This window comes from Salvelinus alpinus, chromosome 23 (genome assembly GCF_045679555.1).
Source record: "Salvelinus alpinus chromosome 23, SLU_Salpinus.1, whole genome shotgun sequence".
In the NCBI taxonomy this organism is placed as follows: Eukaryota; Metazoa; Chordata; class Actinopteri; order Salmoniformes; family Salmonidae; genus Salvelinus; species Salvelinus alpinus.
The window spans coordinates 17,456,971-17,517,918 of record NC_092108.1 but is presented as its reverse complement, the minus strand read 5'-3'; the positions used below and the strand labels follow the sequence as shown (position 1 = coordinate 17,517,918).

General features: G+C 42.5%; 1 protein-coding gene across 1 annotated transcript; it reads left to right on the top strand.

Annotated features, from left to right (window-relative positions):
* Window positions 1-633: 633 nt before the first annotated feature.
* On the top strand, window positions 634-16,674 carry LOC139550373 (carbonic anhydrase 4-like). Its single transcript, XM_071361237.1, has 8 exons — window positions 634-702; window positions 800-826; window positions 1,544-1,714; window positions 4,462-4,610; window positions 5,232-5,327; window positions 5,441-5,519; window positions 5,682-5,845; window positions 16,118-16,674. The coding sequence occupies exons 1-8, from the start codon at window positions 636-638 to the stop codon at window positions 16,322-16,324; spliced, it is 960 nt and encodes a 319-aa protein (XP_071217338.1). The 5' UTR covers window positions 634-635; the 3' UTR covers window positions 16,325-16,674.
* The last annotated feature ends 44,274 nt before the right edge of the window (window positions 16,675-60,948 follow it).

Below are 60,948 nucleotides of genomic sequence, written 5' to 3'. Positions count from 1 at the left end.
TTCATGTTATCCAATGCCCTTTTGAGTTCAAGGTGAGAGATTCAGGCTCCCAGCAAGCCGTTGAAATGTGGATGTTTATCTACCTTACTTGAATGCAACGACTGTATGTCACTCTGGATAACATGTCTGCTAAATTACCAAGATGTAAATGTAAAAATATACACTTGCAAAGTGTTAATACCCAGTGTAAGCACACTGGGTATTATACTAATGAGCTTCGCTACTAAACAAGACTAAATTTGGTCACTCTGGACCAAATCTGAACCAATCATAGACGTCCATGTTTCACAAGTTTAGAAAGCACAGTACAGCACAGTACAGTACAGTAGAGCATAGTAAAGTATAGTGGAGTACGGTAGATTCCGAACATGTGAAACGTAGATGTCTACGTTTAGGTCAAATCAAGGCCGGTTCGGACCGGGACAGATCTGAACCAATGAATAACATCTATGTTTGTGGACGTTGTGACGTTGAAATCAAGGCCGGTCCATACCGGACCAAAAATCTGCATCTGTTAAAATCAAAGCCAGGGCGGACTGACCAAATTTCAACAACTTTTTAACGTCCGTGGACGTCCAGCGTCAGTCGCTGCTCAGTGGGCTCTCCATTCATAATTGCCTTCATCTCGCTTTCAGATGAATCGTCTTGTGGTTATCATTGCGACTATCCTTGTCCCCACTGGATACAGTGCTGCAGAAGTTTGTAAGCGATTATTTTATTATTTTACTGGCCTGTGACTGTCTTCTGCTATACATTTTGTGACTCTTTGCATAACTTTTCCCCTTTTCAATTTGAACAGTGTGGTGTTACCATGATCCTAGTTGTAGTAAGTATTGATTTTAACCCCATGGTTACAGTGTACACTGAGTATACCAAACATTAGGAACACCTTCTTAATATTGAGTTGCACCCCCTTTTTGCCATCAGGACAGCCTCAATTCATCGTGGCATGGACTCTACAAGGTGTCGAAAGCATTCCACAGGGATGCTGGCCCATGTTGACTCAGTTGTGTCAAGTTGGCTGGATGTCCTTTGGGTGGTGGATCATTCTTGATACATATGGAAAACTGTTGAGCATGAAAAACAAAGCAGCATTGCAGTTCTTGACACAAGCCGGTGCGCTTGTCACGTACTACCATACCGTTTGAAGGCACTTTAATCTTTTGTCTTGCCGATTCACCCGCTGAATGACACACATACACAATCTCATTTGTGACAAGGCATAATAAACCTTCTTTAACCTGTCTCTTCCCCCCATCTACACTGATTGAAGTGAATTTAACAAGTGCTATCAATAAGCTTTCACCTGGATTCACCTGGTCAGTCTTTGTCATGGAAAGAGCAGGTGTTAATGTTTTGTATACTCAGTGTAATTTTTATTCACAAATTGTACATTAAGCATTTGCTTTGAAGTGATTGTGATGGCAGTGGATAATAGACTATAGTTTTATGTATTAGCATATTATTTATGTATTCGCATATTATATGACACTTATAAAACGATGGTATATTGAAACCATTGTATGATTGATTCCATGTTAAGATGACACTACTTGGCCCACCATTGCCACTGAACATTGCAACGGATCCCATCAGTCTCCCATCAACATCATCTCCGCATCGGCAGTTCGCGACGCAAACCTGACTGAATTCAACTTCACCAAATACGGAGACAACTCTACAATGAAGAATATCAAGAACACTGGCGAAACTGGTGAGGAGATTGGATGGATGCCTTGCCTTCTCAATCCATCAGTGGTGGAAAAAGTACCCAATTTTCATAGTTGAGTAAAAGTAAAGATACCTTAAAAGAAAATGACACAAGTAAAAAGTGAAAGTCACCCAGTAAAATACTACTTGAGTAAAAGTCTAAAAGTATTTTGTTTTAAATGTACTGAAGTATCAAATGTAAAAGTATAAATCATTTAAAATGTCTTACATTAAGAAAACCAGACAACACGATTTTATTTTTTACGGATTGCCAGGGAAATTCATAAACAAAATATTTGTGTTTAGTGAGTCTGCCAGATCAGAGGCAGTAGGGATGACCAGGGATGTTCTCTTGATAAGTGCGTGAATTAGACAATTAAATGTAACGAGTACTTTTGGGTGTCAGGGAAAATGTAAGGAGTAAAAGTACATTCTTATCATTAGGAATGTAGTGGAGTAAAAGTAAAGAAAATATATAAATAGTAAAGTTAAATACAGACTTTACAGACCCAAAAAACAGACCCCAAAAAACGACTTAAATAAAAATACTTTCAAGTATTGCTTATTAAGTACTTTACACCACTGCAATCCATACACACAAAGTCCCACTTGAGGATAATGTACAGTACCAGTCAAAAGTTTGGACACACCTACTCATTCAAGGGTTTTTCTTTATTTTTACTATTTTCTATATTGTAGAATAATAGTGAAGACATCAAAACTATGAAATAACACATATGGAATAATGTTCTAACCGAAAAAGTGATAATCAAATCAAAATATAATTTGTTTTAGATTCTTCACAGAAGCCACCCTTTGACTTGATGACAGCTTTGCACACTTTTGACATTATCTCAACCAGCTTCATGAAGTAGTCACCTGGAATGCTTTTCCAACAGTCTTGAAGGAGTTCCCACATATGCTGAGCACTTGTTGGCTGCTTTCCTTCACTCTGCAGTCCAACTCATCCCAAACCATCTCAATTGGGTTGGGGTGATTGTGAAGGCCAGGTCATCTGATGCAGCACTCCATCACTCTACTTCTTGGACAAATAGCCCTTACACAGCCTGGAGGTGTGTTATGGGTCATTGTCCTGTTGAAATACAAATGATAGTCCCACTAAGCGCAAACCAGATGGGATGGCATATCGCTGCAGAATGCCGTGGTAGCCGTGCTGGTTAAGTGTGCCTTAAATCACAGACAGTGTCAACAGCAAAGCACCCCCACACCATAACACCTCCTCCTCCATGCTTCATGGTGGGAACCACACATGAAGAGATCATCTGTTCACCTATTCTGCGTCTCACAAAGACACGGCGGTTGGAACCAAAAATCTCAAATTTGGACTCACCAGACCAAAGGACAGATTTCCACCTTTCCATTGCTCGTGTTTCTTGGCCCAAGCAAGTCTCTTCTTATTATTGGTGTCCTTTAGTAGTGGTATCTTTGCTGCAATTCGACCATAAAGGCCTGATTCACATAGTCTCCTCTGAACAATTGATGTTGAGATGTGTCTGTTACTTGAACTCTGTGAAGCATTTTGAGTCTGGTAACTCTAATGAATTTATCCTCTGCAGCAGAGGTAACTCTGGGTCTTCCTTTCCTGTGGCGGTCCTCGTGAGAGCGAGTTTCATAATAGAGCTTGATGGTTTGTCCGACTGCACTTGGAAGAACATTTTTAAATTCTTGAAATTTTCCAGATTGACTGACCTTCATGTTGTAAGGCTCTTCTACTTCGTCCTCCTCATCAGACGAGGAGAGGCGAGAAGGATCAGATGACCAAAATGCAGCGTGGTAATTTGACATTATATTTAATTAAAGAAAAGACGAAAAAACACGGAAACACTTTAACCCACTACAAAACAACAAACGAAGTAGACAGACCTTGACTTACGAACTTACATACAACGAAGAACGCACGAACAAGTACAGACTACAAATAAATGAACGAACGAACGATACAGTCCCGTATGGTGCAATAACGACACAGACACAGGAGACAACCACCCACAACAAACAATGTGAAACCACCTACCTTAATATGGTTCTCAATCAGAGGAGATGAAAACCACCTGCCTCTAATTGAGAACCATATCAGGTCACCCATTAACCAACATAGAAACACATAACATAGAATGCCCACCCACACTCACGCCCTAACCGGCTAACACATACAAAAACAACAGAAAACAGGTCAGGAACGTGACACATGTCTTAAAGTAATGATGGACTGACATTTCTCTTTACTTATTTGAGCTGTTCTTGCAACAATATGGACTTCATATTTTACCAAATATGGCTATCTTTTGTATTGCACCCCTACCCTGTCACAACCCAACCGATTGGCTCAAACGCATTAAGAAGGAAATAATGTCCACAAATTAACTTTTAAGAAGGCACACCTGTTCATTGACATACATTCCAGGTGACAACCTCATGAAGCTGGTTGAGAGAATGCCAAGAGTGTGCAAAGATGTCATCAAGGCAAAGGGTGGCTACTTCGAAGAATCTCAAATATGAAATGTATTTTGATTTGTTTATCCCTTCTTTGGTTACTACATGATTGTGTTATTTCATAGTTTTCATGTCTCACTATAATCCAACAATGTAGAAAATAGTTCAAATAAAATAAAAACTGGAATGAGTAAGTGTGTTCAATCTTTTGACATGTACTGTATGTACCAAACCAGGAACCTTAATGTTCAAAATGTAACCAATTCCTCTGTTTTGTTCCTCCTCTCTTTCTTTCAGTCAAAGTGGAGCTGAGGAGTGGAGTCCAGGTTACAGGTGGGGCACTGTCTGAGGCCTATGACAGCCTGCAGTTTCACCTCCACTGGGGGAACGGTACCTCAGTACCTGGGTCGGAGCACACAGTGGATGGAACACGCTACCCCATGGAGGTATGGGAGGTTCAACACAACATTGTGCATTCTGATTCTCTACCCTTCTCCAGAAGTGTCCCCTCATCTACCCCCCCCCCCCTTCAAGGATTTGTGCAAGCATGGCTGGAGGGAGTTTCCACCATATTGCAAGCACTAATCCATTACTTTTAAATGCATGTGTGGAAGTGTATTAGTACACTTTGGGAGAAGGGTTAAGAATCTGAATGTAGCCCATGTCACATGGGGTGTCACTTCTCATACTGATGCACATATAACACACTGCAATGGATCAATGTCAAGGTCTTCATTTAGCCTTAGTCCAGTCTGAATTATTTCCCCTCCAGCCAAACTGCATCCCTGCCACTTGGTTTACTAGAAAGCTGACAGATGGGGAGACGTAACCTCTCTCAAATTCATAAATGGTGCAATAATCCGACTGTTGTACTGAGCTCATGAGGCATTTATAAGTTCTATTCCTCAAGAATCATTGGGCATATATGTCATTAATTTAAATGACCCTTGAACAGCTGTACATATGGCAGATTGTAGTCCACCTTTTTAAATGTATCATTACAACATTTGAATTTTCCAATGGATTTAGATAACTTTTTACATCAACTGTTATGCTTCCCCTTTCAGTTGCACATAGTAAATGCAAAGTCTTCGCACAACGGTAACACGACCACGGCCGTTACAGACAGCACGGGACTTGCTGCTCTTGGATTCTTCATAGAGGTGAGTGGATGCTTTAACCTTCCTAGAAATTGCATCCATTTTTCCACAGTAGATTAGCATTTAAATGTTTTATTGCTGTTTTTTTATGACTAAAGTCTTTGTTCTTCAAACAGGCCATGCCGGGTAATGCAACTGGTTCCCCAGCAGCATGGAATACTCTGACATCATACTTGGCCACCATCACACTAAAAGGTGAGAGGAGAGATTTGACTGGTTCTGATCTGATCAAGATATACTTTCTCAAAATAAAGTTTGGAAAGATTTTTTCTCTTTGAATTCAAAATGAGTAATTTTACTGTTCAATTTCAGTAGCATATGATTTTATTTATGTTTTTTCTTTCTCTCTTCGTTAAGATGATATTGTAAACATTACTCATGCTATTTCATTGGATGAGCTCCTGGAAGGGGTAGACCGTACCAAATACTACCGTTACCTTGGCTCCCTGACCACTCCAAATTGCAATGAGGCTGTGGTTTGGACCGTGTTTAAGGACCCTATCAAAGTCAGCCAGGACTTGGTGAGTTTGTACAACAATTGTACCATAAACTGAACACCGTGGACTATAATCCCATATCGGTAACACTTTAAAATAAGGTTCCATTTGTAAAGAGTTTATAAAGGGGTTATAATTACATTATTAACAATTATTGAATAATTTGTAAATGCATTATAAACCAATAAAAATTTAGCGAATTGGTTAAAATAGTTTAATAACTGGTCAGTGTTTGCAAAATATTGAGCCAGTATTTACATCCAGTTATTAACCATTAATAAATGCACTTAGAAAATGCTTATAAGATTAACCCTTATGTGTTATCATAAAACCTAATTTTCAATAATTGCAGTTGAACAGTGATTGTCTCACTTTAGGGTGTGATGCATAGGTGCTCTGTCCAAGGAACATTAGAGGTTGCTTTTAATGATGTGTCTTGACGCCAAGGTTCCCTCGGGTACTGCTGCCCAGAAGAAATATCAGCACGTACAGAGAAGCACGAGATTGAACTTCACTCAACTTTCTAGAGTTTTCCCCTTTAGTTAACACTATCAACGTTTCCCTTTACTGTGGGAATTGTGATAGAATCAACGCAATATTAGCCACTTTCAATGCAACATACCGAAACATAACGAACTATGGAAGACTTAGTATGGAAAATAAACTATGCAATTTTTTGTTGTTGTAGGCAGAAGGCATCGGAGTAGAATTCTATTGCATTGACAGGCACTACTCAGGCCCATACTCTAGTCTACACAGTCTGGTGCGCCATAACCAACCAAAGCTGCAGTAGGCCTACATGAAAATAGACCAATGCCATATATGGATCTGTGCCATTTACTTTGAACGGGACTGTTTTTACAGCATGAGCGGTTGTGAGTCGATGTGCTTGTTTTGAGATCAAAGTGAGAGCAACATGTAGCAACCTGTGCACATTTGTTAATATCCTTTGTTTGATAGTGAGTTATTAGCCCATTTATAGATAGTTTGTAGTCAGCAATGGGGGAGTGATTGCTTCTTAAAAGAGCACACGTCTGCATTTCTAGACATCTTTGAAAAGAGTCAGGTGAAGAGCATTTTCTTTGCATTAATAAAATGGCAGTATTATATTTTGAGACAGGCTTGAATAAGCTAAGTAGCCAATAGGCAAAGGGTATGGGAATAATGATGCATTTTATTTTGTAAAGTGGTTTCTTACATCAAACAACACAACAACATTTTCAGTCACCTCCTTGTCTGAAAGACAAGTGAATAAACAGGTTAATGTCAAGCCCTACATTGAACACCACATATTGGCGGCTACTGTAGGCTGAATGATAGAACAGCTATTTCCATGTTAAAATGTTATGGGATGCATTTTCTCCATTGCTTTTCATGGTAGGCCACTCTGGTAAGACTATATTATGATAAAATAGCCACAGTAGCCTATTTGACCACTGTTAAAACTAACTTAAAGTGTGTACAGCCTCAGTGTGCACAGTAAAGTTGCTCTGAATTTTCACAACAATGTTAAAGTTTTTGCTCAGCAGACCAGAAATTTGCTCAGTGATTAAATTGTTTTGAGGGAGCGTGGCTTGATGCACCTTTGAATCCCTGAAGCCCTTCCCAAATTTACATCCAGGACATTATTCAATCATTACTCTTAACATATTACCCCTTTCCAGATTATATCAACGCACTTACCACTTCTCTGTGATAGTCCAAGTATGGTGAATGCTCTGGTGTGAAATGGTAACAGTAATACCTTTTGGTTGGTGAAACAGTGGAGGAAGTATCTTCTCACAATTTTGAATTTGTCCATACACAAACATTGGCAGTGGAATGGCCCGTACTGAAGAGCTCAGTGACTTTCAACGTGGCACCGTCATAGGATGCCACCTTTCAAACAAGCCAGTCTGTCAAATTTCTGCCCTGCTAGAGCTTTCCCGATACACTGTAAGTGCTGTTATTGTGAAGTGGAAATGTATAGGAGCAACAACGGCTCAGCCGCAAAATGGTAGGCCACACAAGCTCACAGAATGTGTCCACTGAGTGCTGAAGCCTGTCCTTGGTTGCAACACTCACTACCGAGTTCCAAACTGTCTTTAGAAGCAACATCAGCACAATAACTGTTTGTCGATGAGCTTCATAAAATGGGTTTCCATGGCCGAGTAGCCGCACACAAGTCTAAGATCACTATGCGTAATGCTAAGAGTCAGATGGAATGGTGTAAAGCTCACCGCCATTGGATTCTGGAGCAGTGGAAACACATTCTCTGTACTGATGAATATTTAATATTTAACTAGGCAAGTCAGTTAAGAACAAATTCTTATTTGCAATGACAGCCTACTGGGGAACATTGGGTTAACTGCCTTGTTCAGGGGTAGAACAACATATTTTTACCTTGTCAGCTCAGGGATTCGATCCAGCAACCTTTCGGTTACTAGCCCAACGCTCTAACCACTAGGCTACCTGCTGCCCCAAAATGAATCACGCATCACCCTCTGGCAGTCCAACGGACATACCTGCCCGAATGCATACTGTTAACCGTACAATTTGTTGGAGGAGGAATAACGGTCTGGTGCTGTTTTTCATGGTTCGGGCTAGGCCCCTTAGTTCCAGTGAAGGGAAATCTTAACGCTACAGCATACAATGACATTCTAGATGTTTCTGTGCTTCCAACTTTGTGGCAACAGTTTGGTGAAGGTTCTTTCCTGTTTCAGCATGACAATGCACGCGTGCACAAATGAGATCCATACTGAAATGGTTTGTCGGGATCGCCATGGATGAACTTGACTAGCCTGTACAGAGCCCTGACCTCAACTCCATCGAACACCTTTGGGATGAATTGGAACACCGACTGCGAGGCAGGCCTAATCGCCCAACATCAGTGCCCGACCTCACTAATGCTCTTGTGGCTGAATGGAAGCAAATCCCTGCAGCAATGTTCCAACATCTAGTGGAAAACCTTCCCAGAAGAGTGGAGGCTGTTATAGCAGTAAAGGGGGGGACCAACTCCATATTAATGCCCATGATTTTGTAATGAGATGTTCAACAAGCAAGTGTCCACATACTTTAGTCCATGTAGTGTATGTTATCCACTACTTGCTAATAATAATAATAATAATACTAGCTAGTTTGCTGCTCTCCTTTTCTTTTTCAAGTGTTCTACTCCACTAGCCAGCACCTCACCTCAACAGGTGTGCATTCTTTCGTCTCCAGATTAACATTACTTACTAACATAAATAGCTAGCTACCACAGATTAAAGGGATTAGCTTGTTATCACACTTTTGCTAAAATACTAGCTAGCTAGCCAGATAGTAAGTTAGTCTTAAAATATTAACCACTAGTAGCTACCTAGCTAGAGACAGGACCTGAGTTCAAAGGTTAGATAACTAGCTAGCTAGCGTGCTATTCCAAAAAAGCTAGCTAAACAAATTGCTTCTGTCATGTCAATGATAACTAATTAGCTGGTAGCTAACGTTTGCTAGCTAGCTAGCCATGAAGCCATGAAGTCGAAGGAATTGTCTGTAGAGCTCAGAGACAGGATTGTGTCGAGGCACAGATCTGGGGAAGAGTACCAAGAAATGTCTGCAGCATTGAAGGTCCTCAAGATTCTTAAATGGAAGAAGTTTGGAACCACCAAGACTCTTCCTAGAGCTGGCCTGAGCAATCGGGAGAGAAGGGCTTTGGTCAGGGTGGTGACCAAGAAACCGATGGTCATTCTGACAGAGCTCCTGAGTTCCTCTGTGGAGATGGGAGAACCTTCCAGAAGGACAACCATCTCTGCAGCATTCCACCAATCAGGCCTTTATGGTGGAGTGGCCAGGCGGAAGCCACTCCTCAGTAAAAGGCACATGACAGCCCGCTTGGAGTTTGCCAAAAGGCACCTAAAGGACTCTAAGACAATGAGAAAAAAAGATTCTCTGTTTAGAAAAGAGCTTCTGGATATCAGGACAGCGATCACTCTCCTCGGATTAAACAAAGATTTTTTCAGCAACAATAACAAGCAGGACTCACACGATATTCTCCAAACACCCCGCAGAGCAGACATCTCAATTATTCGCATAAGGAAGCGACGCAGAGGAAGTAGAGCCGGATGCCTCGTCCGGATCTGCAGAAGGCGAGCAGGAAAGCTGCCGTTACCGCCAATAGTACTCGCCAACATACAACCATTGGACAATAAACTAGATGAGGTACGATCATGAATATCCTACTAACGGGACATCAAAAACTGTAGTATCCTATGTTTCACGGAATCGTAGCTGAATGACGACATGGATATTCAGCTAGCGGGATACACGCTGCACCGGCAAGATAGAACAGCACACTCCGGTAAGACGAGGGGGGCGGTCTGTGCATATTTGTAAACAACAGCTGGTGCACGAAATCTAAGGAAGTCTCTAGATTTTGCTCGCCTGAAGTAGAGTATATTGTGATAAATTGCAGGCCACACTACTTGCCTAGAGAGTTCTCAGCTATACTTTTTGTGGCTGTTTATTTACCACCACAATCAGATGCGGGCACTAAGACCGCACTCAGTCAGCTGTATCAAGAAATAAGCAAACAGGAAACCACTCACCCAGAGGCGGCGCTCCTAGTGGCCAGAGACTTTAATGCAGGGAAACTTAAATCAGTTCTACCAAATCTCTATCAACATGTTAAATGTGCAACCAGAGGAAAAAAAATTCTAGATCACCTGTACTCCACACACAGAGACGCCTACAAAGCTCTCCCTCGCGCTCCATTTGGTAAATCCGACCACAACTCTATCCTCCTGATTCCTGCTTACAAGCAAAAATGAAAGCAAGAAGCACCAGTGAATCGGTCTACAAAATAATGGTCAGATGAAGCAGATGCTAAACTACAGGACTGTTTTGCTGTCACAGACTGGAAAATGTTCCGGGATTCTTCTGATGACATTGAGGAATATACCACATCAGTCACTGGCTTTATCAATAAGTGCATTGAGGACGTCGTCCCCAGAGTGACTGTACGTACATACCCCAACCAGAAGCCATGGATTACAGGCAACATTCGTACTGAGCTAAAGGGTAGAGCTGCCGCTTTCAAGGTATGGGACTCTAACCCAGAAGCTTACAAGAAATCCCGCTATGCCCTGCGACGAACCATCAAACAGGAAAAGGGTCAATACAGGGCTAAGATTGAATCATACTACACCGGCTCCGACGCTCGTCGGCTGTGGCAGGGCTTGCTAACTATTACAGACTACAAAGGTAAGCACAGCCGCGAGCTGCCCAGTGACACGAGCCTACCAGACGAGCTAAATCACTTCTATGCTCGCTTCGAGGCAAGCAACACTGACGCATGCATGAGAGCATCAGCTGTTCCGGACGACTGTGTGATAACGCTCTCCGTAGCCGACGTGAGTAAGACGTTTCAACAGGTCAACATACACAAGGCTGCGGGGCCAGATGGATTACCAGGATGTGTGCTCCGGGCATGTGCTGACCAACTGGCAGGTGTCTTCACTGACATTTTCAACATGTCCCTGATTGAGTCTGTAACATCAACATGCTTCAAGCAGACCACCATAGTCCCTGTGCCCAAGAACTCAAAGGCAACCTGCCTAAATGACTACAGACCTGTAGCACTCACATATGTAGCCATGAAGTGCTTTGAAAGGCTGGTCATGGCTCACATCAACACCATTATCCCAGAAACCCTAGACCCACTCCAATTTGCATACCGCCCAAACAGATCCACAGATGATGCAATCTCTATTGCACTCCACACTGCCCTTTCCCACCTGGACAAAAGGAACACCTATGTGAGAATGCTATTCATTGACTACAGCTCAGCGTTCAACACCATAGTACCCTCAAAGCTCATCACTAAGCTAAGGAACCTGGGACTAAACTCCTCCCTCTGCAACTGGATCCTGGACTTCCTGACGGGTCACCACCAGGTGGTGAGGTTAGGTAGCAACACATCTGCCACACTGATCCTCAACACTGGAGCTCCCCAGGGGTGCGTGCTCAGTCCCCTCCTGTACTCCCTGTTCACCCACAACTGCATGGCCAGGCACGAGTCCAACACCATCATTAAGTTTGCTGATGACACAACAGTGGTAGGCCTGATCACCGACAACGATGAAACAGCCTATAGGGAGGAGGTCAGAGACCTGGCCGGGTGGTGCCAGAATAACAACCTATCCCTCAACGTAACCAAGACTAAGGAGATGATTTTGGACTACAGGAAAAGGAGCATCGAGCATGTGCCTGACCGGTATCCTGACCGGTTGCATCACTGCCTTGTACGGCAATTGGGCCTCTGACTGCAAGGCACTTCAGAGGGTAGTGCGTACGGCCCAATACATCACTGGGGCAAAGCTGCACCAGGCGGTGTCAGAGGAAGGCCCTAGAAATTCCCAAAGACCCCAGCCACCCCAGTCATAGACTGTTCTCTCTACTTCCGCATGGCAAGCAGTACCGGAGTGCCAAGTCTAGGACAAAAAGGCTTCTCAACAGTTTCTACCCGACAAGCCAAAAGACTTCTGAACAGGTAACCAATGGTTACCTGGACTATTTACATTGTGTGCCCCCCCCAACCCCTCTTTTACGCTGCTGCTACTCTCTGTTTATCTTATATGCATAGTCACTTTAACCATACATCCATGTACATACTACCTCAATTGGCCCGACCAACCAGTGCTCCCGCACATTGGCTAACTGGGCTTTCTGCATTGTGTACCACCTCCCGCCAACCCCTCCTTTTACGCTACTGCTACTCTCTGTTCATCATAGTCACTTTAACCATACCTACATGTACATACCACCTCAATAAGCCTGACTAACCTGTGCCTGTATATAGCCTTGCTACTCTTATTTTCAAATGTATTTTTACTGTTGTTTTATTTCTTTACTTACCTACACACACACACACATACCTTTTTTCCCCCGCACTATTGGTTAGAGCCTGTAAGTAAGCATTTCACTGTAAGGTCTACACCTGTTGTATTCGGCGCACGTGACAAATAAACTTTGATTTGTTTTGATGAAACCAAGATTGAACTCTTTGGCCTGAATGCCAAGCGTCACATCTGGAGCAAACCTGGCACCGTCCCTACAGTGAAGCATGGTGGTGGCAGCATCATGGTGTGGGGAGGGACTGGGAGACTAGCATAACTTTCAGCGGCAGGGACTGGGAGACTAGCCAGGATCAAGGGAAAGATGAACGGAGCAAAGTACAGAGAGATTCTTGATGATAACCTGCTCCAGAGCTCTCAGGACCTCAGGCTGAGGCGAAAGTTTACCTTCCAACAGGACAACGACCCTAAGTATACAGCCAAGACAATGGGACAAGTCTCTGAATGTCCTTGAGTGGCCCAGCCAGAGCCCGGACTTGAACCTGATCTAACATCTCTGGAGAGACCTGAAAATAGCTGTGCAGCAACATTCCCCATCCAACCTGACTGAGCTTGAGAAGATCTGCAGAAAGAAGAGGAGAAATCCCCAAATACAGGTGTACCAAGCTTGTAGCGTCATACCCAAGAAGACTCGAGGCTGTAATCCCTGCCAAAGTTGCTTCAACAAAGTCCTGAGTAAAGGGTCTTAATACAGAAAACAAAATGTATACTATATGTTTTTAATTTACATTCTTAGAACATTCTGTGAAAATTACAAATGCTTTCTTGTGGTTCGTATGGAAAGTTTTCTTAACGTTCTCTGAACAATTTGAGAACATGACTTTAAATAGAACCATGAAGAAACCTCTAGGAATCATTATGCTGAAGTGTTGAAATTCTCACAGAAGAAAGTTGCTTCTTAACGTTCTCTGAATTACTTGGAACATTCCTAATGTCAAACCAGTTGTAGAAAGCTCCTAGAACATGACCAAAATTGAAATGACATATAACCATGTTTGAACTTTTAGGAAACATTCTGTTAAAGTAATGAAATACCAAGAAACTAAAGGTTCCTTAAATGTGCTGAGAATGTTCCACATGCACTATTCCCAGAAAGTTGTGGATAGTTTGTATGTAAAATAATCATAGGACAACCACACTCTTGCCAAGATCTAAGAAACATATGGTTATCAGAACGTTATGCCCTAGCTGGGTTGTAAAGGATTACACAGTAAGGGAGAAGATGTAATATCCACTGGGGTAGTACAACAAAAGATCATTCATATGTAATGTACTAACTAGCTCTGCAAAAACTCATGAACATACCGTTTAAGTCGAAAGTTTACATACACCTTAGACAAATAAATTTAGCTCAGTTTTTTCACAATTCCTGACATCTAATCCGAGTAAAAATTCCCTGTTTTAGGTCAGTTAGGATCACCACTTTATGTTAAGAATGTGAAATAATATTAGAGAGAATGATTTATTTCAGCTTCTATTTCTTTCATCACATTCCCAGTGGGTCAAATAGTAATTGGTAGCCTTGCCTTTAAATTGTTTAACTTGAGTCAAATGTTTCTGGTAGCCTTCCACAAGCTTCCCACAATAAATTGGGTGAATTTTGGCCCATTCCTCCTGACAGAGCTGGTGTAACGGAGCCATGCTTGTAGGCCTCCTTGCTCGCACATGCTTTTTCAGTTCTGCCCACAAATGTTCTATAGGATTGAGGTCAGGGCTTTGTGATGGCCACTCAAATACTTTGAGTTTGTTGTTCTTAAGCCATTATATCGATACTTTTGTACCGGTTTCCTCCAGCATCTTTACAAGGTCCTTTTCTGTTGTTCTGGGATTGATTTTCCCTTTTCGCGTTCATGAAGTACGTTCATCTCTAGGAGACAGAACGCTTCTCCTTTCTGAGCAGTTTGACGGCTGCGTGGTCCCATGGTGTTTATACTTGCGTACTATTGTTTGTACAGATGAACGTGGTACCTTCAGGAGTTTGGAAATTTCTCCCAAGGATGAACCAGACTTGTGGAGGTCTACAATTTTTGTCTGAGGTCTTGGATGATTTCTTTTGATTTTCCCATGATGTCAAGTAAATAGGCATTTTGTTTGAAGGTAGGCCTTGAAATACGTCCACAGCTACACCTTCAATTGACTCAAATGATGTCAATTAGCCTATCAGAAGCTTCTAAAGACATGACATAATTTTCAGGAATTTTCCAAGCTGTATAAAAGCACAGTCAACTTAGTGTATGTAAACTTCTGAGCAACTGGAATTGTGATACAGTGAATTATAAGTGAAATAATCTGTTTGTAAACAATTGTTGGAAAAAATACGTGTGTCATGCACAAAGTAGATGTCATAACCGACTTGCCAAAACTATAATTAGTTAAAACTTCTTAGGGCTCGGCCTCTTTTTTCTCCTCTTCCTGTCTGCATGACGTGCCCAAGTAAACTGCATGTAGCTCAGGCCCTGAAGCCAGGATATGCATATAATTTGTACCATTGGAAACAAAACACTTTGAAATTTGTAGAAATGTTAAAATAATGTAAGAGAATATAATACAGGAGATATGGTAGGAGAAAATCCAAAGAAAAACCAACCAGACTTTTTTTTGTTGAGAGATCATCCTCTTAGATGAAGACAGGACACACCTGCTATAATCGGTTTCCTATTGAACATTCTTTTTTATGTAAGAAATTATAGTTTGATTACATTTTAGGGTATCTGAGGAGAAAATAGAGACGTATTTTGACTTGTTGAAACAAAGTTATAGGGGTAGATTTTCGGAGTGGATTACTCAAATCGATGGCAACAACTAAACTGACTTTTTGGGATATAAAGAAGGATTTTATCTAAAAAAACACACTACATGTTATAGCTGGGACACTTTGGATGACAAATTAGAGGAAGATTTTCAAAAAGTAAGTGAATATTTAATCGTTATTTGTGAATTTCTGAAACCTGTGCCGGTGGAAAAATATTTTAATGTGGGGCGCCATCCTCAAACAATCGCATGGCATGTGTCCGCTGTAATAGATATTGTAAATCGGACAGTGCAGTTAGACGCTAGCGGGACTCCTATCCCCAAGTTTAAGAAGACATTTGTGGAGTGGTTGAAAAACGAGTTTTAATGACTCCAACCTAAGTGTATGTAAACTTCCGACTTCAACTGTACACACATTTCAGGAATTTGTCTGGTTTTAATCTAAATTTTAACCAAAATGTAATTACATACCTCAAAGTTTTTTTGGGGGTGATTCATTTATTTACTTGGAGAGCAATTTGCCTCAAAGTTTAGTTGATTTCACGTTACTTGGCATCTCAAATAAAACTAGATGTTGAACTGACGTCTGTGCCCAGTGGGTAAAGCCATTGGGCCAGCCTGATGTCACACTTATCTCTAGGATCCAATCTGCAATTAATTAACCTTCTCCCCTCAGATTGATCTCTTCAGCACTACATTGCACATTGGCCACAACTCCACCTCTGCCTTGATGACCAACGTCTTCAGGAACATCCAGCCTGTCAACGGCCGGATGGTGAAGACCCAGAGCAGCCCAACCACAGCCCCGCCAGTGTCAGGAGCCTCCACAATGTGCTCCTCACTGGCCCTCATGGCGCTGGCCTGGATGCTGCTGAGGGTTTAGTGATGGCTATTAATGCCTTACCTGAAGTGCACTTCCATGTCTCCATTAACCCCAAAGCTAAATACTGTACATTGATTACCACATGGGTCATTTTGACCCCATGGAGAAACTATTGGAAAAAACAACAATCATAGCAAAATAGAAACTTATTTCGTATCAAAACATCATTATTTAGACATGTAATTAATATTATAATATACAGCCAAACTAATATACAGTGCCTTCGGAAGGTGTTCAGAAATCCTAGACTTGTTCCTCATTTTGTTACATTACAGCCTTATTCTAAAATTGATTACATTGTTTTTTTCCCTCATCAATCTACACATAATACCCCATAATGACATAGCAAAAATAGGTTTTTAGAAATGTTTGCTAATATATTACAAATAAAAAACGGAAATATCACATTTACATAAGTATTCAGACCCTTTACTCCATACTTTGTTGAATGACCTTTGGCAGCGATAACAGAATTGACACTACAAGCTTGACACACTGTATTTGGGGAGTTGCTTCAATTCTTCTCTGCAGATCTTCTGAAGCACTGTCAGTTTGGATGGGAAGCGTTGCTGCCCAGCGATTTTCAGATCTCTCCAGAGATGTTTGATCGTGTTCACGTCCGGGCTTGCTGTGCCACTAAAGGACATTCAGATACTTGTCTCAAAGCCACTCCTGCGTTGTCTTGGCGGTGTGCTTAGGGTTGTGGTCCTGTTGGAAGGTGAACCTTCAGTCCCAGTCGAAGGTCCTGAGCGCTCTGGAGGAGGTTTTCATCAAGAATCTCTCTGTACTTTGCTCCGTTCATAGTTCCCTTGATACTGACTAGTCTCCCAGTCCCTGCCGCTGAAAAACATCCCCACACCATGATGCTGCCACCACCATGCTTCACCGTAGGGATGGTGCCAGGTTTCCTCCAGACGTGACGCTTGGTATTCAGGCCAAAGAGTTCAATCTTGGTTTCATTTGACCAGAGAATCTTGTTTCTCGTGGTCTGAGAGTCTTTAGGTGCCTTTTGGCAAACTCCAAGCGAGCTGTCATGTGCCTTTTACTGAGGAGTGGCTTCCGTCTGGCCACTCTACCATAAAAGCCTGATTGGGGGAGTGCTGCAGAGATGGTTGTCCTTCTGGAAGTTTCTCCCATTTCCAAAGAGGAACTCTAGTGCTCTGTCAGAGTGACCATCGGGTTCTGAATAGTTTCTGAAAGCCCTAAGTGGCTCCATCTTTGCAGGTTATCTGTTTATCTGGTCAAAATCACTGATACAGTTCCCCCTCACACCCTATGATGATATGTATAACTTAATGGTACATATCCAGAGAAACCTGAATTCAAATGAAGACTTATTTGCCCTAGAATGATTACTTTTCAGAGTAATACACATCAATACAGAATACACATCAACACAGCTCTCTTTGTAGATTCAGAGTGTTTCTGTGTTCTGTATTGCAGTTATATCTAGTAGGTATACCACTAGCAGACTTTGTATACAATTAGAAGATTGTTATATGTACAAAAATGAGTTTGTTTTGGTTTTGTACACAGTCTTACGACATGTGGTGTTGAAAAGTAGAATCTTAGGTGATTACATGGGGAGCTATATCTGTGCAGATGATCTGTCTTACTGTTAAAAATCACTGATAAAGGTCCCCCCTGGATAACGTGTAATTACAGTATGTATACAGAAAAACCTTTATTCAAATAAAGTTCCTATTTATGAAATTACTATATGCAGAATTGAGTGTTTTGGGCTGGGGTCAATATCACCTCAAAAAAGAATAATTTTTTAAAAGTCCATATTGATAAAGAAACACTAAACAATTATTTAGATTTTTTAAGAACAGGTTTATTGACAAAGTAATGAAAAATAGGAAGAAGCTTGAGGTTTAAAGGGATGAGCACATGGTGTCTGCCATAGCATGACAAGCCAATTGATGAACATGGATAAACAAAATGGGTTTTATCAATTATTTGAGTCATTGCAGCTTTCCCAGTTGTCATGAATAGTCGTCTTATGACAACATCACTGTAGAAGCCTTAGGGCGGGGGAAGATTTGGGCTCCCGAGTGGTGCAGCGCTCTAAGGAACTGCATCTGAGTGCTAGATGCTAGGCATCACTACAGACCCTGGTTTGATTCCAGGCTGTATCACAACCGGCCATTATAGGGAGTCCCATAGGGCGGCGCACAATTGGCCCAGGTTAGGTTTTGGCCAGGGTAGGCCGTCATTGTAAATAAGAATTTGTTCGTCACTGACTTGCCTAGTTAAATAAATGTGACAAAAAAGACTTCAGTGCTATACCTGAATGCTTGTCTCAATTTTCCTATAATTAATTTGCCACATTTGCACTATTGCCTCCATGAATTATTGTAACTGAGAGTCGGGAAGCAAGAACAGGGAGTGAGTGTGTTAATAAATAAACAAAACAATAAACACAAAACACAAACAACGAAACTCGAAACACTCTCCTGCCTCAGCCAGCTCGTCGGGCTTTCATGCCTTAACCGGATCGCCAGGCTCCCCTGCCTCAGCCGGTCTAATAGGTTCCCACGCTCCAGCCGGTTACCGCGCCTCAGCCAGCATTACAGGTTCCCGCGCTTCAGAAGGTGTGATCGGTCCGCTCCTGATCCCTGGGTTTGTCCCATCGGCTGGAGCTACAAGTCGGGGAGGGGGTACTGTCACGTATACTCCCTCTCTGGCCTCTAGGTCATCAGGCTGCTGATTATCCCGCACACGTGTCACCATCGTCTCGCGCACCAGCGCCTCATGACACTCACCTGGACTCCATCACCTCCTTGATTATCTTCCCTACATCTGTCACTCCCCTTGGTTCTTTCCTCAGGTGTTATTGACTCTGTTTCATGTCGGTGCGTTGTTTGTGTTTCGTGTTTGTTTATTGTTTAGTTTATTTATTTAAACACACACTCCCTGTACTTGCTTCCCGACTCTCACCGCACTTGTTACAATTATGTATACTCAGTACTGCTACGTTCATTACCAAGTAAGAGGTGGGAATTTAACAGTTGTGAAGTCTTAAATACCAGTTGGTTGCTTTCCCGTGCTTTGAACTCATTGAGGAATGCAGATTGGCTAATGGCCAACAAACTGCGTTACACTTAAACAAAAATTGGAGCTGCTGGTAAACAATTATAGAGTAAAAAAAACATTGATAAAATGCTTTAAATAAATAATGTTTTGTTGTTACCTTTAATTGCAGAAAATGTTGTTATTGAGGTAATTTCTTTAGTAAGTGATGTCAAAGGTCAGCATGTGTGAGGAGTCGGTTGTGATAAATTCTAACTCCCACTTGGTTAAAAACGCAGCATAAGTGAGGTACTGTTATCAATCAATCAATCAATCAATCAAATGTATTTATAAAGCCATTCTTACATCAGATGATGTCACTAAGTGCTGTACAGAAACTCAGCCTATAACCCCAAACAGCAAGCAATGCAAATCAAATCAAATCAAATCAAATTTTATTAGTCACATACACATGGTTAGCAGATGTTAATGCGAGTGTAGCGAAATGCTTGTGCTTCTAGTTCCGACAATGCAGTAATAACCAACAAGTAATCTAACCTAACAATTCCACAACTACTACCTTATACACACACACAAGTGTAAAGGGATGAAGAATATGTACATAAAGATATATGAATGAGTGGTGGTACAGAACGGCATGGCAAGATGCAGTAGATGGTATAGAGTACGGTATATACATATGAGATGAGTACTGTAGGGTATGTAAACATAAAGTGGCATAGTTTAAAGTGGCTAGTGGTACATGTATTACATAAAGATGGCAAGATGCAGTAGATGATATAGAGTACAGTATATACATATGAGATGGGTAATGTAGGGTATGTAAACATTATATTAAGTGGCATTGTTTAAAGTGGCTAGTGGTACATTTTTACATAATTTCCATCAATTCCCATTTTTAAAGTGGCTGGAGTTGAGTCAGTATGTTGGCAGCGGCCGCTAAATGTTAGTGGTGGCTGTTTAACAGTCTGATGGCCTTGAGATAGAAGCTGTTTTTCAGTCTCTCGGTCCCTGCTTTGATGCACCTGTACTGACCTCGCCTTCTGGATGATAGCGGGGTGAACAGGCAGTGGCTTGGGTGGTTGTTGTCCTTGATGATCTTTATGGCCTTCCTGTGACATCGGGTGGTGTAGGTGTCCTGGAGGGCAGGTAGTTTGCCCCCGGTGATGCGTTCTGCAGACCTCACTACCCTCTGGAGAGCCTTACGGTTGTGGGCGGAGCAGTTGCCGTACCAGGCGGTGATACAGCCCGACAGGATGCTCTCGATTGTGCATCTGTAGAAGTTTGTGAGTGCTTTTGGTGACAAGCCGAATTTCTTCAGCCTCCTGAGGTTGAAGAGGCGCTGCTGCGCCTTCTTCACAACGCTGTCTGTGTGGGTGGACCAATTCAGTTTGTCCGTGATGTGTACACCGAGGAACTTAAAACTTTCCACCTTCTCCACTACTGACCCGTCGATGTGGATAGGGGGGTGCTCCCTCTGCTGTTTCCTGAAGTCCACAATCATCTCCTTTGTTTTGTTGACGTTGAGTGTGAGGTTATTTTCCTGACACCACACTCCGAGGGCCCTCACCTCCTCCCTGTAGGCCGTCTCGTCGTTGTTGGTAATCAAGCTTACCACTGTAGTGTCATCCGCAAACTTGATGATTGAGTTGGAGGCGTGCATGGCCACGCAGTCGTGGGTGAACAGGGAGTACAGGAGAGGGCTCAGAACGCACCCTTGTGGGGCCCCAGTGTTGAGGATCAGCGGGGTGGAGATGTTGTTACCTACTCTCACCACCTGGGGGCGGCCCGTCAGGAAGTCCAGGACCCAGTTGCACAGGGCGGGGTCGAGACCCAGGGTCTCGAGCTTGATGACGAGTTTGGAGGGTACTATGGTGTTAAATGCTGAGCTGTAATCGATGAACAGCATTCTCACATGGGTATTCCTCTTGTCCAGATGGGTTAGGGCAGTGTGCAGTGTGGTTGCGATTGCGTCGTCTGTGGACCTATTGGGTCGGTAAGCAAATTGGAGTGGGTCTAGGGTGTCCGGTAGGGTGGAGGTGATATGGTCCTTGACTAGTCTCTCAAAGCACTTCATGATGACGGAAGTGAGTGCTACGGGGCGGTAGTTGTTTAGCTCAGTTACCTTAGCTTTCTTGGGAACAGGAACAATGGTGGCCCTCTTGAAGCATGTGGGAACAGCAGACTGGGATAAGGATTGATTGAATATGTCCGTAAACACACCAGCCAGCTGGTCTGCGCATGCTCTGAGGACGCGGCTGGGAATGCCGTCTGGGCCTGCAGCCTTGCGAGGGTTAACACGTTTAAATGTTTTACTCACCTCGGCTGCAGTGAAGGAGAGCCCGCAGGTTTTGGTAGGGGGCCGTGTCAGTGGCACTGTATTGTCCTCAAAGCGGGCAAAAAAGTTGTTTAGCCTGTCTGGGAGCAAGACATCCTGGTCCGCGACGGGGCTGGTTTTCTTTTTGTAATCCGTGATTGACTGTAGACCCTGCCACATACCTCTTGTGTCTGAGCTGTTGAATTGCGACTCGATTTTGTCTCTGTACTGGGACTTAGGTGTAGAAGAGGAATGTGATCCCTCTGAACAGAGTTGATTAGTGATTCACATTTAAGTGGTGAGAATCTTACAACTGCCGATGTAAAGACAGAAAGCTCAAATCAACCCTACTCTTCAGCCCGAGCGTCCAGTGTGCGCTCCGAAAGCAAAATGGTCTGAATTTGCAAACTGACAATTTTTCTCTGAATGGAAACACCATAATATTAATCAAATTAATTAAGCCAAATTGTGTGAAATGACTAGCTAGTTAGCGTGGAGCCCAGTTTCATAATATGACCATATTTTCCAGCTGCTTGCCGTTGCGAAAAAACAGGCCTTATTTTAGTGCATTTTTCACCCTGCCAGCTCCTATTCATTCTATTGAGCACCGTGGCACCAACTGGCCTTCCGAACGTTCTATTCCCATCTTATTGTTCAACGTCACAATGCCTGCTTTGCTATTGTTGGCAATGAGACCTGCTCACGTTGTTTTATAGTTCAAATGTATACAACAAAATGTAAACAACAAAAATAATATTGGAACTCTGCGGTCTTCCCATTGTTTCCTATGGGCTCGCGCTAGTGTTCCAGTTTAGTCAACGTTCTAAAGCCATTTTTCAGCCTTGGGTGAATTTTGACTCGTTCTATTGTCCAGCCTATAGATAGCCAGAGCGAATTTAAGAAAGCACCCGAATGTCCATTGAGAAAGCACAACAACTATACCATTTAGCTAAACTAAGAATGACAAGAATAATCAAATCAATAAACGTTGGGTCGTTAGATAGCTCATAGTTAATACACTGGCAAGTTTGATGTATAACGACTAACGTTAGGTAGCTAGCTAACATACCGGTACATACTGCTGTAATGATATATTATGTGGTTCGTAAGGACAGCATAGCTAACAAATTGTCAGCCAACATGTAAGGTAACGTGTAAGGTAACTTATTTGAAAAGTCATTACTTTATAACATTGAGTAGCAAGCTACCCCTTGGTCCTGTGATAGGAGGGGGGGTTTTCACACCTAGCTCGGCTATTAGACTATTCTTTAGTAAAGGTTGAATAGTCTATTGTTCAGCTATTAGCCCTCCTCCCCAACTTGCAAGAAATTGCTGTTCCCCTCTCAATTCTTCCACACGTATTCATTCTACTCCTGAGTTGCTCGCTTGTGGGCGTTCTGGCAGGATATGGCAGCATCTTTGGTTGTGCGTCAAGAATTCTGCATACAGTAGCCCATTTGTATGAAGGTATGGTTATTCACAGGGAAATTGTTATATGCTATGGCGGTACATTTGTGTCTTTTTGTCGAGAGCAAAACCTTTTTTATTTTCAATCAAAAATAATTGTTCTGAAAGCAACTTTTTTCCCACACAAAGGAAGTCAAAGCGGACACCTACGAAGATGGCATCTCAGGTAGGCAGCACTGGGCTGTATTGACGTATCCTGAAAATGACATCTGCTGCTTTAGATTGAACGGTCATATCTCAGTTATTTTTTTCATTTCTATAAAAATAAGCTGTTTTCTTTACTTTCAGAGAGCGAGCTGACCAAGGGGTCGAACATTTAGATATTGCCAGATGTTCACTGTCCGAGGAACAGGCCGTGGAAGCTTTATTGCTGGCAAAAGTGTCCATAACCAGAGGTAATTAAACTGTTCTGTGTTCTTTTTCTCCATCTCTGCCTGTCTTGTTGTGAAGTGAAAATTCTGAAAATGGGGCTCTGTGTCAGGCCTTGCCTATTCAATTGCCTTTTATTTATGGATCTGTATGCACTTCGTACGCCTTCCACTAGATGTCAACAGGCAGTAGAATGTTGAATGGGGTGTCTAGCTTGATGTGAGACCGAATGAGAGCTTTTGGAGTGACAGGTCCGCCCTATTGGCAGTATTTAGCCGCGCACCAGGGAACCCCACATTGTCTTCTGAAATGCGTTAGGTATACACGACGAAATGCTCCGTCTTGGAATTTATTGGATACATATGAGAAAAACATCATAAAGATGGATTTTCAACCGAGTTTGACCAGTTTATTCAACGTTTATTGTGACTTTTGGAATTTTTTGTTCCATGCGCCAAGAGTTGATGGACATGTGCCCTCCACAAGGCTAGCCAAAGTTGCTAATTCGACAGAAGAAATGGACATTCTAAAACAAAACAACGATTGTGGAAATAGGACTCCTTGCACTACATTCTGATGGAAGATCATCAAAGGTAAGAGAATATTTATGATGTTATTTCGTATTTTTGTGGTGTATGTTGGCTCCAACATGGCGGAGAATTGCTGGGCGCTGTCTCACAATATTGCATGCTGTACTTAGTACTAAAGTTATTTTTTTAAATCTAACACAGCGGTTGCATTAAGAACCAGTGTATCTTTCATTTGCTGTACAACATGTATATTTTAGTAAAGTTTATGATGAGTTTTTTGGTTAGATTATGTGACTGTCCAAAATTTCTCCGGACAATTTGGTGCATTCTGGCGCCGTATTCACAATGTAAAACCAGGATTTGTAGCTATAAATATGCACATTTTCGAACAAAACATAAATGTATTGTATAACATGATGTTATAAGACTGTCATCTGATGAAGTTGTTCAAAGTTAGTGATTCATTTTATCTCTATTTGTGGGTTTTGTGAAAGCTATGTTAGCGGTGAATAAATGGCGTTGTGTGTTTGGCTATTGTGGTGAGCTAACATAAATATATATTGTGTTTTCGCTGTAAAACACTTAAGAAATCTGAAATATTGGCTGGATTCACAAGATGTTTATCTTTCATTTGCTGTACAACATGTATTTTTCATAAATGTTTTATGATGAGTATTTTGTATTTCACGTTGCTCTTTGTAATTATTCTGTCTGTTTTGGTGCTATTTGTGACGGTGGCTGCAATGTAAAACTACAATTTATACCTATAAATATGCAAATTTTCGAACAAAACATAAATGTATTGTATAACATGATGTTATAAGACTGTCATCTGATGAAGTTGTTCAAAGGTTAGTGATTCATTTTATCTCTTTTTGTGGGTTTTGTGAAAGCTATGTTGGCGGTGAAAACATGGCGTTGTGTGTTTGGCTATTGTGGTGAGCTAACATAAATATATATTGTGTTTTTGCTGTAAAACATTTAAAAAATCGGACATGTTTGCTGGATTCACAAGATGTTTATCTTTCATTTGCTGTATTGGACTTGTTAATGTGTGGAAGTTAAATATTTCTAAAAAATATTTTTGAATTTCGCGCGCTGCGAAGGCAGCAGAATGTTGTGGGTGTTCCGCTAGCGGAACCCCGGGGCGAGAAAGGTTAACTAACATATTCCTCTCAATTGTACATTTTTTGCTTGACTCGTTATGATGTTATAACAACTTACATCTGGTTCAACCGTAATGTTTTGTCAGCCATCTTTGTTGAAGAAGGCCACAAGGTGGCTCACATCAAAATTTGTCATTGGAACCACTCGATATGATTGGTCATATAAAACCTTGGGACCCAAATGCATAATGAGTGCTCTAACTCCCCCTTGTTGTGGTCTGGAGCAATGAATCCGTGACACTGGGTACCTCTAAGTCCCGCGGTGCAAGCTCGCAACTTTTAACTTCTTGAGAATACAGGGGGTGCTATTTTCCCATTAGCATAATTTGCTCTACAGATTAAACTGCCTCTTATTCAATTATTGCTCTTACTATATGCATATAAATAATACCATTGGAAAGAAAACAATCTCTAGTTTCTAAAACCGTTTCAATTTTGTCTCTGAGTGATACAGAAGTCATTTGACAGCACTTTCCATGACCAAGAAGAAAAAAGCAAGATGTGTATGCCAGCTTCAACGCTCTGCCTATATATGGTCGTGCCCCCTATGACCCGAAACACACCTCATTGGCCTTCCTCTGGGTGTCAAGAGGACGTCAGAGGAAAAATATCTTGTTTATCTGGGACTGACGTGAAATGAGAGCTAATTCTTTGGCGTGACCGACAACTTCCGGTTGTCTAAATCGTGCGACTTTTAGCTGCGATTGTCTTCTGTTGTGCGGCCATTATGGATGAAAACTATCTCCGTCTCGAAGTTTGTTTGATACATGTGACCAGATCATCGTAATGTATGTTTTTTCAATATAGTTTAATCAGATTATTTGAATTTTTTCGGGAGTTTTGTGGTGTTCCGTTGTCTGAATTTTTTTACGTTTGAGAGATCCGTGCCACTCGACCGGTACCTGTGCTAAATGGAGTGGGAAAGGAACAATTCTGAACGGAACCAACGACTCATCTTGACAAAGGACACTTTGATCAACATTCTGATGAAAGATCAGCCATAGTAAGACCCAATTTACGATGTTATATCATATCTGTTGTGCATGTGAACTGGCCGTGGGCGCCTAGCCGAATCTGCCTGGTATAGCTATGCTAATTTAGCGCTACATTTTGTTTTCGTTATAAAACATTTCATAAATCTGAAATATTGTTTGGATTCACCAGATGTTGGGCTTTCAATATCTGTACGCTGTGTATTTTTCTGAAATGTTTTAAGATGAGTAATTCGTTATATGACGTTGGTCTCTGTAATTGTTCTGGCTGGGTCAGCACTATTTCAGATTGCAGCTGCAATGTAGAACTGTGATTTATACCTGAAAAATGCACATTTTTCAAAAAAAAACTATGCTATACCATAAATACAGTGGGGCAAAAAGTATTTAGTCAGCCACCAATTGTGCATGTTCTCCCACTTAAAAATATGAGAGAGGCCTGTAATTTTCATCATAGGTACACTTCAACTATGACAGACAAAATGAGAAAAAAAAATCCAGAAAATCACATTGTAGGATTTTTTATGAATTTATTTGCAAATTATGGTGGAAAATAAGTATTTGATCACCTACAAACAAGCAAGTTTTCTGGCTCTCATAGACCTGTAACTTCTTCTTTAAGAGGCTCCTCTGTCCTCCACTCGTTACCTGTATTAATGGCACCTGTTTGAACTTGTTATCAGTATAAAAGACACCTGTCCACAACCTCAAACAGTCACACCCCAAACTCCACTATGACCATGACCAAAGAGCTGTCAAAGGACACCAGAAACAAAATTGTAGACCTGCACCAGGCTGGGAAGACTGAATCTGCAATAGGTAAGCAGCTTGGTTTGAAGAAATCAACTGTGGGAGCAATTATTAGGAAATGGAAGACATACAAGACCACTGATAATCTCCCTCGATCTGGGGCTCCACGCAAGATCTCACCCCGTGGGGTCAAAATGATCACAAGAACGGTGAGCAAAAATCCCAGAACCACACGGGGGGACCTAGTGAATGACCTGCAGAGAGCTGGGACCAAAGTAACAAAGCCTACCATCAGTAACACACTACGCCGCCAGGGACTCAAATCCTGCAGTGCCAGACGTGTCCCCCTGCTTAAGCCAGTACATGTCCAGGCCCATCTGAAGTTTGCTAGAGAGCATTTGGATGATCCAGAAGAAGATTGGGAGAATGTCATATGGTCAGATGAAACCAAAATATAACTTTTTGGTAAAAACTCAACTCGTCGTGTTTGGAGGACAAAGAATGCTGAGTTGCATCCAAAGAACACCATACCTACTGTGAAGCATGGGGGTGGAAACATCATGCTTTGGGGCTGTTTTTCTGCAAAGGGACCAGGACGACTGATCCGTGTAAAGGAAAGAATGAATGGGGCCATGTATCGTGAGATTTTGAGTGAAAACCTCCTTCCATCAGCAAGGGCATTGAAGATGAAACGTGGCTGGGTCTTTCAGCATGACAATGATCCCAAACACACCGCCCGGGCAACGAAGGAGTGGCTTCGTAAGAAGAATTTCAAGGTCCTGGAGTGGCCTAGCCAGTCTCCAGATCTCAACCCCATAGAAAATCTTTGGAGGGAGTTGAAAGTCCGTGTTGCCCAGAAACAGCCCCAAAACATCACTGCTCTAGAGGAGATCTGCATGGAGGAATGGGCCAAAATACCAGCAACAGTGTGTGAAAACCTTGTGAAGACTTACAGAAAACGTTTGACCTCTGTCATTGCCAACAAAGGGTATATAACAAAGTATTGAGATAAACTTTTGTTATTGACCAAATACTTATTTTCCACCATCATTTGCAAATAAATTCATAAAACATCCTACAATGTGATTTTCTGGATTTTTTTTCCTCATTTTGTCAGTCATAGTTGAAGTGTACCTATGATGAAAATTACAGGCCTCTCTCATCTTTTTAAGTGGGAGAACTTGCACAATTGGTGGCTGACTAAATACTTTTTTGCCCCACTGTATGTTATCAGACTGTCATCTTATGAAGTTGTTTCTTGGTTAGTGGCTATATATATTTTTATTTAGTCGAATTAGTGATAGCTACTGACGCAGGAAAAAGCTGTTGGGAGTAAAAATATCGTGTCCTTTGCTAACGTGGTTAGCTAATAGATTTACATGTTGTGTCTTCCCTGTAAAACATTTTAAAAATCTGAAATGGTGGCTTTATTCACAAGACCTGTATCTTTCATCTGGTGTCTTAGACTTGTGATTTAATGATATTTAGATGCTACAAGTTACTTGTGACGCTATGCTAGCTATGCTACTCAGTGGGGTGGGGGGTGGGGGGTGCTACCAGATCAGGGTTGGTGACTCGTGAGAAGTTAAAGGAGGAACCACTGTATATTCCCCCCAAGCCGACACCGCAAGGCTCTCAAGGAACTACACTGGACTATGTGCTAACTATAAACCGCATATTCTGATGCCACATTTATTGTAGCTGGGGGCTTTAATAAAGGAAATCTGGAAGGAAAACGCTACTGAAATTCCATCAACACAGCTCATGTATTACACGTGCAACACGGACCTATTGCTACTCTCCCTTCTGGGACGGCTACAAGACCTCCCCCCGCCCTCCTTTCAGCAAATCAGATCACGCCTCCATTCTGCTCCCCCCCACCTATAGGCCGAAAATTCTTAATTCTAGGCATCCTGCTAGCGGGACAACTTCCGGTGAAACTGGAGGCCGCGCAATTCAAATAATTAATCATAACAATTATGGATATTAAACATTTGTGCATGTAAGTGTCTTATATCGGTTGAAAGCTTAAATTATTGTTAATCTAACTGCACTGTCCGATTTACAGTAGCTATTACAGCGAAAACATGCCATGCAATTGTTTGAGGACGGCGCCCCATATCAAAATATTTTTCCACCGGCACGTTTCAGAAATTCACAAATAATTCACACAATTAAATATGCACTTACTGTTTGAAAATCTTCCTTTGATTTGTCATCCAAAGGGTTCCAGCTATAACATGTAGTGTCGTTTTGTTAGATAAAATTCTTCTTTATATCCCAAAAAGTCAGTTTAGTTGGCACCATCGATTCGAGTACTCGATCAACATTCAGAGAAAGGAATCCGAAAATCTACCCCTAAACTTTGTTTCAACCAGTTAAAATAAGTTTGTATTTACTCCTCAGATACCTTAAACCTGTTATGGCTGCAGCCCGGTGCCGGTACACTTATGACAACATCCAGCTCAAGTAAAAAATTTCATCCAGCTCCCGAAAAAATTTCATCCAGCTCCCGAAAAAATTTCAATAATATGATAAAACTATATTGAAAAAACATACTTTACGATGATATTGTCACATTTATCAAATAAAATCAAAGCCGGAAATAGTAGCCGTCTATAACGACAGCTTTTCAGAAGGCAATCCCCGGTTCCTTCTCGCGCCTTCCAGAAAACAGGAAATTGGTGTCACGTCATGCCAAGAGCTCTTATTCGACCTCAGATCAAGCTATACACTCCATTTCTTCTCTCACTGCCTGTTGACATCTAGTGGAAGGCGTATGAAGTGCATGTATACTAATACATATCAAGCAAATGAATAGGGATGCCCTGGAACAGAGCATCGATTTCAGATTTTCCACTTCCTATCAGGAAGTTTGCTGCAAATTGAGTTCTGTTTTACTCACAGATATAATTCAAACGGTTTTAGAAACTAGAGAGTGTTTTCTATCCAATAGTAATAATAATATGCATATTGTACGAGCAAGAATTGAGTACGAGGCCGTTTGAAATGGGCACCTTTCATCCAAGCTACTCAATACTGCCCCTGCAGCCCAAAGAAGTTAAAGGTCTGTTGTCCCCTTAAGAGAATCCTTTGAAGAACCCTTATGGGTTCCAGGTAAAAACTGTCTTGGGTTCCATGTGGAACCCTCGGTGGAAAGGGTTTTAGATGGAACCCAAAAGGTTTCTACTTGGAACCAATAAGGGTTCTTTAAAAGGTTCTCTTAAGGGGACAACAGTTTTTCCAATGCTTCGCAAAGAAGGTTACTTATTGGTAGATTAGTAAAAAATAAAATAGAAAGCATATATTGAATATCCCTTTGAGCATGGTGAAAGTATATTTTACACTTTGGATGGTGTATCTATACACACAGTCACGACAAAGAAACAGGCGTCCTTCCTAACTCAGTTACTGGAGAGGAAGGAAACCCCTCAGGGATTTCACCATGGTGACTTTAAAACAGTTACAGAGTATATTGGCTGTGATAGGAGAAAACTGGAAATGGATAAACAACATTGCAGTTACCCCACAATACTAACATAATTGACAGAGTGAAAAGAATGAAGCCTGTACTGAATAAAAATATTCCAAAACATGCATGATGTTTGCAACAAGATACTGAAGTAATACTGCAAAAGAAATGTGGAAACAATTAACTTTTTTTCCTGAATACAAAGTGTTATGTTTGGAGCAAATCAAATATAACACATTACTGAGTACCATGCTCCATATTTTCAAGCATAGTGGTGGCTGCATCATGTTATGTGCATGCTTGTAATCGTTAAAGACTGGGGGTGTTTTTCAGGATAAAGAATAAATAGAATGGAGCTTGGAGCTCTCTTGTCTGAGCCGTTGAATAGCGACTCCAATTTGTCCCTGTACAGTTTTTTTTGCCTCTTTGATTGCCTTACAGAGGTCGTAGCTGGTCTGTTTGTACACGTCCATGTTCCCAGTCACCTTGCCATGGTTAAACGAGGTGGTTCGCGCTTTCAGTTTCGTTTTTTTGGTTTAAATAAGTTCCAATTGTCACACTGGGAACAACTTCCTCTATGCACTCCCTGATTAACCCAGTCACCGAGTTAGTCTATACATTGATACTATTCTCAGAGGCGGCCTGGAACATTTCTCAGTCTGCGTGATCAAAACATTCTTGAAGCATAGATTCCGATTGGTCAGACCAACGTTGAACAGTCCTTACCATGGGAGCTTCCTGTTAAAAACGTCTTAGGGCTAGGCCCCTTTTTTCTCAATTTCCGCCATAATGACGTGCCCAAAGTAAACTGCCTGTTGCTCAGGCCCTGAAGCCAGGATAAGCATATAATTGGTACCATTGGAAAGAAAACACTCTGAAGTTTGTAGTAATGCTACAATAACGTAGAAGAATATAACGCAATAGATATGGTAGGAGAAAATCCAATGAAAAGACCATCCTCTTACAATGGGAAGTATGAGGTCATACTGAGAATTAGCTCCCTGGATGCAATTCCCATGGCTACCACAGGGTGTCAGCAGTCTATGTTCAAATTTTCAGGCTTCAAAAACGAATAAGAAATATCAGTTTTAGCAGAAGGACACAGTCTTGGAAATTCATATTTGCGCGCGCTATGAAGACAGGATGCACCTGCTAAAATCTGTTTCCTATTGAACATAATTCTTTCCGTAAGAAATATGATAGTTTGATTACATTTTAACTTCTTCAGGCTGCAGGGGCAGTATTGAGTAACCTGGAAAAAGGTGCCCATTTCAAACGGCCTCGTACTCAATTCTTGCTCGTACAATATGCATATTATTATTACTATTGGATAGAAAACACTCTCTAGTTTCTAAAACCGTTTGAATTATTTCTCTAAGTGAAACAGAACTCCTTCTGCAGCCCACTTCCTATCCGGAAGTGAGATTTCTGAAAGCGAGGTCTCTGTTCAAGAGCTTGCCTATAAATGGGCATGACACTTAGGACTATACATACACGTCATACACCTTCCCCTGGATGTCAAGAGGAAGTGAGAGCAGAAATGAGTTGATTATCTTGTTCTGAGGTGGAATACATCATCTTGGAATGAGGGGTCCATCATTTTTTTTTCTTTTTCGAAAGCGCGAAGTTGGACCTGGAATCGCCTTCTGGAAAGCTGTCGTTATGGGCGAATACAATCTCCGGCTTAGATTTTATTTGATACATGTCACAATATCATCCTAAAGTATGTTTTTTCAATATAGTTTTATTATATTATTGAAATTTATTCGGGACGTTAGGCGTGTTGCGTTGTTTGACTTTGTTCACGAAGGAGAGGTTAGCGCCGCATGGCCAGTGTGCTTGCTAATTCAAGAGGGAAAGAGTTCGTTCTGAATCCAAACAAAGACGGTTCTGGACAAAGGACCCCTTGTACAACATTCTGATGGAAGATCAACAAAGGTAGGACCCAATTTGGGATGCTATTTCATATATCTGTCGAACTGTGCTATCGCTACCGATTACCTGGAATCAATGCTGTTGTGTGTTAGCTATTGTAGTAAGCTTACAGTTTTCACTGTAAAACACTTAAAAAATCGGAAATATTGGCTGTATTCACAAGATCTTTGTCTTTCATTTGCTATACACCATATATTTTTCTGAAATGTTTTATGATGAGTAATTAGGTATTTGACGTTGGTGTCTGTATTTACTCTGGCTACTCCCGTTCTATTTCTGACTGTAGCTGTGATGGTAGCTGCAATGTAAAACTATGATTTATACCTCAAATATGCAAATTTTTCGAACAAAACATAGATTTATTGTATAACTTGTTATAAGACTGTCATCTGATGAAGTTGTTTCTTGGTTAGTTTGGTTGGTTCTTGGTTAGTTAGGTTGGTTTTGTGCAAGCTACCTGTGCTGTGAAAAATGTCTGTGCTTTTTTGTATTTGGTGGTGAGCTAACATAAATATACGTGGTGTTTTCGCTGTAAAACATTTAAAAAATCGGACATGTTGGCTGGATTCACAAGATGTGTATCTTTCATTTGCTGTATTGGACTTGTTAATGTGTGAATGTTAAATATTTCTAAAAAATATATTTTGAATTTCGCGCCCTGCACTTGGACGGGCTGTTGTCATAAGTGTACCGGCACCGCCCTGCAGCCATAAGAAGTTTAAGGTTCTAGATAGCACGTTTTTTTTAAAGAGTGTACAGCATCGACACACATCTTCAATTAGATCTAGAAATCTCATCCGAGAACCATTTTTCTCATAAAATTCTCAGGGATGATTGATTCATTTGGCACATAATGATTACTGCCTGGGTTTCCTTGAGCTCTGATGATGGTCTTGCGACCAAAAGCTTAGCCTAATGAAATGACATTTGTGAATTGATCCTAAGTGTGCTGAGACTTTATTCCATTCCTGAGCCTTAGAAATTGCAGCCCAAATTAATGCTTCACAGAGTTAAAGTAACAGATGCATCTCAACATCAACTGTTCAGAGGAGACTGTGTGAATCAGGCCTTCATGGTCGAATTGCTGCCAAGAAACCACTATTAAAGGATCCCAATAAGAAGAAGATACTTGCTTGGGCCAAGAAACATGAGCAATGGACATTAGACCGGTGGAAATCTGTCCATATTTGAGATTTTTAGTTCCAAACGCCATGTCTTTGTGAAACGCGGTGTGGGTGAACGGATGGCTACCACAGAACGCATGGCTACCACAGCATTCTGCAGCGATACGCCATCCCATCTGGTTTGGGCTTAGTGGGACTATCATTTGTTTGTTAACAGGACAAAGAACCAAAACACACCTCCAGGCTGTGTAAGAGCTACCTGACCAAGGAGAGAGATGGAGTTCTGCATCAGATGACCTGGCCTCCACAATCACCCAACCTCAACCCAATTGAGATGGTTTGGGATGAATTGGACCGCAGAGTGAAGGAAAAGCAGCGAACAAGTGCTCAGCATATGTGACTGCCTTGATTCGGTCTTATGTCTTATGTTGCAAAATTTGAAATTGTGTTTTTAAATTTGAATAAAAGCAGAGACAAAGAGCTACAAAATGTTATATCATACACTACATTTGAGGAACATTTCTGCTCTGAAAATTGATAAACTTGTAAACCCACTTTTGAGAAAATGGCCTTTGAATGTTTTGGTACCTACTGTAGAGCTCGTCTTTGTCCATTCAACTTTGATGTATATGCTGACTCGGTGAGCGGGTTTATTAGCAAGCGCATCGGTGATGTTGTACCCACGGTGAATATTAAAACCTTCCCTAACCTGAAACTGTGGATTTAGTGGCAGCATTTGCTCAAAACTGAAAGCGCAAACCACTGCTTTTAATCATGGCAAGGCAACCAGAAACACGACCAAATACAAACAGTGTAGCTATTTCCTCCGCAAGGCAATCAAACAAGCGTCAGTATAGAGACAAAGTAGAGTCGCAATTCAATGGCTCAAACACGAGACGTATGTGGCAGGGTCTACAGTCAATCATGGATTACAAAAAGAAAACCAGCCCCGCCGCAGACACCGTCTTGCTCCCAGACAAATTAAACAACTTCTTTGCTCGCTTTGAGGACAATACAGTGCCACTGACACGGCCCGCTACCAAAACCTGTGGGCTCTCCTTCACCGTGGCCAACGTGAGTAAAACATTTTAACATGTTAACCCACGCAAGACTGCTGGCCCAAATGGCATCCTTAGCCGCGTCCTCAGAGCATGCGCAGTCCAGCTGGCTGGTTGTGTTTACGGACATATTCAATCAATCCCTATCCCAGTCTGCTGTGCCCACATGCTTCAAGACAGCCACCATTGTTCCTGTCCCCAAGAAAGTTGTTCAGCTCAGTTACCTTAGCTATCGCCCTGTAGCACTTACTTCTGTCATCATGAAATGCTTTGAGAGACTAGTCAAGGATCATATCACCTCCACCCTACCTGATACCCTAGACCCACTCCAATTTGCCGACCGCCCCAATAGGTCCACAGACGATGCAATCGCAATCACACTGCACACTGCCCTAACCATTCTGGACAAGAGGAATACCTATGTAAGAATGCTGTTCATTGACTACAGCTCAACATTTAACACCATAGTACCCTCCAAACTCATCATTAAGCTCGAGATCCTGGGTCTTGTCCACACCCTGTGCAACTGTGTCCTGGACTTTCTAACGGGCCGCCCCCAGGTGGTGAGGGTAGGAAACAACATCTCCACCCCGCTGATCCACAACACTGGGGCCCCACAAGGGTGCGTTCTCAGCCCTCTAATGTACTCCCTGTTCACCCATGACTGCGTGGCCAGGCATGCCTCCAACTCAATCATCAAGTTTGCAGACGACACTACAGTGGTAGGCTAGATTACCAACAGCCACGAGATGCCTACAGGGAGGAGGTGAGGGCCCTCAGAGTGTGGTGTCAGTAAAATAACCTTACACTCAACGTCAACAAAACAAAGGAGATGATCGTGGGAGTTGATCGTGGACTTCAGGAAACAGCAGAGGGAGAACCCCCTATCCTCATCGACGGGACAGTAGTGGAGAAGGTGGACATTTTTAAGTTCCTCGGCATACATATCACGGACAAACTGAAATGGTCCACCCACCGACAGCGTGGTGGAGAAGGCGCAACAGTCTCTTCAACCTTAGGAGGCTGAAGAATTGTGTCTTGTCACCGAAAACACTCACAAACGTTTTCAGATGCACAATCGAGAGCATCCTGTTGGGCTCTATCACTGGTACAGCAACTGCTCTGCCCACAACCGTAAGGCTCTCCAGAGGGTAGTGCGGTCTGCACACCGCATCACTGGGGGCAAATTACCTGCTCTCCAGGACACCTACATCACCCGATGTCACAGGAAGGCCAAAAAGATCATCAAGGACAACAACCACCCGAGCCACTGCCTGTTCACCCCGCTATCATCCAGAAGGCAAGGTCAGTACAGGTGCATCAAAGCTGGGACCGAGAGACTGAATAACAGCTTCTATCTCAAGGACATCACTAACATTGAGTGGCTGCTGCCAACATACTGACTCAAATCTTTAGCCACTTTAATAATTAATAATTGGATGTAATAAATGTACAGTATCACTAGTCACTTTAAACAATGCCACTTTATATAATGATAACATACTCTACATTTCTCATCTCATGTGTATATACTGTACTCTATACCATCTACCCCATCTTGCATATGCTTCACGGGCCTCGCTCATCCATGTATTTATTTGTACATATTCTTATTCATCCCTTTACACTTGTGTGTATAAGGTAGTTGTTGTGAAATTGTTAGATTACTTGTTAGACATTACTGCACTGTCGGAACTAGAAGCACATGCATTTCGCTACACTCGCATTAACATCTGCTAACCATGTGTATGTGACCAATAAAATTTGATTTGATTTGATCATTCACACCCTCTTAAGCTTTAACCCCACCAATCTCTTTATGTGTTGATCTGAGTGTTTGTACGAACAACAGCAGTCAAGCACCCAAGCTATCTGGCTAACTTGCTAGCTACTTCCAGACACAATTGAGAGAACAGCTCACTGACCATTACTCGCCCTAGCAGAGCTGGTTAGGCTGTTTTTATGTTAACTAGACCGTTGGTGACTGCAACTGTGCTGCTGTCAATTTTTTTTGCATATTTAACAGGTGTTGAGTGTTCGTAGATTTGTTAGTTATTTTGCGCTCTGGCACGCTCAGACAAGAGTGCTCTGAAATCGGAGTAAATAGCCAAAGCTAATTTACCAGCTATGTCTATCAACAGTTGTCTCAGTGACATTCTATTGAAGGGTGTGTTCGTAAATTTAATCTGGAGTGCCAGAGTTCGCTCTGGGCGTTCATAAATTCAGAGCGTTGTCAGATTGTCTGTTCGTAAATTCACACACCGTTTCACTCTCGGAGCATTCAGAGCGCACACTGGACGTTCTGGCCGATGAGTAGAGTTGATCCAATAGTTCTGACCTTACAACGGCAGTCAAGCAGCCAAGATAACTGGCTACATTGGCTAGCTTGCTAGTTACGTCCAGACACAAATTAGAGAATAGCCCACTCTGACCATTTTACTCACCCTAGCAGAGCTTGTTAGCTTTTCATGTTATCCAGAGCGTTGGTGACTGTAACTGTACTGCTGGCAACAATTTAATGACACTTTTTTGCTGATGTTTACAGACACCGGACTTATTCAACGGGTGTTGAGCGTTCGTAAATGTATCAGTTATTCTGCGCTCTAGCACACTCAGACGAGAGTGCTCTGAAATTGGAGTAGATGGCCAGACTGAATTTATGAATGCACCCAAAATGGTTACTTGCATAGTGGAGTCTTTTGTTAATACATGTAGCTAGCTAGCTAACAATTGACCATAATCCAAACTCATGACGTTACTACCCTGCATGAATCTGCAGGTAGCTAACCAACCATGTTCAATGTTAGCTAACATTAGGCTATAACTAGCAAAGCAAATGGCTCTTAGATATGAATAATAAGATTATACACGTAACATTAGCTAGCGAGCCAACCAGCTAACGTTACCTAGCTAACAGTACATGTTAAGGCACATGAAAGTTCACATTCCAGGCATTTCTGCCCAAAAACGCATTTTTATTTAAAAAAAGGTTTACGTTTTAACGGCTCTCCTGTGAAGTAGTGACCCGCGACATATGCCTAGTTTCCTAAAACGAGTCACATATGTGTAACTCCTTCAAGACTCTTGGTAAAGCATTCCACATGAAGCTGGTTGAGAGAATGCCAAGAGTGTGCAAAGCTGTCATGAAGGCAAATGGTGGCTACTTTGAAGAATATAAAATTTATTTTTTTATCACTGTTTTGGTTACTACATGATTCTATATGTTTTATTTCATAGTTTTGATGTCTTCACTATTATTATACAATGTAGAACATAGTAAATATAAAGAAAAACCCTTCAATGAGTAGGTGTGTCCAATCTTTTGACTGGTACTGTATATCCAAACATATTTTAATGCTCCATTCTGCTTTTCAAACATTTTAAAAGCAATGATTCAGAAATATAGTACCCAACATGAGCTTTGTAAGGGATTACACAAGAAGGGAAATTACAAAATTTAGAAACCTTTTTAAACAATTCCTGCAACAACAGGATGATCAAAAGATACGGCATATGTACACACATTTCAGAAATGTGCTTTGTTTTAAGTTAAGGGTAGATGTTGTTTTCACTTAATATGTTCACCACAAGGTGTCACTGTTAGAAAGGTCAAGATTAATGACTTGTATGGATAAAGAGGTGAAGCAATGCAGACTGGGAGAATGATAAGACGGATGTGAGTAAAGCCATGTTAAAACTTACTTCTCTGTCTGGAACTTTGTAACTGAGTAAAGTCTTCAGTTACTATACACAACAGCTGGCAAACTATTTAACTGTAGAATCTTACCTGCATATCTTTTGATTATGATTCATCATGGCAGACTGACACTTTCATAAAATCCTTCCCACTAGGCATCAACCAGATTATGAATTCTTTCCACAGTGAAAGTTCACATGTTCAAGAAGACATTTCTACCAAAAAGATGCATTTTGATGAAAAAATTATAATATCATGTTTCAAATGCCTCTCCTGTGAAGTAGTAACGTCCGTCTTCCGCCCCTGTTCGCGTGCGACGTCACATTTGTACATTTTCTCACTACTGAACCATGCTGAACGAAGCTGTGCGGAGCTGAATGAAGCTGTGCTGCACTGGCCTGGTTATGCATGCTGGAACCATGCGGGAAAGGACAATGTGAATGTGAAATAGCTGAGCCAGCTCAGAGCAGTATTGGTAGGCAAGATAATGTGAAAGGCTAATAGGAGTCAATAGACTGACAATTTAATTACTGTAACTGCTAGTAGAGCAACTGACTTTCTCCAAGAAATTACTTCTTAATTCAAAGAAAGATGTAATCACTATATGTATTGAGTATAACAATGAGATTGAGAATTTGTATAAAATAGTGACAAACCTATTTGAACAAACAATGTACAGTATCTACCCCTATGACGGTATTAAAGAAAGTGAGGGGAAGAAATGGATGGGTGAACACAGAGAGAGCAAGAGAACTGCATTTGGAGGTTTTATTATTTATTTAACCTTTATTTAGCCAGGCTAGTCAATTAAGAATAAAGTCTTATTTAAAATGGCAGCCTGGAAAGAGACAAAAGGCCTCCTCTGGTCCCCAGAGGAGGCCTTTTGTCTGGAATAAAAAAATGAAGAAAGAAACATTTTAAGGCAAACGGACAACACAGACAGAAGACACTGGCAACAGCACAAATACAACAGCAAACAAATAGTGGATGTGTGTGCATGTAGGCTATTGAAAGATGGAGGGGTTATGAACATTGGAAATGTATGAATAGTATTTGTAGCATCATGTATTTGTGTTGTTGTTTAAATGATCCAATCACCTCCAATACAATAAGACAAGAAAAAATATTGCTTTCAAAAACTAAAACAGCCAATACATGGAATTTTGAAAATCAAATCTAATTGTTGTTTTTATTGTCCTTTGTCATCCCCAGATTCATTTTCAAATGATGATTTATTTTTAAAGGGCAGACTGAAATCTGTATACCTTAGCTGAAATAAATTATACTATGGTGGATTATGTGATTATTTTGTATGGTATAATAATAATCATTATCATCATCCATTGGATTTATATTTCCAGTCCTGATAACTAGAGGGACTTGGTCTGCAGGAGGAAGATGTACCAAAGGTGGAATTGTGGTGTAGAAATTGGGGTGGAGGAACAGTAGATGGTGGTCCGGGGAGTCATCCGCAGATTCGATTTTTTACATTTTACTACATTTTACTACTATTTACTATTACATTTTGCCGTGGGGCAAAGAAAATTCTACAAATTCTATCTAAATTCTACAAATAAAAATGTGCTGTTTTATAGCTCATCTCATGCTATTCTTTACATGTTGTGATGAGGATGAGAGAAGGTTCTGTGGTTTGAAGCACATTTCCTATTACTCTACACATTTTGCCATGAGGCTGAGAGAAAATGTTTCAGTTTCAAAATCTCACTTTTAAAGTTCATATTCTGTTAAGTAATTCCCAAATAATATTGTTGACTCATCCTATACTTGGATTTGTGACCAAAGCAAATATTTGAAATGTCGACATTAGGCAAAAACGCAAAAATAACAGCTTTAAACTGTAAAAAATGTAATGCAATATATATATTTTTATTTATTTATTTATATATATATAAATATGATTTATATGAGATAAATATGATTTTGGGCTACAGAAGTGCCATTTCTTACCGATCTCTACAGCTTCCGTACAAAAACAAATACTGTGACTGTCTAGCTACAAGTGGCTAGCTTAGCTAACGAACTATCTACGTCGGTCGGGGGGCGCATGACCAGAATGACACATCGATGAACCACCAAAGGCACACCCCATTTCTGTGTGAAAATTGAGAAAGAGGAGAAGTTGGACCGTTTTTTTGTGCCTAAAGTCGACCGTTAAAGCTAATTTCCTGCAATTCTACACATTTTGGTATTGCTTATGACATTTTCATGTACTGGTGGGTCCCCAAACATTTTTTTCAAAAAAAACTCAGGGATGATTGATTCACTTGGCATATAATGGTGTCTGCCTAGGTTGCCTTGTTTCTATTTCAATATGTTATTTCAATTCTCCCCACAGCTCATATCAGTGAGTGGTGTAGGTTGTAATGGAAAAGGTGGAGAGACAGCCCAGCTAGGACATAACGTTCTGAGAACAATATGTTTCTTGCAACTTAGTGAGAGTGCGGTTGTCTGGTGGTTATTTTGCATAGAACCTTCCCACAACATTCTGGGAATAGTGCAGAATAGTTGCTTATGTTTGGAAAATTCTCAGCGTACATTTTTTTTTGTGGTGTTTCATTACTTTAACAGAAGGTTTCCCAGAAGTTGAAACAGTTACATTTGTTTCAATTGTTGGAATGTTCTTGGAATGTTCTCCCACTGGTTTGGCATTGGGAATGTTCTCATATAGTTCAGAGAACGTTAAGAAAACATTCCATTAAAACCACAAGAACCTCAGTAACCTTCTAAGAATATTATTGAAAAACATACAATCCATTCTCAGAACAGGAAGCAACATTTACTTAAAAAGCACAACACTCTTGTAACGTTCAGAGAATGTTCTATGAATGTTATTTAAAAACATTTACATTCCGTTCTAAGCATCAGCTCTAACTCTGGTCGTGCTCCACTGCTTAGACGTTACCAGATCGTACAATGCCTGGATAGGTATTTTACTTATTACATTTACATTTAAGTAATTTAGCAGACGCTCTTATCCAGAGCGACTTACAAGTTGGTGCATTCACCTTATGATGTCCAGTGGAACAACCACTTTACAATAGTGCATCTAACTCTAAGGGGGGGGGGGGGGGGGGGGGGTTAGAAGGATTACTTTATCCTATCCTAGGTATTCCTTAAAGAGGTGGGGTTTCAGGTGTCTCCGGAAGGTGGTGATTGATTCCGCTGACCTGGCGTCGTGGGGGAGTTTGTTCCACCATTGGGGTGCCAGAGCAGCAAACAGTTTTGACTGGGCTGAGCGGGAGCTGTACTTCCTCAGAGGTAGGGAGGCGAGCAGGCCAGAGGTGGATGAACGCAGTGCCCTTGTTTGGGTGTAGGGCCTGATCAGAGCCTGAAGGTACGGAGGTGCCGTTCCCCTCACAGCTCCGTAGGCAAGCACCATGGTCTTGTAGCGGAAGCGAGCTTCAACTGGAAGCCAGTGGAGAGAGCGGAGGAGCGGGGTGACGTGAGAGAACTTGGGAAGGTTGAAGACCAGACGGGCTGCGGCGTTCTGGATGAGTTGTAGGGGTTTAATCGCACAGGCAGGGAGCCCAGCCAACAGCGAGTTGCAGTAATCCAGACGGGAGATGACAAGTGCCTGGATTAGGACCTGCGCCGCTTCCTGTGTGAGGCAGGGTCGTACTCTGCGAATGTTGTAGAGCATGAACCTACAGGAACGGGTCACCGCCTTGATGTTGGTTGAGAACGACAGGGTGTTGTCCAGGATCACGCCAAGGTTCTTAGCGCTCTGGGAGGAGGACACAATGGAGTTGTCAAGCGTGATGGCAAGATCATGGAACGGGCAGTCCTTCCCCGGGAGGAAGAGCAGCTCCGTCTTGCCGAGGTTCAGCTTGAGGTGGTGATCCGTCATCCACACTGATATGTCTGCCAGACATGCAGAGATGCGATTCGCCACCTGGTTATCAGAAGGGGGAAAGGAGAAGATTAATTGTGTGTCGTCTGCATAGCAATGATAGGAGAGACCATGTGAGGATATGACAGAGCCAAGATACTTGGTGTATAGCGAGAATAGGAGAGGGCCTAGAACAGAGCCCTGGGGGACACCAGTGGTGAGAGCACGTGGTGCGGAGACAGATTCTCGCCACGCCACCTGGTAGGAGCGACCTGTCAGGTAGGACGCAATCCAAGCGTGGGCCGCGCCGGAGATGCCCAACTCGGAGAGGGTGGAGAGGAGGATCTGATGGTTCACAGTATCAAAGGCAGCCGATAGGTCTAGAAGGATGAGAGCAGAGGAGAGAGAGTTAGCTTTAGCAGTGCGGAGCGCCTCCGTGACACAGAGAAGAGCAGTCTCAGTTGAATGACTAGTCTTGAAACCTGACTGATTTGGATCAAGAAGGTCATTCTGAGAGAGATAGCAGGAGAGCTGGCCAAGGACGGCACGTTCAAGAGTTTTGGAGAGAAAAGAAAGAAGGGATACTGGTCTGTAGTTGTTGACATCAGAGGGATCGAGTGTAGGTTTTTTCAGAAGGGGTGCAACTCTCGCTCTCTTGAAGGCGGAAGGGACGTAGCCAGCGGTCAAGGATGAGTTGATGAGCGAGGTGAGGTAGGGGAGAAGGTCTCCGGAAATGGTCTGGAGAAGAGAGGAAGGGATAGGGTCAAGCGGGCAGGTTGTTGGGCGGCCGGCCGTCACGAGACGCGAGATATCATCTGGAGAGAGAGGGGAGAAAGAGGTCAAAGCACAGGGTAGGGCAGTGTGAGCAGAACCAGCGGTGTCGTTTGACTTAGCAAACGAGGATCGGATGTCGTCGACCTTCTTTTCAAAATGGTTGACGAAGTCATCCGCAGAGAGGGAGGAGGGGGGAGGGAGGGGGAGGAGGATTCAGGAGGGAGGAGAAGGTGGCAAAGAGCTTCCTAGGGTTAGAGGCAGATGCTTGGAATTTAGAGTGGTAGAAAGTGGCTTTAGCAGCAGAGACAGAAGAGGAGAATGTAGAGAGGAGGGAGTGAAAGGATGCCAGGTCCGCAGGGAGGCGAGTTTTCCTCCATTTCCGCTCGGCTGCCCGGAGCCCTGTTCTGTGAGCTCGCAATGAGTCGTCGAGCCACGGAGCAGGAGGGGAGGACCGAGCCGGCCTGGAGGATAGGGGACATAGAGAGTCAAAGGATGCAGAAAGGGAGGAGAGGAGGGTTGAGGAGGCAGAATCAGGAGATAGGTTGGAGAAGGTTTGAGCAGAGGGAAGAGATGATAGGATGGAAGAGGAGAGAGTAGCGGGGGAGAGAGAGCGAAGGTTGGGACGGCGCGATACCATCCGAGTAGGGGCAGTGTGGGAAGTGTTAGATGAGAGCGAGAGGGAAAAGGATACAAGGTAGTGGTCGGAGACTTGGAGGGGAGTTGCAATGAGATTAGTGGAAGAACAGCATCTAGTAAAGATGAGGTCAAGCGTATTGCCTGCCTTGTGAGTAGGGGGGGAAGGTGAGAGGGTGAGGTCAAAAGAGGAGAGGAGTGGAAAGAAGGAGGCAGAGAGGAATGAGTCAAAGGTAGACGTGGGGAGGTTAAAGTCACCCAGAACTGTGAGAGGTGAGCCATCCTCAGGAAAGGAGCTTATCAAGGCGTCAAGCTCATTGATGAACTCTCCAAGGGAACCTGGGGGGCGATAAATGATAAGGATGTTAAGCTTGAAAGGGCTGGTAACTGTGACAGCATGGAATTCAAAGGAGGCGATAGACAGATGGGTCAGGGGAGAAAGAGAGAATGTCCACTTGGGGGAGATGAGGATCCCAGTGCCACCACCCCGCTGACCAGAAGCTCTCGGGGTGTGCGAGAACACGTGGGCAGTCGAGGAGAGAGCAGTAGGAGTAGCAGTGTTATCTGTGGTAATCCATGTTTCCGTCAGTGCCAAGAAGTTGAGGGACTGGAGGGAAGCATAGGCTGAGATGAACTCTGCCTTGTTGGCCGCAGATCGGCAGTTCCAGAGGCTGCCGGAGACCTGGAACTCCACGTGGGTTGTGCGCGCTGGGACCACCAGGCACTTATCAGCCAACCACATCATGTTGTAGCAATCTGTCAGTTGATGACACAGTTGATGACGTGGCACACAACTATTGGTTGATGAATGCAACGTCTAAGTAGTGGAAAACTCATTCCACGGAGGGCCGAGTGTCTGCTGGTTGTCGCTTGATTGTACTTGATTGATGAATTAAGGTCACTCATTAGTAAGGAACTCCCCTCACCTGGTTGTCTAGGGCTTAATTGAAAGGAAAAAACAAAAACCAGTAGGCATTATATAACGACACAGGGCGAGACCCAGATGCAGACACAGGAGGCAGATGGTTTGAGTCTCTGATATTTATTAAAATACAAAGGGCAGGCAATAGGCACGTCGAGAACAGGCAGAAGTTCATTAACCAGATCAGAGTCTGAAAGGTACAGGGGGCAGGCAGGCTCATGGTCAGGGCAGTCTGAATGGTCAGGCAGGCGGGCTAAGTGTCAGGGCAGGCAGAACAGGTCAGAAGCAGGAGGGCTAGAAAACAGAGACTAGGCAAACAGGAGCATGGAAAACCACACTGATAAGCTTGACAAGACAAGACAAACTGGCAACAGACAAACAGAGAACACAGCTATAAATACATTGGGGATAATGGGGAAGATGGGTGTCACCTGGAGGGGTGTGGAGACAAGCACAATGACAGGTGAAACAGATCCGGGTGTAACACATTAGGCCTTCCATGGAATGTGTTTGATGCCCCTGCTCTATATTATTTTGTTTGTTCAGGTGTATTCACCGCGCCCCTTAATTGGCACACCTAATCATAATCATTGCTGGGAAAAGTACCCAATTGTCGTACTTCAGTAAAAGTAAAGATACCTTAAAACTTCTTATGGCTGCAATCCCGGCAACGGGATGGATATGACAACAGCCAGTGAAAGTGCAGGGCCCCAAATTCAAACAACAGAAATCTCATAATTAAAATTCCTCAAACATACATGTGTCTTATACCATTTTAAAGGTAATCTTGTTGTTAATCCCACCAACGTGTCCGATTTCAAAAAGTCTTTTCAGCGAAAGCACCACAAACGATTATGTTAGGTAACCATCAACTCAAAGAAGAATTCAGCCATTTTTCCAGCCAAAGAGAGGAGTCAATAGCACAAATAAAGATAAAATTAATCACTAACCTTTGATGATCTTCATCAGATGACATATTACACAATACATATATGTCTTGTTCGATTAAGTTCATATTTATATCCAAAAACCTCAGTTTACATTGGCGCCATTTTCAGAAATGCCATCAAAATATCCGGAGAAATTGCAGAGAGCCACGTCAAATAACAGAAATAATCATCATAAACTTTGATGAAAGATACATGTTTTACATAGAATTAAAGATACACTTGTTCTTATTAATGCAACCGCTGTGTCAGATTTCAAAAAGCTTTACGGCAAAACACAATATTCAATAATCTGAAAACAGCGTTCAGCCACAAAAGCAAGCCATACAGTTACCCGCCCAAATTGTGCAGCCAACAAAACTCATAAAAAGCATTATAAATCTTCACGTACCTTTGCTGATCTTCGTCGGAATGCACTCCCAGGACTCCCACTTCCACAATAATAAAAAATAAAAATTCGGTAATGTCCATCATTTATGTCCAAATGGCTATTTTTGTTGCGTGTTTGGTATACAAATCCAACGTCAGGAAAGCGCGTTCACTAAAACCTGACGAAATGTCCAAAAGTTCCGTAACAGTCCGTAGAAACATGTCAAACGATGTATTGAATCAATCTTTAGAATGTTTTTAACATAAATCTTGAATAACGTTCCAACCAGAGAATTACATTGACTTCAGATAGGCGAAGGAACGGAGCTCCCTCTTATGTGAACGCGCATGGTGAAAGAATGGTCACCTCCTGGCAGTGGTGACTCATTCCTGTCTCCTTCGTCCCCCCTTCACAGTAGAGTAATCAGACAAAGTTCTACAGACTGTTGACATCTAGTGGAAGACGTAGGAAGTGAAAACTCATCCATATCTCGCTGTAATTTCAATGGGAGCTTGGTTGAAAATCTACTAGCCTCAGAATTTCCACTTCCTGTTTGGATTTTTTCTCAGGTTTTTGCCTGCCATATGAGTTCTGTTATACTCACAGACATAATTCAAACAGTTTTAGAAACTTCAGAGTGTTTTCTATCCAATACTAATAATAATATGCATATATTAGCAACTATGACTGAGGAGCAGGCCGTTTACTCTGGGCACCTCTGTACACCTTTCATCCAAGCTACTCAATACTGCCCCTGCAGCCATAAGAAGTTAATAAGATAATGACTCAAGTAAAAGTGAAAGTCACCCAGTAAAAGATATTTGGTTTAAAATATAGTTTAATATCAAAAGTAAAAGTTTAAATCATTTCAAATTCCTTATATTAAGCAAACAAGACGGCACCGTTTTCTTGTTTTTAAAATTTATGGATAGATAGGGCCACGCTCCAACACTCAGACATCATTTACAAACGAAGCATGTGTTTAGTGAGTCTGCAAGATCAGAGGCAGTAAGGATGACCAGGGATGTTCTCTTGATAAGTGTGTGAATTAGACCATTTTCCAATCCTGCTAAGCATTCAAAATGTAAGTAGTACTTTTGGGTGTCAGCGAAAATGTATGGAGTAAAAAGTACATAGTATTCTTTAGGAATGTAGTGAAGTAAAAGGAAAAGTTGTCAAAAATATAAATAGCAAAGTACAGATACCCAAAAACTACTTAAGTAGTTCTTTCAAGTATTTTTTACTTAAGTACTTTACACCACTGATCATAATGAGTGCTTGTTACCTTTGAAATGGGGTCTGTTTGAATAGACTCAAATTAAATGCTTTGTATGAGTAGAAAAACATAGCATAATAGCTCCATCCTGACTAATTTTCATGGATAGAGAACAGAAGATTATACAGAATCTCACAGATGCCGTGTCACAATAAAAAATACATGTGCATGACTAATGCCAAGGAAATTAATTCCATGTGTCCTATCTATGCTTGGAGTTCAAAAAAGTTTAATCCAAAATAAGCTAACAATGTTATTAAGTCTTATTGAAACATTCAGTGTGTAACGCTCGTCTTCCTCCTCTTCTGAGAAGGAGTAGTAGGAAGAATCAGAGGACCAATGCTCAGCGTGGTAAGTGTCCATATTTTAATAAAGAAATAGAACACTGAAACAAAAACATCAAAGTGAACGAACGAAAACGAAACAGTCCCGTATGGAAAAACACAGTCACAGGAACAATCACCCACAACACACAATGACAAACAGGCTACCTAAATATGGCTCCCAATCAGAGACAACGACTGACACCTGCCTCTGATTGAGAACCATATTAGGCCAAACACATAGAAACAGAATAACATAGAAAAAGGAACATAGACTACCCACCCAACTCACGCTCTGACCATACTAAAACAAAGACATAACAACAAAACTAAGGTCAGAACGTGACACAGTGAAGGTTTTAAGGAAGTTATTCAAAAACCTCAAAATAACCTATAATTTCCATTCTGAGTATTAATAAAACCCAGGAAAAATTTGAAAGAACCAGAATAAATTGTTCTCCCTGCAACCTAAAAATAAATGTTCCCAGAACAGGTGAAATATTCACATCTGTTCTCAGAACGTTTATAAAGAACGTCCCAGTTTTACTAACTTCATTCCCACAACCAATGTGAAATCCAAAAACACACGATCGCACAACTTCCAAGGAATCAAATGTGCTAGCTGGGAAGGAAAGAAAATCGAAGTTGCATGATTTCTATTGATTGCATGCAACAGTGCGGGCAAGACACAGACTGTGGTCATCGTTTACCATAGAATGTGAAAGAAGAATTAACAACAGTTTTTCTTCTGTAGGGAGCAAACATGCTTTTATCCAATAGGGAGTGAAGGAGTGTGAAGATATACCCTTAATCTATATTCATCTATTTAGTTTGTCTCTATGTCAGGTTGGAAATAAAGTGCCATTTTGTATGTATTTTGTCTGGAGCAACTGTATTGTTTAAAATACTATGATGAACTTCAGCCCAAATAGCCTACTGTTGAATCATGTCACTTTATTTAGGTTGACTGGGTCACTATGAGGACTACTCTGAAACCAAGATTTTGGAGTTTGCTAAAGCTGCACTGTTTCACTTTTCTTAAGGTCCCATTTAGTCTTGAAATACTGTTATTGCCATAGGAACTGAAAAACTTTCCTGGCAAAAGTCACATAACTTTCTGTCTTGTCAAATGGGCGTTCCTGTTACAGTACTACACAACTTTGAACCTACAACTTGAAACCCTCCATCCGGGTGAATAAAGGAGGCGTGTTTAGCTTACCTAGTTGAGGTGTGCAACTAAATAAATAGAGTCAGCATCAGAGGCTGAGCGTACAGGACGGAGAAGTGAAGACAGGTGCGACTTCAAGGTAAGATGATTCTGGCATTGACGCAAAAAGACATTTATGGCACAATATGCCCTGTTTTTAAGATATGACATGTTTGAAGTCACCACATCTCATTGATTAGGCTGGGCTAATATGGTACATCTGTTTCACTGCATTTATGCCAAATCATGTGATGGGAAACCAGTGGCTTGATTAATTTGTTTGTTTTCATGCTGCCAAGTATTTTACCAAGGCATGCATTGCAGAGAGTGTGAGGTTGGGGTCTCCAGTCTAAGGAATTAGCCTACCGTAGCTCTGGAGCAGGGTTTCCCAAACTCGGTCCTGGGGCCCCAGCCGCACGATTTAGTGCTAGGACAAAAAACAAAACGTGCACCCAGGGGAAGCCCCAGGGGCCGAGTTTGGGAATCCCTGCTCTAGAGAATCCAATGGGGCTTACATCCGGTCCTGGTCTTGAGTTCTCAGCTGATGGTATGGAGGAAAGCTGACTACATGTAAACTACAATCCCAATACTCTGTTTTAACGTTTTGAAACAAGATACACTTAATGTATGCAGTTTAGCAAAGTTGCATCCTGGTTGCACCCGCAGGAGAAAGGAAAACACTCCCCACAGCCGAGGTACACACCTTCCCATCCAGTTATGCTCCATTGGGATGAAGTAACGTTTCAGTTGGAGGCGGTGTTCTTGAGAATACAGACGGGTGCAACTTTCCTAAACTGTGTATAGTAAGTGTATCTTTTGTATTAGGAAAATGATTTCTCGTTTATATGAAAGTTAAGTTCCAAATGTTTTCAGTACTGTATTGTACACTGTATGTGTGGGAGACGTATTTGCATTTAGACAGCATTTGGGCAGAGTCTGAGTGTCAAAGTGTTTTCCTTACAAAGCTAAAGGGGATATCCAATGGCTCAATGTAATGCAATGGAATTGGAGTCATGAATAAGGGTTAGCATACCTTTTTCACACCTTCATTCATTGCTTTATGGTCACATTAGGAATAGCATTTCCAGTTGTGTGAAGTACTTAAGTAAAAATACTTTAAAGTACTACTTGTTTTTTGGGGATATCTGTACATTACTTTAACTATTTATATTATTGACAACTTTTACTTTTACTTCACTACATTCCCAAAGAAAATTATGTACTTATTACTCCATACATTTTCCCTGACACCCCAAATTAAATCAAATCAAATGTATTTGTCACATACACATGGTTAGCAGGTGTTAATGCAAGTGTAGCAAAATGCTTCTACTTCTAGTTCCGACCATGCAGGAATATCTAACAACTAACATAACCTAACAATTACACAACAACTACCTTATACACACAAGTGTAAAGGAATGAATACGAAATTACTCGTTACTTAGCTGCTTATTAGCAGGGCAGGAAAATGGTCTAATTCACACACTTATCAAGAGAACATCCCTGATCATCCCTACTGCCTCTGATCTGGCAGACTCACTAAACACATGCTTCGTTTGTAAATTATGTCTGAGCGTTGGAGTGTGCCCCTGGCTATCCGTAAATAAAAAATGAAATTGCGCAATCTGGTTTGCTTAATATAAGGAATTTGAAATGATTTATACTTTTACTTTTACTTTTGAAACTTAAGTATATTTTAGAAACTACATTTACTTTTGATACTTAAGTATATTTGAAACCAAATACTTTTACACTTTTACTCAAGTAGTACTTTACTGGGTGACTCACGTTTACTTGAGTCATTTTCTATTAAGGTATCTTTAACTCAAATATGACAAATAGGTATTTTTTCCACCACTGGGCATTTCCCACCCCTTGTTGTAGCTACTCATACAGTCGTATATACCCTTGATAAATTATGGAGTCTGGAATTATTTTTGCCTATATAGACAATTATGTTGCTTTGCATATTCATCATCTCCCAGTGAGCCATATTATGTTGAAAATATCTATTTTCTAGACATAAAATCACGTACATGTTCAGTTCTGAATGAAAGTTTAAAAGACGCCTATTCCGGATGTTGAAAATACATTGTTTTTGGACATTTAAAATACTTTTCCTGATGTTAAAAATACGTATTTTGGGGGGATTAATTGTTTCTATGGCATATTTTTAGCCGTAAATAAATTCCCTTTCACTACTTTCACCTTAAAAAACGTATGTCACATTCAAAAGTTTTATTTCCAATTAAAATAATATTGCAGAATGGAATAACAAACAAGATTGCAGTAGACCTTTTTGAAATATTTATGATTGCTCCTATCTGCCACTTGCCTTTTTCAAATAGCATCAAACTGGCAGTGGTCATGTTCAAAGTTGTCTGACCCAAAAAAAACAGAACAATTGAACTACAACCACATTCTCAGTAACGGTTACAGAAACCTTTTTGAAAATGAGTGTGGGCACTTGGGTGACTAGTTAGGCCAGGAGGAGAAAATTGGTGAACAGGTGAACCACGGTAAGATGGTTTGGCAGAAGGAAGGACACTGAGAGTTGGCTATTCCTTAGTCTCACCCTTGGTGAGTTTAAATTTATTCAGCATGTGCTGGAATGAAAATCTGAGAACAAACCATCAATAAAATGTCATAATGCATAAATCAAATGATCATGGACCCTCTCTTCACATTTCAATACCACATTAAGATATTGACTCAGATACAGACCAAGCCCCTCTCAGGTAATACCTCCCATCCTTTCTAAGTGTTATCGTCATACTGTTGTCTACACTGACAGGGGTGTTGTCATTTGAGTAGGAGACAACATGTAACTTCGTAAAGAACTTGGGTTGATGCATCTGAACATTAGGGGCTTACTTCCTAACCTGGAATACATCAAGATCTGGGCTATGCAGACAAAACCGTACATTCTGCTGTTGACTGAAACATGGATTTCAGGGGACATTCTGGAATCATATCAATATTGATATGTTTTATCTGTCACTTTACTGAAATTAATTTCCCTCACCAATATGTTGGCTCTATTACGTAACAGCAACACTTAGGAGTGACAGACAGACAGACAGACAGACAGACAGACAGACAGACAGACAGACAGACAGACAGACAGACAGACAGACAGACAGACAGACAGACAGACAGACAGACAGACAGACAGACAGACAGACAGACAGACAGACAGACAGACAGACAGACAGACAGACAGACAGACAGACAGACAGACAGACAGACAACAGAGGAGCACAAGAAAAAGCAAAGCCAGACAGTGACAACAGAGAAGGACAGACAAACAGACAGACAACAGAGGAGCACAAGAAAAAGCAAAGCCAGACAGTGACAACAGAGAAGGACAGACAAACAGACAGAGTGAAAGCAGAGAAGAGCAAGGAGAAGGACAGACAAACAGACAGAGTGAAAGCAGAGAAGAGCAAGGAGAAGGACAGACAAACAGACAGAGTGAAAGCAGAGAAGAGCAAGGAGAAGGACAGACAAACAGACAGAGTGAAAGCAGAGAAGAGCAAGGAGAAGGACAGACAAACAGACAGAGTGAAAGCAGAGAAGATTCAGACTGCACAACAAGGAGAAAACAAAGGCCCAGTTATAGTGGTGAGTTGTATCTCCTGTGGTGCTTTTACATGTTGTATTTGTCTTAAACATGAGAAATGACTAATGTGGTGTTTTTGATGTAACAGTAACATTATACTATGCTACTATGCTATTATATTGGGTTATGTTATATAGAACACTAATTCATCTTTATCTGATCTTCTAAGACAATTGATTCAGCATTGATCTAACTTTACTAAAAGAGCACCATTGTGAGTAGTGGCTGAGTGTCTATAAGATCCAGCACTACACCCCTACTCCCACTGCACCAAACCAACTAATTGAAGCCCATGTAGCCTACTCTTTTACCTCGGGCAAAATTTGGTCATGCAGACACAAAAGACCACTTGTGGCTGTTTTATGAAAATCTTGGAATATTTGGCTAAGGAAACATTTCAGGTTGGTCTTTGGGAATGTAAAACAGTTAGGAAGGGGGATACTTGGCTGAAATGCCAGGGTTGAACTTGTCCCAGTCCGCCCCTGAATATAGCCTAATATGTCATTAGATTGGCTTTTATAACACATAGGTATAGCCATCTACATGACATTTATAAAATGCTTTATAAACAGAAGTCATCATGTATTTTCAATAAAACATTAAAAGAATGCCTAAATGTTAAATTAGAAATTGGGGGCTGTCTGTGTATTTTTGTTTAATCAATGTTAAGGCTATTTGCTTCGCTTCTAAATCTTAGTGTTTCTTCGCCCAGCAAGGCAACTAGGGGGTTTGAAATGTAGCGGAGAGGAAGAGTTGCGTATCTGCCCTCTCATTGGTTAGAATTGTCACACCTGATCTCTCCTTCTCCTCGTCTTCCATCTTTGAGGACACGTAGTTCCATTGTTAGAGCGGTCAATCGACATGTCCACATAATACAGTGGTTCCCAAACTTTTTAAGGTCCCGTGCCCCTTGAAACATTCAACCTCCAGCTGCGTACGATGGTCAGCACGAGGGTCAGCACAAGGGTCAGCGCTCTCTCAAATGTTGGCGCTCGCCGATTTAGGCGCGGCTGGGAATTTTATAGACAGATCGTTCGCCCTTAGTTTAGGGATCCCCATTGTTCCCGTGGCTGTGCCCTTCCCCGTTCACGCCTTAGACAGTCGACCATTAGGGTCAGAGTTGATTAGGGAGGCCACCGCTCCTCTGGGTATGGTGACGCAAGGTCACAAGGAGAGAATTAGTATCTTCCTCATTGACTCTCCTGCATTTCCTGTGGTGCTAGGCCTACCCTGGTTAGCTTGTCATGACCCCACTGTTTCTTGGCAACGGAGGGCTCTCACGGGGTGGTCGCGAGAGTGCTCGGCGAGGTGTTTAGGGGTTTCTGTTGGTGCTACTACGGTGGAAAGTCCAGACCAGGTCTCCACCGTGCGCATTCCCCCTGAATATGCCGATTTGGCTCTCACCTTCTCCAAAAAGAAGGCGACTCAATTACCGCACCATTGACAGGGCGATTGTGCGATAAATCTCCTGGTAGACGCTGCACTTCCCAGGAGTCACGTGTATCCCCGCTCACAGGCGGAGACGGAGGCTATGGAAACATATGTCTCCAAATCCCTGCGTCAGGGGTACATTCGGTCCTCCACTTCACCCGCCTCCTCGAGTTTCTTTTTTGTGAAGAAAAAGGAGTGAGGTCTGAGCCCGTGTATTGACTACCGAGGCCTAAATCAGATCACGGTGAGGTATAGTTTCCCGCTACCCCTTATCGCCACGGCGATTGAGTCAATGCACGGGGAGCACTTCTTCACCAAACTAGATCTCAGGAGTGCTTACAACCTGGTGCGTATCCAGGAGGGAGACGAGTGGAAGACGGCGTTCAGTACGACCTCGGGTATTATGAGTACCTCGTCATGCCGTATGGGTTGATGAATGCTCCATCAGTCTTCCAAGCCTTTGTAGACGAGATTTTCAGGGACCTGCACGGGCAGGGTGTAGTGGTGTATATTGATAACATTCTGATATACTCCGCTGAACGCGCCGAGCATGTGTCGCTGGTGCGCAGGGTGCTTGGTCCACTGTTGGAGCATGACCTGTACGTCAAGGCTGAGAAATGCCTGTTCTTCCAGCAGTCCGTCTCCTTCCTAGGGTACCGCATTTCCACCTCGGGGGTGGAGATGGAGAGTGACCGCATTTCATCCTTGCGTAATTGGCCGACTCCCACCACGGTAAAGGAAGTGCAGCGGTTCCTAGGGTTTGCCAATTACTACCGGAGCATTATCCGGGGTTTTTGTCAGGTAGCGGCTCCCATTACCTCACTGCTGTAGGGGGCCCGGTGCGTTTGCAGTGGTCGGCTGAGGCGGACAGGGCTTTTGGTCACCTGAAGGCTCTGTTTACCTCTGCTCCCGTGCTGGCCCATCCGGATCCGTCTTTGGCGTTCATAGTGGAGGTGGACGCATCCGAGGCTGCGATTTGAGCAGTGCTCTCTCAGCGCTCGGGAACGCCACCGAAGCTCCGCCCCTGTGCCTTCTTCTCGAAGAAGCTCAGCCCGGCGGAGCGAAACTATGACGTGGGGGACCGGGAGCTGTTGGCTGTCGTCAAAACTCTGAAGACGTGGAGACATTGACTTGAGGGGGCTAAACACCCTTTTCTCATCTGGACTGACCACCGCAATCTGGAGTACATCCGGGCAGCAAGGAGACTGAACCCTCGCCAGGCAAGATGGGCCATGTTTTTCACCTGTTTTCTTTTTTCCCTTTCCTACAGACCAGGTTCCCAAAACGTGAAAGCAGACGCACTGTCCCGACTGTATGACACAGAGGAGCGGCCCATGGATCACACTCCCATACTCCCGGCATCCTGCCTGGTGGCGCCGGTAGTGTGGGAGCTGGACGCGGACATTGAGCAGGCATTACGTGCAGAGCACGCTCCCCTCCAGTGTCCCTCTGGGCGTCTGTACGTTCCGTCTGCTGTCCGTGACAGGTTGATCTATTGGGCCCACACGTCACCCTCCTCTGGTCATCCTGGGATCGGTCGGATGGTGCGCTGTTAGTTTGGGAAGTACTGGTGGCCTACCTTGGCCAAGGACGTGAGGGTTTATGTTTCCTCCTGCTCGGTGTGCGCCCAGTGTAAGGCTCCTAGGCATCTGCCCAGAGGGAAGCTACACCCCTTACCCGTTCCACAGCGGCCTTGGTCGCACCTGTCGGTGGATTTTCTTACCGACCTCCCCCTCACAGGGAAACACCACGATCCTGGTCATTGTGGATCGGTTCTCTAAGTCCTGCCGTCTCCTCCCTCTGCCCGGTCTCCCTACGGTCCTACAGACTGCGGAGGCCTTGTTTACGCACGTCTTCCGGCACTATGGGGTGCCTGAGGATATAGTGTCTGATCGAGGTCCCCAGTTCACTTTGAGGGTCTGGAAGGTGTTCATAGAACGTCTGGGGGTCTCGATCAACCTTACCTCAGGGTTTCATCCCGAGAGTAATGGGCAGGTGGAGAGAGTGAACCAGGATGTGGGCATGTTTCTGCAGTCGTATTGCCAGGATCGGCCAGGGTAGTGGGCAGCGTTCGTGCCCTGGGCCGAGATGGCTCAGAACTCGCTCCCCCACTCCTCCACTAACCTCTCCCCCTTCCAGCGCGTACTGGGGTACCAGCCGGTTCTGGCGCCTTGGCATCAGAGTCAGACCGAGGCTCCTGCGGTGGACGACTGGTTCAGGCGCGCGGAGGAGACATGGGACGCCGCCCATGTTCTTCTCCAGCGGGCCATGCTGTGCCAGAAAGCCAGCGCAGATCGCCACTGCAGTGAGGCCCCGGTGTTCTGCAGTGAGGCCCCGAACACCGGGGGACCGGGTCTGGCTCTCGACCCAGAACCTGCCCCTCCGCTTGCCCAGCCGGAAGCCGGGTCCGCGTTTTGTGGGGCCATTTAAAGTCCTGAGGAGAGTGAACGAGGTTTGTTATAGGTTACAGCTTCCCCCTGATTCTTGTATTAACCCCTCGTTCCATGTGTCTCTCCTCAGGCCGGTGGTGGTTGGCCCGCTCCAGGAGTCTGAGGAGCGGGAGGTTCCTCCGCCCCCTCTGTACATCGAGGGGGCCCCGGCGTACTCCATTCACTCTATCCTGGATTCGAGGCGTCGGGCGAGGGGAGTCCTCCCACTCCATCAGTACCTAATGGAGTGGGAGGGGTACGGTCCGGAGGAGAGGTGCTGGGTACCGGTGGAGGACGTGTTGGACCCTTCAATGCTGCGGGAGTTCCACCGTCTCCGTCCGGATCGCCCTGCGCCTCGCTCTCTGGGTCATCCCCGAGGCCGGCGTTGGCACGCTGCTGGAGCCGCGCGTCAAGGGGGGGGGGGGGGGGTACTGTCACGACTTCCACCGAACTCGGGTCCTCTCCTTGTTCGGGCGGTGGCCGGCGTCGCCGGTTTTCTAGCCATCATCGATCCACTTTTCATTTTCCATGTGTTTTGTCTTGTTTTTCCTCACACCTGGTTTCAATTCCTTCAATCATTTGTTGTGTATTTAACCCTCTGTTTGGTGCGCGACGGGTTTTTGTACCGAATTATTCTTGTTATTTTTATGCCGTGGGTTTTGCGATTAAATTGCTCCGGCTATTACCAAGTTCTGCTCTCCTGCGTCTGACTTCACTGCCACCGATTACGCACCCCTTACAAAAACTCACCACAGGTTAATGAGAAGGGTGTGCTTGAATAGATGCAAATAACTCTGCAATGTTGGGTTGTATTGGAGAGAGTCTCAGTCTTGAATCATTTCCCACACACAGTCTGTGCCTATATCTAGTTTTCATGCGAGTGAGGGCTGAGAATCCACTCTCACATAGATCCGTGGTTGCAAAGGGCATCAGTGTCTTAACAGCGCAATTTGCCAAGGCAGGATACTCTGAGCACAGCTCAATCCATAAATCTGGCAGTGGCTTTTAGTGGTTAGAGCGTTGGGCCAGTAACCGAAAGGTTGCTGGATTGAATCCCCGAGCTGACATGGTAAACATATATTGTTCTGCCCCTGAACAAGGCAGTTAACCCACTGTTTCTTGTTAGGTCATCATTGTAAATAAGAATTTGTTCTTAACTGACTTGCCTTGTTCAATAAAGGTTAAATTGCAAAACAAATTAAAAATATATATATAATATATATATATATTCAATTTAATTTGCAATTTCGATGAGGCTCTCTTGTTCAGATATCCGTAAGTGGACTGGAGGCAGGGCTTAAAAGGGATAACGAATCCAGTTGTTTGTGTCATCCATTTCGGGAAAGTACCTGTGTAATTGGGCACCCAACTCACTCAGGTGCTTCGCTATATCACATTTGACATTGTCTGTAAGCTTGAGTAAATTTGCACACAAAAAATCATACAATGATGGAAAGACCTGTGTGTTGTCCTTGTTAATGCAGACAGAGAAGAGCTCCAACTTCTTAATCATAGCCTCAATTTTGTCCCGCACATTGAATATAGTTGCGGAGAGTCCCTTTAATCCTAGATTCAGATCATTCAGGCGAGAAAACACATCACCCATATAGGCCAGTCGTGTGAGAAACTCGTCATCATGCAAGCGGTCAGACAGGTGAAAATGATGGTCAGTAAAGAAAACTTTAAGCTCATCTCTCAATTTTAAAAAAAACATGTCAGCACTTTGCCCCTTGGTAACCAGCACACTTCTGTATGTTGTAAAAGTGTTACATGGTCGCTGTCCATATCATTGCATAGTGCAGAAAATACACAAGATTTCAGGGGCCTTGCTTTAACAAAGTTAACCATTTTCACTGTGGTGTCCAAAACGTCTTTCAAGCTGTCAGGCATTCCCTTGGCAGCAAGAACCTCTCGGTGGATGCTGCAGTGTACCCCAGTGGCGTCGGGAGCAACTGCTTGAACGCACGTTACCACTCCACTATGTCTCCCTGTCATGGCTTTTGCGCCATCAGTACAGATACCAACACATCTTGACCACCAAAGTCCATTTGATGTCACAAAGCTGTCCAGTACTTTAAAAATATCCTTTCCTGTTGTCCTGGTTTCCAGTGGTTTGCAGAAGAGGATGTCTTCCTTAAGTGGCCATAAACGTAACGGACATATACCAGGAGCTGTGCCAGGCCCCCCACGTCTGTTGACTCATCCAGCTGTAACGCATAGAAATCACTGGCTTGTATGCAAAGCAGTAATTGTTTCAAAACATCTCCTGCCATGTCACTGATGCGTCGTGAAACGGTGATGTTTCATGAAGGCATTGTCTGTATAGTTTTTTTGGCCTTTCCCCCGGCATTGTCCCAGCCATATCCGCAGCAGCAGGAAGAATTAAGTCCTCCACAATAGTATGGGGCTTGCCTGTCCTAGCCACTTGGTAGCTCACTATATAAGGTGCTTCTAGCCCCTTCTTATTAATGGTATTTGTTGCTTTATGCATGTCTTACTTCTCGAAAGTCATCTTAATTCTCGCTCAAAAAACTCCTGTGGCTTATTTTTCAAATTGGCGTGAAGGTTTCATCGAGTTGTGAGATAGTACTTTTGCACATATAACACACTGTGGCTGAGGAAAGGCACTACTCCCAATATAAGTGAACCCCAAATCAATGTAGTTATCATCATATTTGCACCTTTTCGATGGTCCAACGTCCCTGTCTGTTGTTCGGTGCTCGGTAAGGGGGCAGCAGCTCTTCAGCTGCATCAGATTCACAACTGTCAGTGTCCATGCTAGCTGGGCTAACAACAAATGTAGAATTACTGATGCTAGCATTAGATTTGCTCGTGGAAGCAGAACAACTTGTGTCGTTGACAGTTGCAGGTGTATTACTGCTGGTAGTAGCAGTACTACCAGTAGAGCTGGTATGTGTCTCCATGGACGAAGGAGGGTACCTTTTTTAACCATTTATTTAAAAAAAATGAAAATGGAATGAGCAACAGCTACGTTTGGCTACATACGGACTGTTTGTGGAATTCCCGCGAGAGAGTAACGGTTAATGTGATTGGATGTTAATTATTTGACTAGGCTACCTGTACAGTATTTGAAATTATGTTGTTATTTCGCTGAACACTAGATGGTTTCATTTGATATTTGGCAATGAAACGAGGCTACTGAGGCAAGAAAAAAACCTTGAAATTGTGAAGAAAGAAAACATAATTCAATTTTTTTTTTTTTTGTGAATCACATTTTTATTTGGCATACCCCTGGGGTACCCCAATTTTGGAATACGTGATATAATAGATCATAATTAACTGTAGGGACTAGGGACTGGTGGCGGATTATATTACATATCCATCGCCATTGGAGGCTGCCATGTCCGTCTGAAATTTTATTCGCTCCTCGGAAGGCCCGTCACTGCTTGGCGGAAGGATACGTATACGAAGCACAATGCTGGAAATCTGTCCGCATCCACATAAACTAGTCGCAATGGTCTATGACGAACACAGATTGTTTAATATGGAATTCAATAAAAGAAAACAGAGAGAGAGGAAGAGAGACTGACACAGATGTCCTGGCAGTTCCTTAATATGTTGGCTGTATATGTAGCCTAATCTTTAACATAGCTAAGTGGGCAGGGGGGAACACATGACCTGCACTATCATTTAAAAGGTATTATAAGCCAATGGTCATCTATAAGAAAGAGAGTTCCAAATCTCTGCCAATAACAGATCGTTTTTTGTTTTCCCCTCCCCACTCAGACCACTCCCAGATAGTCCAGAAAAAATTATTGCTTGAGAAATTGCTATTTGCTAAGAAGCTATATTTGTTTATTTTTGACCATTTTAATTGAAAACAATTACAACAATGTACTTTGTTGTTACCCAGAAAGGATTTGATATTATTGATATAAAAATGTTTGCATTGGATCTGAAATGGGAAAATAATGAATGAAATTGCCAAGTAGCCTATTTTTCTGGCAATGATGCGTCCGTACCAGATTTCTAAACTGTATTTTATATGGATAATATGAACGTAGGATACTCTGTTTTTGCAAGGCAAAACAGAAGAAAAGTAGACAAGTGCTTCTGGTCACTAATCTGGATATGTGCACCCGCATTTGCGCGCCAATGCTGATGACTGGTATTGGCCAACCCGCAATCTTTGGGTTCTGAAGCACAGATTAGATATTTTTGGGACAAGATTTTGATGTAATGCCATAGGCCTATGATAGCGACCAGATTGAATAGGCAAAGGTATAACAATACAATACAAATGGTAGGCTTTTGCGACCCCCCCAAAACCTTGTGACCCCCACTTTGAGAACCACTGATCAACAGTGTAAGGGATTTAGTCAGTGATTTTATCTAATATGTATCTGTCTAATATGTACAGTATGTGTTTATTCATTCACAATTAGGATATTGTTGGACCAATTACGGGCAGTGTGGTCCCCTCATCTTCTGGTCCCAGTGATGCTAGCCGTAGCACAGATAGCTCAGCTGCTGCAGCTGAGTGAAGTGCAGTGGAGGTAGGAAGACACCACAGAGCGAGAGTCACACACTGACACACACACACGGTCAATACTGCTGCTGCTATTTACTTTATTGCACACCCCAGCATATTCTGTAATATTCATAATATATTTTGCATATTCCTATTACCCTTCCTAACGCTGAAAACATGTTTTCTTCTATGATTAGTTTTTTTTAAATACACTACCGTTCAAAAGTTTTATAACACCTACTCATTCAAGGGTTTTTCTTTATTTTACTATTTTCTACATTGTAGAATAATGTGACCAATACACTTTAATTTGAAGACAGCCAGGCACTAATTTGCAAGATAAGTAGTTAGGCTTTTATAAGATATTATGAGCCAATGGTAACCTATTCGGCATTGATTCAGTATTTTTTTATTCTTTATCTAATATATGTG

What these genes read in the sequence shown, in the direction of transcription:
- LOC139550373 (XM_071361237.1), top strand. Translation starts at nt 636, where the DNA reads ATGAATCGTCTTGTGGTTATCATTGCGACTATCCTTGTCCCCACTGGA. An exon ending in GAACACGCTACCCCATGGAG is followed by an intron (nt 4,611 to 5,231) that starts GTATGGGAGGTT and finishes TTCCCCTTTCAG; the next exon opens with TTGCACATAGTAAATGCAAA. An exon ending in CTCTTGGATTCTTCATAGAG is followed by an intron (nt 5,328 to 5,440) that starts GTGAGTGGATGC and finishes TTCTTCAAACAG; the next exon opens with GCCATGCCGGGTAATGCAAC.